Source organism: Haemaphysalis longicornis, unplaced genomic scaffold (genome assembly GCF_048455015.1).
Source record: "Haemaphysalis longicornis isolate Haplotype H1 unplaced genomic scaffold, Haemaphysalis longicornis Haplotype H1 scaffold_10, whole genome shotgun sequence".
Taxonomy (NCBI): Eukaryota; Metazoa; Arthropoda; class Arachnida; order Ixodida; family Ixodidae; genus Haemaphysalis; species Haemaphysalis longicornis.
This window is the reverse complement of record NW_027526204.1, coordinates 30,984,567-31,056,655: the sequence shown is the minus strand read 5'-3', so window position 1 is coordinate 31,056,655 and position 72,089 is coordinate 30,984,567. Positions and strand designations below refer to the sequence as shown.

At 44.7% G+C, this 72,089-nt stretch overlaps 1 protein-coding gene across 1 annotated transcript; it reads right to left on the bottom strand.

Moving 5' to 3' along the window:
- Positions 1-17,504: 17,504 nt before the first annotated feature.
- On the bottom strand, positions 17,505-41,872 carry LOC144157675 (uncharacterized). Its single transcript, XM_077688481.1, has 4 exons — positions 41,743-41,872; positions 29,262-29,456; positions 25,971-26,093; positions 17,505-17,818 (listed from the first exon to the last, which is right to left on the bottom strand). The coding sequence occupies exons 1-4, from the start codon at positions 41,845-41,847 to the stop codon at positions 17,549-17,551; spliced, it is 693 nt and encodes a 230-aa protein (XP_077544607.1). The 5' UTR covers positions 41,848-41,872; the 3' UTR covers positions 17,505-17,548.
- Between the last annotated feature and the right edge of the window lie 30,217 nt (positions 41,873-72,089).

Here is a 72,089-nt window from a genome sequence, read left to right as displayed (position 1 = left end):
TGCAAGAAATGTATAAAGCAGGAAATCGTGAAGCGTTAACTGCTCGCAGAAGCACACGCACCCGCCGTGCCTGCCCGCACAGCCGACGGTGCGGCTCGAACCGACGCAGGTCGCGGCAGCAACAACTTGTCGCCGCTTTTTAAAATCACACAAGTCGTGGAAAAGAAGTTCCAGATTGGTGAAAGTGGATGTTAGTGTGATGAAAAATTCCGATAGGTAGTGTCATCAGCTGTGGTTTTCAAAGCGATGCTCAAATATCTGCCGCGATTTACGCCGACCGGCCGCGGAGGTGGGTCCCGGCAGCGCCGGCCCGTTCACGCACGGTGCGGCGAGCGGCCGAAGGATGGCTATGCTTGCGCGCAAGAATCGGCCGAGGCCGTGCAGGTATCTTGATCGTCGATCGCTTCAACGGAAATCACCGCGTTTACAGAGTTCCCAGCGCGGTGAAACGTTCTGTTAGGGACTGTCACTCGCAACTCTAACGGCGATGAAATATCTGCTGCGACGCCGAGCCTAAAAAGTTCCCAACATCCGATTAGTGCACCCGAAGCCGGCTGCGAGCTGTTGGCGAAGGCCCTCCGGTAGCGCACGCGCGTGTTGCGTTTGGGTTCCTCTAACTTTTTGGGGGCCCCCAACGCTCGGTTCTCCTATTCTAAATATCCACATTACCCGAAATCATTAACGACGTGTTTCGCCTCGTACGCAGCCTCGCCTTCTGTGAGAAGTCGTGAGTTTCGAAATTGATGCTTGAGAAATGCCGGCTTACGGTAAACATACAAAACACGCTGCAATTATAAATTACCACGCCGAGCACCTAATGAAAACTAAATATAGCCTTGTCCGAACCCGCTCAAAAGCGTTAAAGACTCGCGTTCATACCGTTCATACATTGCGGACAAGTCGCGAAAAGTAAACATCAGCCGTGCAGACTACAGGCTCCGGCAGTGATCGTTAATAAAATCCTGGCAAGACTATAAAAACATCGTAGGGGAAATAGGCACTGATTAAGCCAAACTTCAGACCATAACAATACTTTTAAGCATGTGCGGCGAAGCAATCTGATCACCGTTCTCGCGTCATTCATTTACCAGGCAATAGAGCAGTTCGTGCGGTGAGATCATAAGTGAGCGACGCGTTTCCGTCGCTGTTACAAGGTGTTTGCTTGCACACACATGTCCCGTCAGAAGTATTTCATAATGAATTTACAGCGTACTTTTCTCGGCATCAGTTGCATCGTCCTTGGCGTTAGCTGGCTGCGTATGTGAGAGCTGTGGGTCGCGATGGTAGCAACTACCTAAACGCGGCGGTGTCGTCGGGAACAAGCGAGTCGCTGATTGCTTGCCCGAATTATTTGGTTTACAGACAACTTTTTTGGTAATTTGCATCCAATCCACAAGGAGCGGGCGAGACGGTGGCCACAACAAAAAAACACGCTTCCGCATACGCACGGGAAATGTGTTGTAGCAGACGACAACACGATTCGGCGTCCTACAAGTGACGTCACTCGTAGGTGGCGCGACGGTATGTCCTCGAGGCCAATACGCCCAAACTCCACCTTTCCAAAGAGATTTGAGAGAGAGCCTTGACCAGCTCCGGCCTCGAAGATCAGATGCCCTTGATGGAAACGGCTGTCGACTCGGCCCCCTTGAATGACGACGCCTCTCTGAAATTTTTCCTCGATTTAATTAGAGTTTATTTTCTCTCTCTCTACGAGGAATCATTACTACTGCTTGTGGTTTCAATAAGCTATTATCTTTCCTAGACCCTAACTGCTGTCACCTGTCGCTGAAGTGCCATTAGTAAGTTCCTGTCTCCGGTGGTTCCCTAGCCAATGCCGTCCTATACACGTGTTCCAATGAGTCATTAGAGCCGTTCTTTCGTTCTAACCGGCCTGTTAGCAGATAAAAGATGAGCAGAAGGAAATCGCTCTAAACGCCACCAGCCACGGTTTACAGTAGGATGTTGACGCCGACGCCGGACTGTTTTCCGCTTCTAAAGCCCTACTAACTAATGCTTTCGTGATAAAGCTAAAGCGCCATTGAAACCGGGGGTACATGAAAAGCGTAGCAAACCAACCAATTTATTTACAATGCAAAATTTGTTGTTTCATTGTGCGAAAATAGGGGTGCGTTAGCGTGTGCCTGCGTAGACATTTGATGGATCAAAAAAAAAAAGATATCGGGCGCGCAGGCTCTCCTGCGCGCCAAAAAGACTGCCCGCTTGCCAGTAAACTACCTGCCCGCCTGCCTGCCAAGCAGGCGATTCCTGGGAGGATGCGTGATTTGGGGACGAGGGGTGGTCCATCACGAGACGCCCAGGGGGAGGGGGGGGGTACTCAGACGCAAAATTCCGCACCATGGCGACACTCGAGGGTACCAAAATTACGCCCAGCTCCCCTCGCGGGAACCCTGGTGTGATGCGACGCTGAGGGGTGTTCAAGCGCAAGCGCAGAGCGACCGTCGACCTAAAGGCCGCCGGAGAGCGGCACACCGAGAGAGAGAGAGTGCCGCGGCTATAACGCAACACAATCGAACACAATCCACTTTAATCCAATCCAATCCAATCCAATCAAATCCAATCCAATCCAATCCAATCCAATCCAAGTCAAGCCAAGCCAAGCCAAGCCAATCAAATCCAATCCAATGCCCCTCGCGAGAGAGTGTTCGCCATCGGAGAGGAGAGGGGGAGAGTGTCTGCGGACAACGGACGCACGCGGACAACGGACGCACGCAGGAAGGACAGGGCCGCCGACAAGAGATGCTCTGAGCGTCGCATCTACAAAAAATTAAAGCCGTTCCACTCAATGTGAAAGCTGTCGGAAGTGCAGAGCAGTGGTTCGCCATAATGGGCTGTAGCGCCGTTATCGGCTTACTGCTACCACCCCATGCGATTCAAATTTCCCGCCTGCGCAGTGCTCGCGCGCCCCCTGCCTGAAACTGCGCCAGCGGGAGTTCAGTTCTCTTTGTGCTTTTCTGCCCGCACGTGCCGGCGTTGCACGGCCACATTTTGAGTTTACTATCGTAAATTTAGTGTTTGGGGAGTTGGTGGTAGTGAATGCGTTGTATCAGCAGCTTCTTGACGTAGTTTGAATGAGTCAAGGATATAAGGCACGTTCGTAACCTTCCGTTCTGTGTTGGCTTTGTGGCTCAGTTGGTAGAGTACCGTGCACCTTGCGTTCCGCCCGCAGAGTCGTAGGATTGAAACCTGGCGCCGGCAAGTATTATTTTTTTATATAGTGTAGGGGGAGCGATGCGGACGCGGACTACGGACGCCAACGCGGGTGACATCGTGAGTTACTGAAATGCTCTGCATTTAAAACGATTGTGGGCGGACGAGGTCGTCTGCTTTTAGTAGGACAGGGCGATTGGCAGCCTGCAGGGAGGCTGCCCATTGCCAGAAGATTCTGGCGAGGATGCACAGGGGGGGGGGGGGGGAGGGCAGGGGGGGCGTCGGAGGCACCGGGGCGCTGCCCATTGGCCAGGAGGCTACATGTTTGCCTTCCAGAAGACTGTGGCGAGGATGCGTTATTTGGAGACGATGCGCGGCCCTTCACTAGTCGGCGAAAGGAGTGGACACAGGGCGGCACATCGGCGGCTATATAGAGCCATGCGTTAGAGCGCAGCCCTGAAGCGACCGCCCCTGTGGTTTGCGCGTCGTCCCTCAGCGTCGGCCTCGTTGCAACCGAGTGAACGAGGACGCCACCCAAGATAGAGCGAGCAGAAATCGGAGAATGACAGTATGACGAAAGTATAAGGGGGAGGGCGGAGCTCCAAGACCGCGCGAGACGTGCTTCAGGGCGACGACGCCTAACAAGATAACGGCAGAGTACCCCGCGCGCCGCGTGCATGTGCTGATGACGCGATCACTTTTGAGACACAGCAGCTATTCGCGCTGCACTCAAATTTCGCATTAGCGAGTATCGCAATCGTCTGGTAATATTTTTTGTTTCCTCAATAATAGACCTGCGGGTATAAAACTGCAGTGTTATGAGCCAAAAATAAAATTTAAAGAAAAATTAACAAAATTCAATTATAAAAAATACACTTGTGGCCATAAAGAGTAATGTTTTCCCATTCATACAAATACACGCCTTAAGTGTCCCAGCGAATTTTTTATTTCGCTTCAGTTATGTTGTAATCGTGGACCTACCATAGAAAACATTTTGCAGTAGATTGTACTGTTAAAGGATATCTTCAACACTTTCTATCTGTTCTTTCACGCTTTTCTGCGAATCTGCAAGCGCTGCGAAAGCTATCTGCAAGCGCTGCGAAAGAAACACGCCTGCATTTTTTTATTCCGAACCCATTTGAACCCGTCTAAACCGGTTCGAACCGGTTCGAACCGGAACGGAATGGTGCTCCGGAACCGAACCCGAACCGAACCCGAAAGGTTTGAACCCGTCAGAACCGGTTCGAACCGGTTCGAACCGGAACCAAATCTGAAAAAATTCTGGTTCGACATCCTGGCCAGTACACTAAGTTTGATGACGATAGCGAACAGTGTTTGCGAAAGAAAAATTGCAGTCATCTACGTTTGTATCCTAAGATCTAAGGCGCGATAGCGATACTTTGACCTCCACGGATCATCTTCGCACGCACTGCGGCATTTCTGGCGTATGTTTCACGATAGGAAAGAGAAAGACTAGCAACGATGGTTTTGAATCGCCGTGGTCCAGGAATGACAAAGGCTCTCTGCACTTCTGTGGCTTGAAATGTGAGCGGATGCGAGGTGTTGCGGATGCGAGGTGTTGGTCTGCTTAAGCAGGAGGCGTCAGTGTTACTGTTTGCAAGTGTTAATTCTGTAATGTCTAGGCCGAGCTAAACAAGTGCATTTTGCTAAGAGAGAGAGAGAGAGAGAGAGAGAGAGAGAGAGAGAGACAGAGTGAAGATCTTTGTTCAGGAAGAAATAGTTGGGGTTTGGAAAAACCTGGCAAAGATAGGGCAGGCAGCCCAATGGTGGAATATGAAGTCGAGCGCACCTGATGCAGCAGCATTTTCCCTTGTCCTGCCAATCATCTCACGCTGATCATTAGGTAACCAGCTAGTCGCAGCTGCCTTTCATGTTTCGAAGAAGGGGAATATGTAATGTTCAGGTTGATCTCCCGTGACCATACCATTGCATATGGCTATGTTGCGTGCAAGAGGGTTTATGTTTCCTCGCTTTTAGCAGAGCGTTAAAAGTTAATGTCTTATGTTCCCACCCAACTCCTCAAGTCCCATACGTTCGCAGATACTTGTGTTGGTTTTTCGTCCACAGCGTTTCTGATTCTTCGGCATTGAGACCTTGCAAGGGGAAAGATCGCGTTCCTAGGCATAGCATTAGGATTCGTTCATAACGTTTTTAGAGGAGGGTACTGTGGTAATAGTGGTCCCAAAGAGCGCGGTACGCGAGTTCATGGGTCTCTTCGTCAATGCGTCGTTCTCTTCCAGACCACTGTGTCCGGGTGCCCAGGTGACGTTGGTAACTTTTTGCATTGTTGATAGGAATATTCCATCGAAGGGTTTACGTATTCTGCCTGCAGAAAACACTATAATCACCTTTTAGTGTATATAGTAATTATTACGCTTCTTTTCTATACTTCCGCTTGTAGGATTGCCGAGAGCATATCGCCAACTTTTGTTTCTTTGTTTTTGTATGTAGGAGGTACACGCAGTGAAAAAAAATAAAAAGATTGCGAGAGTAGTCAACTACGACAGTTTGCGGCCTCGTGCTTTCGTACATCCCAGAGTCAGCGTATATTTCATTATTCCGAAACTTTCCCCGAATAAACTTGATACTACCATATCAGCTCTTGTCGTGTAAGACTGGATCCATATTTTAGCCTCTCTCGATTTTGTTCTTCCAGCCGTTGTCTTCGTTGGAGGTGAGTGGATTCTCCAATTTCTTGAAATACGCTAGGAAGACATCGTAATTTTCACAAATCCTATTCAGTACGACTGCAGCGGGAAGGCCTCTCCCATTGACGATCACCAGCTCCTGTCCTGCGCTTCCCGAGTCCATTCTTTGCTCCGAATATTCTATTCCTTTCCTCCAACGAGTTAATGATCTTCATTTCTTCTAGACCCCTGTACGCATGTGCATTCTGTTACCGTGGTGGTCCTCTCGTTGTTAGTTCGTCTCACAGTCAAAATTTAGAGGTTTATGCCATCCTAATGATGGTGTTTCTTTCATTTTCTTCTGTTCGGGTAAATTGGTGGTACCGTAGCGTTAGCAATATTCGGCTCATGGTCTGCGGCTGCATGAGACTTATCGTTTCTTCTTGTCTTTTTCTTGCTCCTCTCTTGGTAGGGCGTTTTATATTGCAGGCGAGTGGTTAAAGATTTTCTTTTTTTGTGAGTACGATGATGATTTGGTGAATGCGTCACACACTGACTGTGTGTGAAGCATGTCTCTGGAGCCACGCCCATCATTCTTCCGTAGCTGTTCTCTGGCAGACTATCCGTACCCATTTTTAAAGTGATTTATAACTTGGCCTCGTGGGGTCATCTGTCGTTTGCCAAACCGAGCTCACAGAAGAGACAGAGTCGTGGGAATAGTGAAATTTATTCTCAAAACTTATGCGATTATTTTCTATATTGTGGGCTTTATTTAGTTATTTTTTGCTTAAAAACTATGCTGTCCTTGCTTTCTGAGAGACTGGCGTAATCATTTGCTCCATGTTTTTTTTTGGCTTCCCAGTGTTGATGCCTGCCTAAGACTTAGTGGAAAACACGCCGCGGTGGCTCATTTCGTAAGGCGTTGTGCTGCTGTGCTCGAGGACGGATGCGGGTTTGATTCCCGGCCGCGGTAGCTGTTTTTCTGATGGAAGCAGAAAGTAAGAATGCCTGTGTCGAGATTTTGGCGCCTGTTGAGGATCGTAAGACGGTCGAAATTGTTTCCTAGTCTTTCACTTCGGTGCGCCTCGTAGGCAGCGTGTTTCGTCGGCGCATGAATTACCGAAACTTTGTATTTTTATACGTTCTGGTGGAAACATGCTTTGGTGTGATAGCGTAAGTTGCGGGCACGGCTGGCGACCCTGCCTGGCGAGCATATTACCGCCGACTGGGCACAGAACGAACATCACTGTGCAGGCGTGGCACCTGCTGAAAACTCGTGTCCTTTCTTTAGTCTCCGCCGTAGTATGATTGTCCTCCTTTCCACGGCTCAATTGCCGCTCAGCGACATTGCATATTAAGCCGAGCCCTCGAATCTTGCCTCCTCGGTCGTAGCTTCCGGGTTGCACCGGTGACGTATTTCCGTGGACAACTGATGACCACGGCTGATAGCGGGTGGATAAGCCTAACAACGCTACCGCGTTAAGAAGAAATTCCCGGACCATCTCCATTAACGTGAAACCAGGGGAGGGACGGGGGGAGAGGGGGGGGGGGGGGTGGCGGCCGGAGATCGCGAGGAAAATAATTGCGACGCCATTGTACAGGACACTTTTGACTCCCAAAACGTCCCGTACTGGTCTCGGTTCGCGGGGGAAATTCGAGGAACGCAAATTCCAAGGAAGGAGTTCCGCGCGCACCACGGCCCACTGACGGTCGTCATTCCATTGGTGTGGGTCATCATTGTTTGCTCTTTTTTGAGGAGGAAGACCTGATGCAATGGGAATAATGGGTGTGTAGACGAAGACGTTGACCAGAGAGGTCGGCAGGCGTGTTAAACCGATATCTGGTTGCCTCAGGGTAGTTAACGTCGAGTGTATACGTTTTCGCCTTGCAATATATAAGGCTCCGTGCGCTGGTATGGTGGCAATACCGGCGACTAGCAACCAGCGCCCCCTCCGGCCACTCCTGGCATTTTTAGGGTGTTCTTCCCGCCTGCCATGCCCCTTTGGCTATGGCGCAGTGGCCAGCAGCTCTGTGCAATGCGTGCTGTATTGTGGCTTCAAAGGCATTGGCAATATTGCAACGTTTTTGAAAAAGAAAAGCTTCAAGCGTGCTCGCAAGCTGTTCGCCACAAACCATGTTTACGGCATCCGGGAAGAGTTGGTGAGTGCGGCCGGACCGTCTTACGTTCTCGGAAAGTGCGTAGCGCAAATGAAATGTGTCGATTACGACGTTCGGTTGGAGGTGAGTAACATAAATGGGGATGAGTTCTAAACATTCTAACGCATTGCTGCATTCTATCAAGATTTCAGTGAACCCAAGCCAGATAGTCGGGGCAAGCTGCACTTGTAAAGCCGGCTGCCGAGGCTGGTGCAAGCATGCTGCTGAGGTTGCCATTTACATCAATGAGCACGAGGTCGTTTCGTGCATGGACGTGCCTTGTGAATGGAGGAAGCCCTCATCTCGTCCAACGCTTGACGCGAAGAAGTCTGTCGAGGAAATTGTTCCAAGTAAGGCTGTTTATCAGCATTCCTAGTTTGTATTTTAGCCTGGCGCCTCACAGGCGTCGTCCGTTCTACGGCCCGAAGACGGCCGTCGTTATGTGCGTGCCGGACTCGTGAAGCGCGGCAACAGTCAGGCGCCGTGCAATGCCGTTCTCGCAGGCCAATGCACCCCAACAGCGCGCGCGCGTCGACAGGGTGCTGGCGGAGCGCTTGATTAACGCGGGTTGGGCTGTAAGGAAAGTAGGCAAGAAATGAGGGCGCAGGGGGAGAAGTTAAAAGCGCAGGGGGAACATATTGTGATGCAAGGGCAGGAAACGGTGCCAGGATGAAGCTTGCAGCCACGGGGGAGGGAGCGAGTACGGCAATTTCTCCAACGTCTGATTTTGTTGTCGAGCTTCAAAATTGCGGCACGCATATCACGATGGTAGCTGTGTGGCGCCCTGCACGGTTGTTTGCTAAGAACGGAGTGTTAGTTAGGGGGGGGGGGGCACTCACGACGCCTGCGAGGCGGCAGCCGCGCCCTGCGCCCGCTACTGCGACCCTCAGCTTCTAAATTTTGGTGCAGGCCGGCTACTACCAGCACCGAACCTTCAGCCTGTGGATCCAGCCGCGGTTCTGCAGGCGTTCCCGGGTGTGACCTGTTCTTTAGCCCGTGTGCTGCAACCTGAAGACAGCTGCTTACTCGAGGAAGAGGGCCAAACTTTGCCCTCTGATGAAAACCGCTCCTACCAAAATTTCATAACTATGATTTGCGGTGAGCGACGCCTCTACCTCATCATGGAGGTGGCTGAAACCTCCCCGCTCAGAGTGAGGCAGCTGGATATGGAGGTCACCCCACAGTATGCTTTTAGGCCCATTTAAAATTAGTGTTGTAAAGTGTCTAAAGACCCTTGGGATCATTTTTAACGAGAACATGTCGTGGAACGAGCATGTGAAATTGCTCTGCTCGAAAGCGCAAAAGGCCGCCGGAATCATAAATAGGTGTCGTCATTTCCTACCCACTGGCATCAAGCGACTTTTATACCAGGCGCTGTTTCATTCGCATCTTAACTACTGTGCTTTAGTGTGGGCAAATACCACCTTGAAAAACCTAAATAGAGTAACATTACTGCAAAAGAAAGCCATTCGGGCAATCGAGAATGTTCCTTTTCTAGCACACACTAAGGACTTATTTTCAAAACACCAAATAGTAAAGGCCGAATACATATATCAATATAAACTTATCCGCACATATAGATCTGCTAAGCGAGGCAAAATAGACACTTTTCTGGACCTAGCACATTTAGAGGAAACCGTAAATGTATATTCACACCGATATAAGCCACCTTAGAAGATTCCATCATCACGGACTCATCATGGACAGCAGCTGCTCAAGCATACACTTCCAAATACACTAAATCACTTGCACAGACAGGACGTTGATATTGTGACTGTTAATGATGCCCGCATATTGGATATGTTTTTGTAGGTGTTTTACTTGTAGATTTTCACTGTTTTAATTATTTTGTATAATCGTTTTTTCAAAGTACGTCGTAAGTGACCGTAAATTGCTGTGTCGTCATTGCTGTCATTGCCGCGTCGGCGGACGGTGCCCTGTCAAGCTGTATTGTTGCAGCTTTTTCGCCGTCCGCTTTTTTCACCTGTGTAAAAACATTCGTGGAAATAAAACTTTGATTGATTGATTGATTGATTGAACATTGACAAAAAAAGAAAAAAACTTTAGGACAACTTCGTAAAAAAGTCTTGGTGAGATTGTTGAAATAGCGCTCATAACGAAGGGTTAGGCAGCAGTCCGGAGGTTTGTTATTTGCTTTCTTCCACTAAAAACGTTTCTTTACCACTATGTTAACCTAGAACATTTGTTTATACTGGTGGCACATGGAACGGCAGGTGCGTATAAGCAGCTCGAATGCTGGCAGAGTGAAAAGACGCAAAGGAGCCTTTGAGACGCTAGCCTCGTCCATGGCGTCACGCAAGCAGTTTTGGTCGCACGACACCTCACACGGCAATATTAACACCAATTGTTTTTTAATTTAAAGTGCACTATATTCAGCTTCTTAGTAGAACTCTGTTGCTTAGTTCTGATGGTGACGAAATATTTCTTGCTGCATGTGGGAATGGATATGGATGGATGGATATGGAAGACGTTGCGAAGCCGGAGCTGGAAGTGGCACTCGGCATACCAGTTCAACCGGTAAACACAGATCAATTGGTTGTTTCAAATGCACGGGCCACAAATAAGGCTGGGGACGTGCTGATTTATATGTTTGGTTTGAGATGTTTAGAACGCAACACTGTTTAGTATCGTCTTCATCGCCCTATGCGCGCAAACATTGCAAAAGCTCACTTTCTACTGTTCTCACTTTTTTAACAGGTTGGCCTGATTGTTGACCCCGACCAACCATGGCTTTGCTGCAGCCCAGACGGCATCATTTAAACGGGCAGCACAACTCAACTTGTAGAAATCAAGTGCCCGTACCTCCTCAAGGACAGCCTGCTCTTAAATCAGGAAAAGGAAGAAAGCTTTGTGCCGTTCATACCTTATGTAAATGGGCAGCTCACGTTGAAAAAAAAACGCATGCGTATTACTCTCAGATTATGGTAATGCTCTGTGTACGGGCTAGGCAGTGCACTGTTATTTATGTACTCATCAAAGGAGAGCATTGCAGTTGTGGTTGAACAAGATGATGCCTTTTTAGCCGAGTACATTCCCAAACTTGAATGGTTTTATTTCACTTACCTAATTCAGGCTATAATGAAGCGTCAAACACACAACGGTAAGGTTTTATTTTCAGTGATCTGACATTTCAAGCTAGAAACGCCAGCACTTTGCCTCTCATGGCACGGGTAATGAAATGATTCACACGGGTAATGTGTGAAATCACCAGCTAGATTATTAATGTGTGCCTGCAAAGAAATCCTTTCGGCATTACATTGGCATTTTAGATTTGCTTACCAGCATGCGAAGGAGCGACTTAAAGGGCCATGAAAAAAATAGTACATTTGTTCTGTGTTTACGTGTTCGTTCGTAACTTCTATTGTTTACCTCACCATTCTTACTGTTATGGAAAGAATGTTCACTTTCAAATAGCTCATTCTGCAAACTATTGAATTTTGCCGGCCTCTGCCAAACGCAACCAGCTGCCCATAATAAGTCACAAATTCTAGGGTTGAAAATGATCTAATGGGTCGCAAGCCCATTATTTTTTTCCTAATTACATAGCTTATTTGACTGAAGTTTGCGTTAAAAGTGCTCTCAGTGTAATTCTAACAAGGCAACCTTTCGGGTGAACCTAACTTCCTTTGTGTTTTTATGTTAAGCGACCAGTGTAGTCCTGCTGTGAATTGTTTCCGTAAACTTGTAATTCCTCTTCCCGTTTGGCATTTCCTGTTCAGGCTTTCAGGATGTTGTTCCTTGCCCCATTTTGTGTCTACTCTGTTTTGTTCCTAGAAGGAGTTCTTTGTAGCTGCAGATTTAATGAACTATAAAAACTGCCTTTGTTAAGCCATCAGTCTTGTTAATTGATTATTTATTAGTTTGCTCCTGCAATATTAGCATAGCTAGTGTATGTTTTGTGTTCATCCTTTTGAAGAGGCACAAACAAAATAAAATCAACACAATAGATGAACAATTAGTTGTCTGTTGCTTGGTTTTGTTGTGCACTCATGTGAAGCATATAATGCTGCCTTGTACGTGCACTTTTGCAGCGAGACTTGCGCTGTAAAGAAATTACGGACTCTGTTGTCGTACCTAATTTGTCTTGCCACACACTTGTTTTTTTAGGTAATATTAGCATAGCTAGTGTATGTTTTGTGTTCATCCTTTTGAAGAGGCACAAACAAAATAAAATCAACACAATAGATGACCAATTAGTTGTCTGTGGCTTGGTTTTGTTGTGCACTCATGTGAAGCATATAATGCTGCCTTGTACGTGCACTTTTGCAGCGAGACTTGCGCTGTAAAGAAATTACGGACTCTGTTGTCGTACCTAATTTGTCTTGCCACACACTTGTTTTTTATTACCTACTCCCGCTAATTGTGGGGTGGGGAGATTGAAAGTAAACTGGTCTTTTGGTATTTGTTTTTGACATCCATCCGGCCGCATGATGCCAGTGCAATGTGATTACTAGTCCTTGTAGTTCCTGTTGTCGCTCTGTGGGATGCCATAAAATTGCTCATTCAGGAATTGGTTTGCTTGAATGCTGTGTTGCCTGCGCAGTGTTTGATGCAGTTTGAAAAATGAGTGAAAACTAGAACTTCAGTGAAGTTCGTGCACCTTAGAGTCATCTCATGCCTTTGTTCTGATGTATCTAGGCTAAAAAATCGCATATCTAAGTCATGTTCACTGTGCAATCACCTTCTTTTGCTCGTTACAGCTTTGTTTATTGGTTAGAAAAAGTGTCTATATTTATATGCTGCCTTTGTTTTGTAAGATGGAAATAGTCAATGCCATGTGGCCTATGTTCTGTTTTCCAGAGAAAAGCCAGGCCGCCTAAAAAGGCATCTTCATGGATCAACAAAACAAATAAAGCAGCTCGCAAGCACTCATAAATGGTCTTTAATTGAAGGCATGCATATTGCAGTGGCTGGAACTGAACCCACAGCATAGCAGTGTCAAAGCTGTAGTAATTGCTACCCACACCTGCCGTGTTTTCCAGGGCGGTAAGAAGGAGATGCGGCCAGAGGTGAGGGGGGGGGGGATTAGTAGCAACAGAATGGAACAATTTCCACACTGTTTTATTTAGTTTCAGAACAGGTGGAACTGAACGGCTTTGTACAAACTACTAATACGCTACACCACTGATCACCTGCTAAGTGTTTGATGAGGCTGACGCCGCCTTTTTCAGGAAATCCTGGAAATACTAAGAGCGTAACAAATGTTATCCCCTGCCACACTTCAGCAAAAGAACGTGACCGAGGGTAGGGTCGGGCACGGGTGCTTGGAACTTGGTGCGATTTTTAACTGCAGAGCTCTCGCCATAATGAGCGTTAAAAAAACTCCACTCGGAAATGTGGAGAGGGGAAACATGCTAGCCGACAAGTGTGACAGAAAGTGGCGCGAAGGCAATGAGTCCACAAGCAGGTGTTTATAGCGTGCGCTTCAAGAAAACATGCCTCCTGTGGTCAAAATCTAACCTGGCTCCCTTGCGTAATGAAACTGGCGTGTACCGGATTGCGCTGTGATCGCACTCAAGGCGCCCAGCATTTTCTTCGGGTTTGTAGCACGGGCGTTGGCGCGCTTTCATATCCCAGGCATAGCTTCAGTTTATTAAGCCCCACAACCAATCAACCACAACGTGTCGCGTACTGCACATGAAGCTTTTTTGCCGGGACTTTCTTCACTCGCACATGTCTTATTATCATCACTATGAAACTACCTTTATTGGAGGGGCCTGAAGTTTTAAGTGCGAATGCACTTTATAAGCGACCCTGAATTCCGGCGACCGCCGTCCGTCCACATAGCAACAGCTGCGGGTGCGCGCGCTCCTCGTCTTCCTTGGCAACGGGGGGAGATGGGCGCGCGCTGCCTGGCCGCTGACATGGCACATACCCACGTGGGGGATTGGCCAGGAATCTCCTTGTCTTCCTTGGCAACGGGGGGAGATGGGCGCGCGCTGCCTGGCCGCTGACATGGCACATACCCACGGGGGGGATTGGCCAGGAATTGGGCGTGAGAAGGGCTAATGCACCCGCTTAAAAGAGTACTGACACGAAATTTCAAAGCTGAGATCCGCTCTAGCAATCAAGTACAACGACAACACAAATAGGTGTCTGTGAATAAATGCATCTTTCTTTCTTTGTAGTTGTGTGTGTGTGTGTGATCTCTCTTTCGCGAACATTACCGAACCGCGCAAATTCAACTCGTGCATTCGCACTTTCACATTCTTCCCCTCGGGGAAATGCGGGGAAATTTTGTTAGGATGGAGCACACGCGGATGATGTCGCTCATGTACGGGATTGAGTTGATCGGTACCCTTGCATTCAGAATGTTGAATAGCTTAACGCGTTAGATGACGCGCTCTACATGACCGACTACGTGCCGCTGTTTCCGCAAGCAAACCCCGGCAGAATTACTGGCTTTCCCCCAAATGCGGCAGCTTGGACCTCTCGCATTTCTTTCGACTTCTCCTCACATCAACCATCCTCTCCCTTAAGGGGAAGTGGTAACTGCCACCTGCTATTCCGTATTCCTCGAATGGGAACCGCGGCATATTGGTCGGCCACAGTGGGAATATTGAAACATTCTCCTGGTACCTTTCGCTGCCTTTGTCGATAGCCCGGCGGGTTAGCGCGTTATGATGTCGCGGCAGTGGCAAGTTGGGTGAGTTGGTAGGTGTTCATAACTAATTACAGCGCGAAATACTGAAAAAAGCATGCAGAAGAACAACCATAGGACAGCCGCTGTCGGCTACCTATTAGCGGAAGCCGCTATTTATTGCGTGTAGTTTGGTGTGCACAGGTGATTCCGTTCCAGTCAGATCTAAACCACTCATGGCTTTTAGGGTAAAGCCCCTTAAGGTCTGGGGCCGTCGGCGTCTTATGTCGTCGTCTCATATCATCGTCGATATATTCACGGTAATAAAACACCGGGACACCCGTTTACGCCTCGTGATAGTCACGGTTGTAAAACACCGGGACACCGTTTATGCCTCGCGCTGGAACGTAACGCGTACTAAAGAATATAGCGGGACACTCGTTTTCCAAGGCCGCGTGCTAGAACGCTTTGTTCTTCAAGCAAAGCTGTGTACCTCTATCTCCCAACGGTTTCATCCCCGTGTGCAAAAACGCCACGGTACCAAGAATACAACTATAGACTACATGCTTAACCCCCCTCCCCCCCCCCCCCCCCAGGTTTCGCCTTGGTCGAGAGCCCGGGATTTTTTTAATGGTATTTAAATCACGAATTAGCTAAGTGAATACAAAAGAAATGACACCCTTAAACATACATATTCCCGTGCAGAAGGGTGATTTTGGGGCTAAAATGGAAAAAAACGTTATATATGTATAATTCTATCCACATGTTAGCTGCTCACCGCCGCCATCGTAACACAAAACAAGCTGCATGCGAAAGGTGAGCACAAATAGAACGCATAGATCACTAATCCAGCAAAAATTACGTTGTATTAGCTATTAATTTAGCAAATAAATAAATTAAGAGCCGCTTCATCAAACCCTATTTACAGCTCATGTACACCTTGACATTATCTGAGTCACTCTTATTAAAATTTGGTCGCTCTCTATATTCCTGATACTCACGTTCATTTCTGCGTCCGCCGTGGAGCAGGCGGTTTTATCAGCGACAGACCGAGACAGACAGGCGTAGTGCTAAACAAGAAGGTTTAGGAGCGCCGCCTGGGGAACGCTAGACAAACAGTAAACTATTTTGCATAGTTTCCGAGAAGCGGCGCTGGCTGTCGGACATGAAAGCACGCAGGAAGCCTACGGAGCGGGAAAGGGTAGGAGAGAGCAGCAGGACAGTGGCTGTTTGGCCATTTTTCGCTCGCACGTTAGGAATGATTATACACGCGGCATTGGTCAGTTTCTTCTTTACTTCCTGCCCGTAGACGGAAAGTTTAAAGCCTGCCTGCAGCTTGTTAATTTAACCTGATGTTCCTATTATGAGATTTGCAGTAACTTTTGCGTGTAAAGATTTTCTAAAATGGTGCTTCTGACAGCGTCGCAACAACCGAGGCGTCAAGACTGCCGCAATAGCAGCACGTACTGCGGGTTTTTACTGCTCATTAGTGATGAGTGTCAGCAGGTTTTTGTTTAGAGGTGGGCAGGCTAGTTGCATTGTAGGGGGGAAATCAGAGACAGGGAGAAGAGGCAATTGCGCAGGTGTGGCTTCTTTTTTTTGGCGGGGTCAAGTGCCCCTTTTGCACCCCCCTTCCGACGCCCATGCTTCAGCAGCCGAATCCCAATACGAGGAACGCCAGACGGCATCAAGAATGAAGCTCTCCGCAAAATAGGACACAAGGACCCTGCTGATACAGAATGATGTCTGTTCGCTAAATGTGCGCACAAAATACTACAAGTGCTGCAAGGAAAAACAATAACACGCTCAAGAATAACTCAAATTACAAAATGTTCCAGTTATTATGGGATTAGGCAGTCGTGATCGGCTTTTCACAAATTTTACCGCCCACTATAGGCCGAACCTTTTGAGGGTTTCTGAAGTCATATTTTAAGTTCTTTTTTTAGGATTAGCTTGATGTTGGCACGCTGACACACAACTGTACACGGACATATACTCTTTTTGGCTGGAAAATCCTGTCTATGGCTTATGGTTTATTTAAGCAGCAACAGTTAGCAAGAGCTTTGTTTTTGTACGGCGTGTCGTCTTTCCTAGCTGTCTTTCTTGTAAACCCGTAATACAGGATATTTGCACACATTTCAGGTGTACATGAGCCAAATTGTATTGAACTGAGTCTTCAACCAGCATGTAGCACAACAAACCAACTGCCGATGCATGCGCATAATTGGGCGTCAAATTGGGCGGATACTCTGACAAAAATTCCCCGCATTTCCCCGAGAGGAAGAATGTGAAAGTGCGAATGCACGAGTTGAATTTGCGCGGTTCGGTAATGTTCGCGAAAGAGAGATCACACACACACACACAACTACAAAGAAAGAAAGATGCATTTATTCACAGACACCTATTCGTGTTGTCGTTGTACTTGATTGCTAGAGCGGATCTCAGCTTTGAAATTTCGTGTCAGTACTCCTTTAAGCAGGTGCATTAGCCCTTCTCACGCCCGATTCTTGGCCAATCCCCCACGTGGGTATGTGCCATGTCAGCGGCCAGGCAGCGCGCGCCCATCTCCCCCCGTTGCCAAGGAAGACGAGGAGATTCCTGGCCAATCCCCCACGTGGGTATGTGCCATGTGCATTCGCACGAGCGCGGACATCGCCGGTGGACGCAGGTTCAGGGTCGCTTAAGAAGTGCATTCACACTTAAAAGTAACTTCATGAACGTGCTAGTACAGATGACACTTGAAAAGTATCGATGATGTGCAATTCACGAAACAAATGAAACCGTTTTAGTGGCTGCATTAATGCTTGGAGAACTCAGGAGAGATTTGTTATAATATATATTTCAAGAAAGGTCTCCAGAACATATGAGAACATATGCTACTTGAAAAAAACAAACAGAAGCTCATGGCTTCCGCAAGTAAAGACGTGCAAGTGGAGCCCCTTACTATGACAGCTATGTTAACGCGCCCCATCGTTTATTCTCTCGGAGCGTGGTTGCGGCGCCCACGGCGTAAGCGACGCCACGGAGCGGCGGGACTTGAATAAGCGGGCAGAGAGAGTGACACGCAGACTTCGTAGCTCGTTTCGCTAGTGAAGTCCGTGTCCATGAAGTCCACGAGTTGTCTGAGCGCACGGAGTTCAGCAAAGTCGCCTTCGCCGCATTTATCTCGGCCGTCCGCGTACTCCAAGTTGAAGGCCGCCAGGGAGTACCGCAGGGACATGAATCGCTGCTTTAGAGAGCAAAGCTGCGAAACAACAAAAATCAGTAAAAATAAATGAGCGCACAAGAGAAAAGAACAGAAAAAGTTATTTAGTACCAGTTAACTTTCATTAGATACCCGCTGGTCGGTCGTTTATTGAGTTGTGGTGCGTTTATTGAGGATAGCTCAACAAACGTTCATCAAAAACCTCATTGCACATACGCTTCAGTTTCAGCTTCTGACTGACGAAAGAAAAATGTTACGTGCAGTATATGAACGGCTGAGTAAAAAGCCTAATTATCCCAGGATAAGTCTCAAGAACTTCACGTCCTCGCGAGTGAATGAAAATATGCAATTGATTTTATTTGTGACACGATGTTATACATAATTATGGCGCGGTGCAATTGCGTGCTGCGGTAAACTGGTTACGAATACACGCCTCCTGAACTGAATATTTAAACGATATTGAGGGCATTTAGCAGATCATAATCATCGGCCTTAATATGGCACACTTGAAGCGGCCGACACACGGCGATGAGCATCAACCGACGAATACCGCAGCGCGATCTTTGCTACAGTGCTGTCAAAACAAACTCAGTGCATCTCCCCTTTCTAAAGGAGGATGATCAGCGAAGCTGGGCCAAGTGCAAGGATTGCACGAAACAAAACATATTTGTGTGCATTGGCGTTTGAGAACATTTTCTAGCCCAATAACTGAGACTGAAGGACTGAAGTTTTATTCTAGGGGACAACCATGGGGCTGACGCTTTCCCTTACATCTTACTGTGGGGCATCTTACTGGCATCTTACAGGAATTTTACTGTCTGTGTAACACACCAAAGTAAACCGTTCGACCATGGAGGACATCGATTAGTTCGCATCGTGCCGTGAACGTCCACGTGTAAGCCTCACACTACCGCAACGGACATGTCATCACTGAGCGCGTAAAGCCTGGTTGCGCATACACGCCCCCTCCCTCTCTCTACAGCCGCATACATGCGCACATACGCCAGCAGCCGGTGATGTGCGCGTGCTGAAACGTGAAAGACACCCGCCCAAACGTTTCTCCGGAAGCTCCTTGAGTTGAACCACAAAAAAAAAAACATTTGCCGAAACGTCATTGTAGGAGCCTATGAAGATGGAAACACAAAATACTAGCTCTTGCGTGCGCAAAGTTTCTGTTTGATGCGATGTGTCCTCGAGGACGGTACGTGTGCAAAAGGAGCCATATAACGTTTCGCACTTCTTAGGGTTCACGAACGCGAAAATTGAATGTCGTTGAGTCCTTCTTCCAGTTTTTTTTCCTGCGTGTAATGAGTAATTGTGGTATGAAATGCATCGCAGTCGCTTTGGAGTCCTTCCTACGATACAGACGTTGTCAAAGAACGCCAGTTCATCACGCAATAGGCAAATTTACGCTTCTGCGGTAAAAAAACGATTAACCATACCCTGACAGAGTTCTCTGGGTAAGAAATCACACTGAACCAGAGCGGCGATCGAGCAGAGGATGTGCCCAGAGCCAAAGAGTGGTAATTCACACCACGTCCCAAGCAATTTTCATGTATGGTCAGTGAATCAAGAGCGGAAATCTGTTTGGCGCGCCAAGTGTAGAACGAGCGTGCTCAGACGTCCCCCCCGCGCCGACGAGGTTTAGCATTAAACTAGCAACTTATGAGTTGCTAGTTTAATTCTTTTGAGCTAAACGATGGCTGAACTAACAAGGAACTGTAACGGTACCGGGATCACTCCTTGTGGTATACGCTAGATGACTGAGGCAGACTACACTGTCATTCGCTTCGAAAAAATTTTAAAGTGAAACTGATATTGATGGTGGACACCGTTACCAGGAACCTGGCTTTTTTTATAATTATAACAATTATAATTATAATTATAACATATAAATATAACATTAAAATTTGGCCGGAGAAGCACAGACTTCGCTAAATTGAGAACGAAAGATTGGCTGCTTGTTTACTTGATACTCAGGACATAGTGTCCCGTCTTGCAGCGCTAACGGAAAGCCCTGAGTAACAAACATTACGGTGCAAAAAAGAGCATCGTATCAGCCGACCATGGCTGTTATAACGTAGTAGTACGGTCAAACACTAGTAATATGACCTACAGTTTTACTCTGGAATATCAGTTTCACATTAAAGAGAATCTGGAGCCCTTCATTATTCCGGCACATTAGCAAAAATTTAATTGGCAAGAAATGAGCCACGACTTCGGTCAAGCTTCGGTAAATGGTTTATGTTTACTTTGATTGCCCAAATTTGTTGTTTTCTTTTCCGCTTTTGTTTTGCCATGCACTTTCTTATTGACTTTGGTTCTATAATTGCCAGGCGCTGCTAATCAAGCCCCACGTGGCTTTGGCAGGTGAGACTTTTCTGTCTCGTTTTAAGTACGAATAAAGCGGTCTCATATACCTTATCAATAAATTTTGATCTCTGCAGATAAAACAGCTCCCTAGAATGTTGATTGAAAAGCATATTGCCTTTTTCCGGATAACCAGGAATAAAATATTTGCAACGGAACATGACTATAAACCACGCGGTGGAATCGAACAAAATATACGCATTTACATAAAAAAAGGAAAATATTATTTGCAGCAGTAATTGAAGGAAAGCATAATAAAACATGGGTATTCATATTAACGCAAATTACCACACAGTGCCGTAGTCTGCGCATTGCGCTATTTTGCACGTCACAGGGAGGCTCCTAACTAAGGCATTTTATATATAGTTAATGGTGGACCAAATAGAAGTGTGACGGTCCTGTGCGTAAAAATTCATCTAACTCTACTTCGTTTTCGTAAGGCCACAAGCATAGTTCGCTTTTTCACTTCTTGCGTGAAGAAAACATCTTCACAACCATGTCATTGTTTTCATTATTATTTGACTCCTCAACATCGTGTAAGTCCTGCGCCAAACAAACGACGGCAAGAAACAGCTGTAACTCTAGTTTTATTTACATTTTCGCCCTAACAATTTTTACTTCCTCTAAGACAGCTTTGTCACTACGAATTAAACTTACGCGTCCGTAAAGCATATTTAAAGGGAAAGCAAAACTTTTGCGCAGTTTTCTTCGATTGCCCATAGATAGGGCAGCAGTGTGGGTACAGAAATGGGCCGTAGCTGTTGCATGTTCAAAACGTTCTAAAACTTCGCATATCAATCGGCCCCCAGAACGACTCCAGAATTACGCGGTGCTGAATTTACATGTAAAAATTAATTAATTGAGAAGTCCTAAACGTTACACCGCCCCCTCTGCTGTGAACATAAGAGCTTCAACTAGGGTTCTTTTCTTATGAGAAGAATAACTGTTTTATGAAAAGGTTCTCTACATATTTTTCTAGAGTATTGGCGGCCATCGCAGCTCTACAGTTACGCTGTGTTCTTTTTACTTGCCTTTTTTGTGTTACAGTGAAGTATTAAATGCCCTGGCATCCCGTCTGCTGCAAATCCAAGGCCTTCTACGGAGGGAAACGAGCAGCCCAAGGTTTGTCTTACGTATGAAACTACAAACTACAGACCTCCGAAGTTCAGTAAAGTGATCACAGTCACAAGCATCGCCAAATGATAAAAAACGAAAACGTGTGGTGCATTCTCTAAGTATAATTAATATAATACAACTATGCAATAATAATGTCATAATAAATAACAAAATAAAACTTATGACATGACATTTATAGACTAAAAAAAGCTTTTGATTCAACAGACACAGGGACACTGTTGGAAGCGTTAAAAAACGAAGGAAATAGAAGAAGAATATTAATATAAGTCTTTGAGACAGCATATATCAGGAATGCATAGGCCCATAGGCAGGATAATCTTTCACAATCAAAGCGAAAAGCTCCCGATCCAAACGGGAATGCGACAGGCAGATAGCATCTCACCAAAATTGTCCACAGCATGTCTGGAGTGGGCGTTCAGGATGCATGACTCTGAAAACTCAGGTTTACGGGTAAAAGGGGAATACTTCAGTAATCTAAGATTTCAGACGACATATTCTTACTGAGCGAATCGAGAAAACAACTGCTAAAAATGAATAAAGATCGAAATGATTGAAAGAAATACGAGTAAATCTAAGTCATAATAAATAAGTATGATGAAAGGGCCCCTTCAGCATAAGTAGCGAGATAGTGGAACAATATGAGGAATATGACTATCTTAACCCGATGGTCAGTGCTGGTCCCAACCATGAGAAAAAAATCTTTCACAGAATGAGAATGGGTTGGGGCCACTCGGCAAGCACTCACAAATAATCAAAGCTAAGCTAACTCTATCCATAAAAAGAAAAGTATTTACCCATGCGTTCTACCAGTCAAGACATATGGAGATAAAACTTGGCGCCTTCCTAAACGACTAAAGGACAAACTTTGGTCGGCGGAACGAGTCACCAAGCGAATAACGATAGGAGTAAAACTCAGGGACAGGAAACAAACATCCCGGATCAGGGAGCAAACTCGAGTAGAAGTACCGTAGTTTTAAATTCAGAAAGAGTGGACTTGGGCTGGCCCTGTGTTGAGACGATGTGACAGCAGGTGGACCAGGAGGGTAACAGAATGCATACCGAGAGGTGGGTATAGAAGAGGCCATTAACTCGATGGAGAGGCGAAATAAGAAAATTATAAGGCCAAGAATGGACTTATAAGAAGGCCTTTCTTGGCCAAGAAGGCCAAGAAAGAACGGAGGACAGAAGCGGGTGGAAGTAAATGGGAAAGGTCTTCGTCTTGTGGTGGACCTGAACAGGTCGTTGATGATGATGATTATGATGATGATGATGTGCATTATCTAAGCATGCTTATGATGCGTAGTTGTAGAGCTTCGTTAGTCATCCACCTTTGAATTGGCGTCTATTTTTTTTTTTTTGACGAAATGGTTTGCGGGTCGATAGGTCACAATGGACCTACGTGCAATACATTTTAACTGCTGCCTGCATCGAAACTGTACCAAACGGTTCTCATGTCGCGTTATTGCGCTAGTATAAAACAATGATCAGTACATACAGGTATTGGCGACCCTTAAACCCCCAGACAATTGATTGATTGTAGGGTTTAACGCGCCGACGCAGCGCAGGCGATGAGGCGCGCCGTAGTGGAGGGCTCCGGATTAATTTTGACCACCTGGGGATCTTTAACGTGCGCCGAAATCAAACCCCCAGACAAAGCACACACTACGAGAAAAAGAGACGCGTGGAAAAATACTCTGAACACGTATTAACTACTGTGGCCAAATGAATATGGGGTAAATGAATATAGAATAAGGCGCCAAACTTGTTAGTAAAATAGTATTTCCAAAGCTGCGTATGTCCTCTTGTCTTGTTTTGTTACATACAGCGCAGTTTTTCTATTGTTTTTTATTTACTTCGTTCTATTTTGTTCGTTTTCTTTTTTATCTTTGTGTCGAAGAACGTGTGGTGCCTGAGCGTCCTCATTTTTGTAATGTTTTTTCCTGGTTCAACATAGGGTTTAGTAAGATACCGGTCGCTGTTTTTTCCTCTATCCATGCAACAGAGGTATATGCGTTTCTCAAGTCTGGAAAAAGAATTTTTGCCTGCAACTTGGCGCCACAGCTGCCTCTGTAATTCTGTGGGGCCAAATAAAATTGAAACTTCAAGCTTCAAACATGGATACGCGGCAGGCACGGATATGGCGGCATTGAGTGTTGTCAAGCGAAAGGAGCGCGCGGTGAACTTTTTATGTACGCACATTTGACATGGAGTTAGGCTTAAGCAAAATAAAGAGACGAGCTAGCTGGTGCACATCCATGAGTGAAACTGAAGCTCAAGGAGACACAGGGACGAGAAAGGGAAACGACACCAGCGCTGGTGCTGTTTCCCTTTCTCGTCTCTGTGTCTGTTTGCGCTTAAGTTTCACTCATCGAAGTTACGCTTACCTTCATCATATATACCAGCCAATAAATGCCAAAATTACTGCACGTCCGTACGCGTGTGCCCATTTGACGAATCTAAAATCTTATACATTTCGGTGACATTGTCCCAATGGCGACACGTAACCACTTTCGAACTGAACGCCTGCCGTTGTTAACGGAGCAGGGTCGGATGACTGCCGGTTTCAGTGGGTGCCGTGTGACACATTGTAAGGTCAGGCTAAACTAGAGAGGTGAGAGGTTAAGAAAAAAAAACAAAAAGCGTTTGAAAAAAGAGATATTTTTTTTGGTTTTTAAACCATGATAATACTGAACAAACAAAGAGCTCCCGCGGAGAAATTTTTTGTGATGTGATCAATCTGCTGTGAGGGAAGCGCATTCTGCAATCAAAGCCGTGACGTGAAATCACGCGCAGATTTCGGGAGCGGAAGCTCTGCTGGGACGTTTGTGATTCAGAATGTAACAATTATATTATTTTCAGTTTTCACAGAAACATTTATGGGGAACTTAAGTATCCTGGGGGACTTGAAAGCGAAAGATAGCGATTATTAAAGACTTCACTACTGCATCGTGTTTTCAATGCGTCAGGTTCACCTTTGATGCGGCACGCATCTGAATAGTTCTTGTTACATACTGGCACAGTGCAGGCTCGGGGCTGTAGTAACCACACTCGGTTGTGACTCTCGAATACCCGGGTTAACACCTGTTACGAATCAGCCCACCGCAGGGCTTTGTTCAATACTACTAGGATGTGCGGGAAAGCCTCCACTACGTGCGCCTTTGCAAGCAGGCCCCCTTGTCGGTGATTCACGCTTGCAGCTGACGATTCAACGCAGCGCTACACGTCTGGATCACAGGCGCGTGTCTATCGGCGCGATCAAACTTATATGGCGGCCGATGCAACACGCAGAGACTTGTCGGGAGGAAGCGGAAGCTGTTGCGGAAACATTCTATCCCCTCTCTCTCGGACTCTGAGGGCGCCGGTATTACCGACTGCTCGCGAACTCTGGGAAGAGTGCTGTGTGTGTCTGTGCTGTTGGTGTCGTGTGCAGAATCTAAAGGGAACGCTTGTTTTGACCTTTGGCGCTTTGGGTATAAATAAGACCCCCAAGCGCTGTAGTTCATTCCCGTTTGAGCAGTGAATCAATGCTGCCACTCTGCTCGAGTCCTGTACTGTAACCTCGCCCGTCGGGGCATTGTTCTTTGGCTTCGGCTCATCTCTCGCTATGAAGTAAAGAAGTTGCGTTTGCCTTGGGATTCTGGTCTTCTTCGAGGCAACAACATTGGCTGGCCGCTCACTTCACCACGATACCACACATATGTCGGAGCTGACGGAGCTCGGCTCGGGTCGGCTTTTTCGAACGCAACACACCCCATTCCAGCCCAAATAAGTTTCTATGTAATTTTTTTGCTTATTTTTTACAGCACCTGTAGTTTGGTTTTATTCAAATAGCCACCAGCAACTACCGTCGCCTTTCGCGTTGTTTGATACTCCTGAGGATTTAGACTGAAGAAGTATGTCGAAAATTTTATTGATAGGCGTGGAAGTGTCTTTTTCTAATATTTATATACTTTTCGGAAAAAAGCATGAAAAACCTGATTTTTTCACGCCCCTCAAAATTTTATAAAAACTTGCACTACTAGGCTAGTCACACCGCCTAACCACCGCGAAACACAGAATACTTGGTATTTTAGTCATTTCAAATGTTGTTCTACCCAAGTAGTGGTTAGTGCCTGTTTTTGACGCGCGTTCATAACTCGACGACAACTCCGCAGCAGTCGTAGTAGCGTAGGGCTTGAGTGCTGAATTCGTATTTTAGAGGCCCGCGGTTGCAATAAAACCTAGTCCTGAACTTACATAATTTTTTTCCTTACCTGATTGAGTTTAACTTTGCACGTCACCCATACTAAAGAGTGTTTAGGATCCGTTTGTTTACTATAGACGTCACGCGGCCGCTTTTTCGTTCACTGGGCTATCTAATGCTCGCATTGAAGTTCCACCCTCTTGGAAACCACAGGAAATATTTTGCGTTATTTAACGTGTAGAAAGAAAACTATTTGTTTCGGTGTCGTTCACCGCAATGTTTGTTTGAACATAACCTTACTTTTTGATTTTTTGTTCTCGTCTCCTAATATCACATGTATATGTAAAAAAACAGAGTTGAAACTTTTATCATACGAGTGGTTTCCGAGTCTACTAATACCTTAGGTAACGTATTTGTGAAGTGGTAACAACTCACAAAACACATCAGAAAATTGACGAAATGGTTTATTGCGCTTAATAATAGCGACCTCATGGGACTCACCTTAGCACGAAGGGCATTAGCTGTGTCGAAAGTGAATGTCTTCTCTCTGGCCTTGTCGTAAAAGTATGCGGACAGGTGTCGGTTTGAGAACACTTGTGAGTGCCATATTAGCTTCTTGCAGACCTGTAACGAGAGAACTCTTGAAACAGGCGTTCGACTAGTCACCGGTAACCACGATAAAGTCACCTGAAAATGGATAACTACCAGGCAAACGTTGGAAAGCATTCGCTCAATCGTTAATCCACCAGCCGCTTCACCGCCTACACGGTCGTTAAGGTGAAGGGCCCTTAAAAGTTCTGCAGCCGAAATGAGAGGCCGGTCTTTTCGGACACAGAAAACCATTTCAGGTTGTCCGAAGAAGTGAACGCGACCTTCGAGAAGTGACGAGGCAACCGAAAAGAATATTAGTTGCTAAAAGCGTGTCGTAGAGTTGCGCAGATAACCCCTAGATAACTTCCACACTGCGCATCGAAGGCTATAATAAAACGGCGCAGCTTCGGGACCACGCAGCTTTTGTTTGCAGCTGGCCGTCGTGTGTTACTGATCCATGGGCACATAGAGCAGCTTACTGATCCGGTTCCACCCAGGCGTCTTCCAACGTGACGATGATGCTCACGTGTCCCCACGGTTCCCCTAAACACAACGAGGTGTGTAATATGACAGGAACATCGATCGCCACGGTGCTTATACCCACTTAGGAATAGGAGTAATTTGAAGTCTATGTTTTGCATTTTTACACCCTACTTCTACCGTGAATTTTAGAACCAAACTTCGGAGTAGACCTCGTCATACAGTTTCATACTATATATTAGAAGAAACCCTGAGACTCCGTCCGCTTGCCGTCACGAGTGCCGCCATTGTATCTCGAAGCGATATTTTTGTACTTGGTTTGGTTCCTAACTTGCCTTGTTCTGACCGCTGACGAAAAGGTACAATGGCCAACATTTGTTTGTCTTGTCTAGGTTACAACAAGCCTTTAAAAATTACTAAAAACCAGTTTTCTTGTTAAATATACTGTTACATTATTAAAATAGCTGTAATAAGCAATAATTACGGTTTTTACACAGGTTACTTTAAAGCTTCTGCGAAGGAAAGTTTGACATCTACCTGAATGCAGCGATAAGGCCACAAAGGAAAGCTATACAGCTTCCTTAGAAATTTCCCAGTTGAAGAACCCGGGACCACCACTTAACCGGAGCAGTCGCTCTACCAACTGAGCTAACCAGGAGGCTAGTCGTTTGTCCCCTAAATCCAGTCGATTAACATCTCCCCATTACCTCGAGTTGTTGATCAATTCGTTCCCGCGCTACAAACGACCAGCCTCTTGCTTAGCTCAGTTGATTGATTGATTGATTGATTGATTGATTGATTGATTGATTGATTGATTGATTGATTGATTGATTGATTGATTGATTGATTGATTGATTGATTGATTGATTGATTGATTGATTGATTGATTGATTGATTGTAGAGTTTAACGCGCCGACGCAGCGCAGGCGATGAGGCGCGCCGTAGTAGAGGGCTCCGGCCTAATTTTGACCACCTGGGGATGTTTAACGTTCCCCAAAATCTCGTACACACGAGCGTTTTTGCTTTTCGCCTCCATCAGAAAAGCGGCCGCCGCGGCCGGGAATTGAACGCACGACCTCGTGCTGAGCAGCGCAACTCCTTGGCCACTGAGCCACCGCAGTGGGTGGTTAGCTCAGTTGGTAGAGCGACTGGTCCGCATAAGCGGTGGTCCCGGGTTTGAATCCTGGACGAGGACGAAGTTTTCTGCAACTGCGAAGCTTCCGAGAAAGCTGTATAGCTTTCCTTTGTAGCCTTACGGCTGCATTTAGGTGGATGTCAAACTTTCTTTCGCAGAAACGTACTCCACCTTGGGGATTTCCCCTAAATCTGGTTGATTACTTTAAAGCTTGTTGGCCAGTCACGTCAAGTAGCGCCAGTACACTTGTGCGCGGTGCACTACGGCACGATCGCTAAAGTGTGGCTTCCCTATACACCGGCTCCACATTTCTTTGAAATATATATTAGCATAAAACTGACGGCACAGTGGCTACGCTGCTGCTGGTACCTCATCTCTCGATGTTATTCATCAACCCATTCATCCCCTTCTGTGTTTACAACACGGCCATTCTCAGTACCCTCTAGGCTCAAACAAGACGTGGTTTTATTATTTATCTATCAAAACTGGACCGAGCTGCTGCCGCTCCCTACCCCGTTATCTGTCCAATAGTTCGTTAGTTTGTTTTATGGGCTCATTACAAAGTGTGACGGCGCACTGCATGCGAATCACCTCTGATACAAACAATACTTTTGGTCGTTGAAGAGTATGTGCTGAGGTTTCCCCCAAAAGCAATCCAGGTGGGTTGGTGGCATGAAGCTGTTGTGCGAGTAAACTGGTCGTAAGTGGGGCTAAAACAATATGCAGAATGAATGGAAGGCCTCATGGCGCACGTGGTAAGGTAGCCGAAAACAGCATAGAATTATATTGAGTTAAGGAATATGTGAACAGTGTAGAACAGTGTATAGCTATAGGGTTGGGGAATTCCTGGGAGGCACTCCACTTTTCTCCATTGTGGTGATGGTGGTGGATGTTGTGTGGGATCAGGCGGGGTTAGCCTGGCTGGACATGCCACAGTGTGGTTCGGCCTAAGACGCTGTTGTTTCACGATAAGCAAGTGAAAAGCAGGAATAATGGGCTAGTCGCTACCATTGGGACTGCTTCAGTGATTTTGTCCAAGAATCCTCCTTACATTTATGTCGCGCTGCTTTGTGTGAGCATTAGTTATTTATTCCTATGAAAACAGCACACTCGGCGCCAGCGGAATGACGGAAGATTGTTTAGTTCTTTTTTTGGTAAAACAAACTGGCGTTGCACGCGAATGGCTGATTAGTGGAGTAAATATACCGATTTATTGACAGTAAATGTACCGATTCACTTCTTTATATGCAACGGGTCCTCCCTAAGTCCCGTACTTTGAGGTAGGAAGCGGACACATTTGCAAAATATTATTTCCACAAAAAGAGCTACATTGTTTTCCTGACCATTTTTCTGGCACAGCAGTCAAATGCTTTACATACCGTTTTCGCTACAGTTGATTTCAACGGGCAGAGACTACCGTCTCATTACTCTGCGACACCACACTAACCAGAGTGGTTTCTTGGGCGAGTTGGTCATTCAAATGAACATGGACGAACGATTTTGCGCCTAATTACACGACCACACTGACGTTTTTCTTCTTCATTAGGTTTGCGAACCTTCCCCCGATAAATATTTGCTTAGCAAACCTCCGTTTTGCTGCCAAGTTGATCTTCTGACGACCACTTGCACTTGTTGAAGAGGCTGAAGTTTCCCGGCACCGACGGACGGCTGAGATCAGGGTAGCGCGGTGTGTACCACCGACCAAACATGGCCAGGGACACGGCGAGTGTGGCTTTTATGCCGGTGCGCTGGAGAGCTTCCATGTCTTCGTGCGCCGATTTCTGAAAAGCATTACAAGAAGCGGACTCACCTTAGGCTAATGAACAAAAAGTTGAAAGCTGTTGTCTATATTTAAAAAGCCCGCGTGTTAAGAGCACAATGACATTGCAAGAAAGATTTATTCTGTGGTATTTTTACAAGTCAGAAAAAGTACTTCCGCAATATACTGGTTTCCATAAGCATATACACGAAGCTCCTGAATTCTGAAAATCAGTAACGTACGTTTATAGCCAAGATTTTTAAACAGTTTCCTCCTTTCAAAACGCTACAATTCGACACTGGCCAATTGCAATAGAAAAACGCCCCTGCAACTGCAATAGAAACGAATACAAAATGGCCCGCACTTCGTAGGACCAAACTTTTGCTGCAAAGCGTACATAAGGTTTGTTTATTTATGTTTTGATTTTGCCGCCTGGCTGTACCGGGCTTTGTTATCGGTATTATCTGTGTGTCGAGTGAAGCGCGCGTTCCATTCTTTATTTTTTATACCGCATGTGCAATCGCCTTTGATAGGGAGAGCGTATTGAACTAACGTCATCAGTACAAAATAACCTTCTTTGATCTACATTGTTCTGGGTGTAATTCGACGGTTCGAGAAACAGTCGCACCGAAAGACAAACGCCCGCAAGGCGGATGCCGCGGTATTTGATTCGCCGACACTCGCCCGCGCACGTCACTTTGTTGACTGCGGCTTCGCCGCCTGCGTATTGTTTTTAATTTTTAGGGCAGCAGAAGTTCGCTCCAATAAGCTTGCTTTTCCTTCAAACCAACTGCATCATGTTTGGCTTCGTGAAAATATATTGCTTGAGAAGACGAAGTTGCATATGGTCGTTACTTTTTCGTAACAAAGGAAATGTTGTATTTCGGATATAGTTGTGCTCTATCGCACTAATAAAACGGGGCCTTCTAAAACAAGCCAGAATTCAGTGCACAGTACGGAAATTACGTAAAGCTTACGTAAGTTGCGTAAATGACCAATACTGTCTATGCTTTTCAAAAAGTAGCAGTGTTTTGAGAACACTGCACACAAACACTGACGACAGACTACATTTGCAAGGGACAACTCGTGGCAGCCGGTGCAGTCCCGAATTTTTTAAGCAGGGTGTCGATACTAGGCACAGTGGCAAACCCCGAAATAGGGCTGCTTGCAAATCGCATTCACATGACGAATATATGAATCGGTATTCCGTGTATAATTCGCTGCCATGTGCAAAAAATTACCACAAGAGCACGGAAATGAAAAGTGAGCCCCTCACTCTGTGAAGATTCTGCTCACCACGCCGCTAACCAAATGAAATACCAACCGCGACTGTCGCCACGGCACTAATCTATTGGACACTCTGCATTAATATACTGAAACAACTTTGCGCAAGCACAGCGGGCCTATAACAGTTTTCGTCCCGGCAGGAGCGCTCTCTTAATAACGCCTGTCTCAGCAATGCGTACCCCTTGATTACTGATGTTCATCGTGGATCACAACCTTTTCAACACACTTAACCTGTTTTAAAGCGAATCTGTGCGTGCATATGCGAAAGATAGTTTCTTGCAGAAAGCTGGAAATCACACTGCGAGCATCACGTACCTACAACATTCGTAATACCAGCCTAATTGCATTCATTTTTGTCCACAGTACACCGATTTATCCTAACTTTGTCCCGAACTAGGTACCCTCCATCATACCCACCGCGCTGGCTCAGTGGCTATGGTGCGGTGCTGCTGATCCCAAGAACGCGTGTTCGATTCCCGGCCGCGGCGGTGGCTTTTCTGATGGAGGCGAAACGCGAAAACGCCAGTGTGCTTCAGGTTTCGGCGCAGGTTAAAGATGCAAAAATGGTCAAAATTATTCCGGAGCACTCCGCTACGGCGCGCCTCATCGCCTGTGTAACACCACGGCGTTAAACCCCACAATCAATCAATTATCCTCCAAAATATAATTCTAGAATATGCATAGAACCCATTCATACCACCGCCTCCACCTGTTCGTTTGCTGCGCTGTGCGCGACCCTACTGACCGTCTGTAGACTGGAGGATAAAATTCTTCTGGCGATCCAGGCGTAGATCGCTAGAGCACATGGATTCCTATTCCAGAATTCCGCTTGTATTATAGCGCACATTAGAATGCTTTCTCCCTCTATTTCTGTGCCCAACGAGTTCTTCGGCGAGAACCAGGGCACATGCGCGCAAAACAACGAGTGGTAGACGGGTTACAGCAAGAGCAAAAAGAATTAGCAGTGGCTTAGCTCGGCTATGCCAGAGTATACGGAGCGTGAGATAGGGTTCAGCAGGTTATTCTTAGCTTTCCTTGTTGTCTGGAATTAGCTTGATTATCACGCTTACTGCTGCTTCAATGGCACACACACGGTATGCGCATTCTGTGACACATGTATATTTATGAGGAGGCTCCGGCGCAGCGTCACCAATCGTCCCAGAGCGAAGCTGGTTCCACCGGCGCACGCCGGTGTTGCTGCGACGCACGAATCATCGATACTACACCCGGCCAACTGTCGCATGATCACCATGTAGACCGGGCCCCCACCGTGCGGAACGGAGGTCGGTGAAGACGCAGCCGCGTGGGGTGTGTGAGAGACGCCGGGCAGCGAGGAACGTTTTGTGCGCCGTGTGACGTCACTGCTCCTCGCGCATAAGCAGCACGGATCTCCAGGAGCCCAGCGACACTGTTCAACCTCGGCCAGTGTAGCTACGCTACAAAAAATGCGTAGTTCCTCAACCTCAGAGTTACACGCCTTGCTTACTTACATGCACGCTGGCAACACCTGCGTCGAATAAACACGCACCAGGTGTGAAGGGGAAAGGGAATCGCTGGCTTTTTCGCAGCATGGGTGTGTATTGGAGCCTGTGCGGATTGCGCAGGCGGCAAACGGGGACGAGCAAGGGACGAAGGGATGCAGCCGTGGGTGTCAGCAGGATTTGTCTTTAGGGGGCAAACCTGTTGCATTTCGGGAGGAGAGGGTGAGGGGAAGAAAGTATTGTTTTGGGGTGGCTTGGGTGGCGGCTGTGTTTATTTTGCACCCCACTGACGACGCCCTTCCTTAAGGAAGGCTTTGAAAGAAATGAAAGGGGGCAAAGCACCTGGTGAGGATCAGATAACAGCAGACCTCAAGAAGGATGGCGGAGAAATTGTGCTTGAAAAACTGGCAAACCTGTATACGCAATGCCTAATGACCGCAAGTGTACCAGAATCTTGGAAGAACTCGAACATCATCCTAATCCATAAGAAAGGCGACATGAAGCACTTGAAAAATTACAGGCCGATCAGCTTACTGTGAGTCGTCTAAAAGGCAATCGCTAACAGAATTTCTGCAACCTAAGATTTCAGTCAACCTAAAGAACAAGCAGGGTTCCGTAAAGGGTATTCAACAATGGACCAAATTCGCACGATCACTCAGGTGATAGAGAAGTGCGCTGAGTATACTGAACCCCTATATATAGCCTTCTTAGATTATGAGAAAGCATTTGACTCGGTCGAAACACTAGCAGTCATTGAGGCATTACGGAACCAGGGGGCAGATGAGCATTATGTAAGAATACTAGAGGATATCTACAATGGGTCCACAGCTACCATCATTCTCCATAAGGAGAGCAGTAAAATACCTATAAGGAAGGGTGTCAGGCAAGGAGACACAATCTCTCCAATGTTATTCATAGCATGTTTACAAGAAGTATTCAGAACGTTGGATTGGGAACAGGTGGGATTAAGGGTTAATGGAGAATACCTCAGTAACCTCAGATTTGCTGATGACGTTGCCTTGCTAAGTAACTCGGGGGACGAATTGCAAAGCATGCTTACCGCACTGGACAGGCAGAGTAGAACCGTGGGCCTGAAAATTAATATGCCGAAAACTAAAGTAATTATCAATAACCTCGGGACAGCACAGCGGTTTGAGATGGGTGGCGAGACAGTGGAAGTGGTAAGCGAATATATCTACTTAGGCCAAGTTGTGACCCCAGATCCCAACCATGAGGCAGAGATAATTAGAAGGATAACATTGGGGTGGGGTGCATATGGCAGGCATTTTCAGATAATGAATGACAGCTTACCATTGACCCTGAAGAAGAAAGTGTATGACAGCTGCATCTTACCGGTACTCACCTACGGGGCAGAAACCTGGAGGCTCACTAAGAGGGTTCAACTTAAATTGAGAATGACTCAGCGTGCAATGGAGCGGAAAATGATAGGTGTAACATTAAGGGACAAGAAGAGAGCGGAGAGGGTCAGAGAACAAACACGTGTTAAGGACATATTAGTAGAAATTGAGAAAAAGAAATGGACGTGGGCAGGGCATGTAATGCGAAGGCAAGAAACCCGCTTGTCATTAGGGGTAACAGAGTGGATCCCTAGAGAAGGCAAGCGTTGCAGGGGGCGGCAAAAAGTTAGAAGGGCCGATGAGATCAATAAGTTTGCGGGGATAAATTGGTCACAGTTGGCACAGGACCGAGGTAATTAGAGAATAATGGTAGAGGCCTTTGCCCTGCAGTGGGCGTAGATAGGCTGATGATGATGGTGATAATGACGACGCCCGCGGGTGTAGCATACGAAGAAAGGGCATCTAACAGCTCCATGAGTCCGCCCGCCGCTACCGCGACGCCAACACTGCGGAAGATTAGGCCCGAACGCTGATAACAAGCATCGACGTCGGGCCGAGACTGAGGTCAACCTATTCCCGCTCGTTTTACAAAGCAACGCAGGGGGGCAGTTATATTACATCGTATTATTTGTATATAGGACATGTGTAAAGATGTTCTGCGTGTTTTGTAATATATTATCGCGCCTATTCTATTTCCTGTACTTGTTCAGTAATGGCTTCTAAACAGCTTCCAAACTGTATTGGGAGCCGCGAACTTGTCAGGCCACGTGGCCTTTCGTCTGTGCTTCATCATTCGCCTCAGAAACAAATAACCTTCAAGCTTCTAAACTCATCCAACCGAGCCTGTATCTTCATTGCTCGGTATAAAGTGGTGCGTAAAGTGACACACACAACTGATCAGAATGCAGAGTGCAAAACAAAAACAGGGACAACAAACAATAGAGGGTACGTGGCAGGCGCTGGTACGTAACGTTCGATGCAGCTACATCCTACACCACGAGTTTTGGAAGGCCGGTTCTTTCCTACTCCGAGCGTCTGCGCAGACGCGCGCATCCGCTCCACTACAAGCATTGCAATCTTGCATGTCATTTCTAAAAAACTGTACCTGATGGACATCAACGTACAGCTGTAAAGCATAGACACATGCAGGTCAGGCACGTAGCGGCTGCTTCTAAAGAATAATTGTGTTTTATTATTTTTAGAAAGAAAATCGCTGCTCCCTAGAGGGTGGGAAAGCGACATACTTTCTGCATAACAACCACGCTCACCACCGAGTTACCACATCAACACCGCTTTGGCCTGTTGTCGTTACACAACATTGATCCGCATCCCCAACCCAATGATATCACCCTGGAATGCGAGGCGGACTGACCCCAGTGCGAACAAGCAGCATCTGTTGACGTACATGGCATAGGAACCTGTGCATTCAAAATAGCGTATATTGGACTAAGAATGGTTCGAAAATAAAGTTCATTTCTTTCCTTCTTTCCACTTGTTGCACTCCTCACTCTCCTCACGCGCGAAGATCCCTTGACCAGTCGTTAGCTGCCCGAGGGCAGCGGTGAGAAGATAACTCGCACTTTTCTGCTCTCGCCCCAAAAACAGCGCAAAGAAAACGCAAGAAATTTCTTCAGGAGGCCGTTTTATAGCGTCAGCTACACTGGCGGAGGTTGAGGAGCTTCGCGTAGCTCCTGGAGAGCAATGCTCCGCATGCGCGAGGAGGAGTGACGGCTCACGGCGCACAGCTGGCGCACCGGGGCCGCCACTGCCGCGATTCAATTGTATTATATTGGGTTGGATTAGAGTGGATAAAATTGAATTAAATTGGATTGAATTAAATTGGATTGCACCGGATTGGAAATCAATTTAGGAGCAGCAAGCATGATAATCAGATAATCTTAGACAACCAGGAGACCTAAGAATAACCAGCTGAACCTTAGCTCACGCTCTGTATTCCTTGCGTTGCCGAGCTAAGCCATAGCTAGTTTTTTCGGCTCAAAGCTCTTCTGTGTTCCGCTCTGTGGCTTTGTAACTGCAATGTTGCGATCCCATACGGACGCATTACGCCGTGCCGTGGCGGTGCAAAAAAGATTAGCGTAACCAGACCCCAAACTTGAGATTATCCCTCTAGCGGCCAGATAGGGAGCGGAAACTTGGAATTATCAATTTGGAACAAATAAAACGTGAGGGAAACTGCGTTTGCTATATTTATTAATCTTTCTTTATGATAAGTTCAGGGCCAGAGACATTCTGAGGGAAGTGGGTAACAAAGAAGAAACACATGAGAATTCAGAAACTATGGTAACAAAACAAATTATCCTGGTTATACTATATTGGCTAATGCATTGTGAAATAAACGGTTATTATTTGTAGCCACGACAATTTGGGTAAGGCAGTCACAATCACGTGATGTTCTCAGGATGGATTATTTGGAAAGTGACGTGCACTGCCATGTTCAATGCCACCTTTGTGAGCGTGATCGATTCGGCGAGAAATAAATTGCCGCTGTTTAATGAGTTGGTTGTGCAGGGTAGGATCATCGTATAGTTTGTGAAACAATGTAAGATGAAAAGTGGTTGGACAGGAAGCTAAAGATGGAAGCCCGATAATCAATTTTATGGGCGAGATGCTTGCAGTACGGTTATAGTTGGAGTGAATGAAGCGAACAGAGCTATTTTGTACCGCTTCAAGAACAGTGATTAGATTATGGCGGCAGGGGTCCTACACTGGCGTAGCATACTCGAGTTTTGATATGATTAGTGTTTTATAAAGCAAAAGTTTCAATGAGGTTGGGGAGCTCGAGAAGTTACGGTGCAGATTACCCAACATGGGGTTAGCTTTGCTAATGAAATGTTCTGTGTGGAGCGTTGAATTTAGGTTAGCCAAAATGTGGACACCTAGGTATTTATAAGAATAGACGGGCTCTAACGAAACGTTGTTCACGTAGTAAGCAGGGGATGTTAGTAGTTTACATTTAGGCACGTTTAGTTCCATGAGCCATTCAATACACCAGTTAGTTACCTCGTCAAGATGGGACTGAAGTAGGTTAGTGTCACTGCCAGTGTTAATTTTCTCGAAAGATAACACAATCAAATGGATGTTCGAAGATACGAGAGACGAAAGGTCGACAATGGCGATAAGAAACAGGAGAGGACCAAGAACCGATTCCTGGGCAACTCCAAAAGAAACGGGGCAGAGGAGAATTAAAGTTGTTAGCAGTAACCAATTGCGAACAGTTAAGAAGGATGTTCCACTTAAGGATGTCTACTCGTTCCACTTAAACATGGTAAGGTCAAGTTTAAGTTGCTTTAGCTTAAAAAGTTACAGTCGGTGACATATCTTGTCAAGTGCTACAGAAAAATAGAATAATGCAATCACCGTGACTACCTGTGTACTTCCTACCTGTGTACTTCAAATGCTCCAAGTGTAATCTCATGTTCTAGAAATCCTTAGATGTCTGCACATGTGAAACCCGTGCCAAAAGTGTGGTAATAGATACCGCGAATAATAAATGTGTGGGCCGTAGAGGAAACCCATGTTGCGAGAGAGAGTTTGTCGACTTTGATGGCGGATGTGTGAATTGTGTACATTACAGGCCCCGCAATGTTTGTGTCAAAGTACCTTTATTTTAATGTGCAAATGACCGCTTTCCTCCTGCGTTTACAACTGGGTTTTCCGGCAATAAACTTCCATCTATAGTATCTTGCATTACCGTGCTGGTTAACCCTATTTTGTGGGTGTTGATTAACATTTTTATAGTCAGCAATGTTTATAATGTTTAGCTAGGATAGAGCTGTCCATAGAGGTGTTCAAATTGCTGGTTGAGCATCTTGCGGCAGTTATGTACGTACGTTTTTACTTCAGCTTACGGGGCTAGATTTTAACGCATTTTTATGCCTGCAAACGACAAGGCTCCACGTATCTCTCGTGCGCCACCAGTTCTACAGCGCAAGGCGTTACGGAAAGAAAGTTTTAGTCTGAGTGCTACTTTTATGCACTAACGGTCAAAAAGACACGCTGTTCAAAGCATGATCAACAATATACGATTCTTAACCTGTATATGCGCTTGAGTAGATTAGTTTTCAGTATGTACCATCTTCAATATTAGTGAAGAGAAAATAAAGGTGGGTGCGTCTATGTATGAGTGCTTCTTAAGAATTTACCGCCATCAATGCTATGTGACTGGAAATGAATGTTTGCACCAAGCGAAGGAGGTTAGCTTCTTTGAGGCCAAGGCTGTGGTTGGATAGGCTGGCGATAAGTCTGCCAATCTGGTGGGCAGTGTTTTTGAGGGTAAGGATAATTTCGGTGTTAGCCCTATTTTCCTGAATTCGGAGTCCAAGAATGCGAACGGAGGGCACGTGCGGAATGAGGTTGCCTTGTAGTGTGACCCTTTCTCGAGTGGTAGAAGAAGAGCTCAGACTTCTGCGGTGAGCAACTGAGCCCCTGTTTGTGGGCGTAAGTGGCGATGATTTTGGCAGCTTGCTGAAAAAGGTCTTGAATGTCGCCATCGCTGCTCCCAGCTGTCCAAACTGTGATATAAACCACGTAGATATTGTGGTGCAGGCACGGGACGCGTTCCAGGAGGGGAGGGAGCTGGAGCATGCATAGCCACGTTGAACAGACAAGAAGAAATGACTAACCCCTGAAGTGTGCCTTTACTGCCCAAAAATATGGGGTCCGATTCAAGGCCTTGCACCGAGAGAGGTGCTGTGCGACCAGTAAGACATTTGGAAAGGTACTTGTAGGTGCGCAGTCCCACACGAAGTTGGTTAAGCGCGGTCACTATACTCTGATGTGTGACATTTTCAATATTCTTGGCCAAATCAATGTCCATGATGACTTTAGTGTCTTGCCGGGAGATAAGGTGGTTATTCAAAATTTGATGCCGAAGCTGGAGCATAACGTCCCGGGCACAGAGTTTAGCCGCCCCTTTCTGAAGTTTACCCAGACAGAAATTGGACGCCTCCAATGCATCATACGCATGGCGGTCACGCTGGCCATGGGTCTCCCCCTGAAACCTCTTCAGACAAGCTTGTTAGCTCTTAGCACCGGGACATACAACACCTTCGAGGAGCTGGTTGAAGCCCGGCGTGTTGGCCAGCTCCACCGTCTGGCCTCTAGACCGATGGGTCGCTCCATCTTAACAAAACTGGGCATCTCCTTTGCTACGCAACACGGAAGTAAAGTCAGGTTGAGTGACTCTCTCCGATTCCACTAGTGTGGCCCCCATCCCACGGAAAATAAACCTTGCCTTCCATCAAGAACGCCAACTTGCCCGGGCCAAGGCCTTCCACAAGGCCCATGCTTCGCACCCCACTACCCTGTACGTCGGCGCAGCGGAATATCCCGACCGTGCAGCCTACGCCACCGTAGTGGTAAACTCCCGAGGAGGCTCTGTTGCTTCGTGCTCGGTCTCCACGCCTCATCCTGAAGTTGGGGAAAAAGTCGCCGTTGCCCTGGCCCTTACAGCTACCCCGGCCACCGCAATAATCTCCAACTCGCAGACGGCTCTTCGGAACTTTGCGACAGGTCTTGTGTCCCCCGTCACCGCACACATCCTGCAGACAGCACCGACTCCGTCTGCACTTTGCCCACGCCTGATGTAGATACCGGCCCATTCGTCCCTTCCGGGTAACGAGCTGACTAACGAGGTAGCCCGAGATTTCTCCTGCCGGGATGCCCCGTATGCTGCCTCTTTAACTCGGGTGGGAGGGAGAGATCGCCTGGTCACCTATCGGGATATTACGCAGCACTACCGCCTTATTCGGACGCACTTCCCCGGACCCCGCTCCAAATTTACAGCACAGGCAGCCTGTTCAGTGGCGTACTGCAGGCGAACACTTTCCCGCATCGCGCTTTGTGCCACCTCCACCTCCCCACGCGATACTGCCACACGCGCACGTGGTGCGGCGCGCCTTTCGCTTCCATCCACCACATAGTGGGCGCGTGCCCTCGAAACCCCCTTCCATCCTAGTCTGTTCCTGCCCCGTACAACGCCAGAGCAATGGGAGGCTACGTTGCTCAGCTCCAACCCACAAGTGCAAGAGTATGTGATTCAGCTGGCCGAACTCGCCGCTAGGGCCCATGGGCTCCTGTCCGTCGACTACGGGACGGTGGTGTGCCGGTGCTCCCAGCCAGCGCGTCTTTTTAAGCAGCTTCGGATAAATAAAGTTTGTACCCCCACCACCACCACCGCCATCAATGCTAGTCACAAACACAATTTTCTTGTACGTTTCGCTGAAATTATCACACCACATAAGCAATACAATAAATATATGCCAGCATCATCGAGGAGACAATCAATATTTTACGTATCCTACTCAACCAACTTCGCCTACTTGACAGTTTTTACAGACGGCTCGCAAGACAAAGCGGACATAGGGGCAGCTTTTATATATTTAAATGAAAACGGCATATCAATCGAAACTAACCAGTAAAAGCTTCCGGAGTACAGCAGTAACTTCGAGGCAACAATGATCGCTGTTTTAAGCGCCATTGTATACCACCGAACTAGCTAAAAGAAGGCAATGTACAGTTGTTTAATGATATGCTATCACACATTCAAACAATTATCAATGGAAATAATCTAATCCCAAGAATAATTGAAAGAAAACAATAGCTCAGCACAATATAAAACCAGGTCAAAATTACTTTAACTTGCATTAAAGGACACAGTGGGAGTGTTGGCAACAAAACAGTGGATGAAATGGCTAACAAACCAGCAATACATGGCAAAAAATCCCTGAACTATTCAAAGAGTTTATCAAGACATCGCTGGAGATTCACGTAATAAAAGACTGGAATGTTGAGTAGCAACAAGGAGCAAATAAAAGCGGCATTATAATGAATAAAAAATGTCATTATGAGGTGCGGAAGACTTCTATTTTATTTCAAAGTGTTCTGCATTACAAATAACAACAAACGTAATCTTCGACCACTTCTACAGAAATGTGCCACAACAAAAGAACACAGAGAAGAAAGTTGAACAGTCTATTTTAAAAACCTCACAATGAGGAAACCTGAGCTGATAAAAAATACAGAAACGTTAAAAATTCTAGACGAAGTGAAAATTCCAATTACATGTAACGTTCAACAACATTAACCCCTAAACATTTCGGTGCGAAATCCCACGAACACGCAGACACACAAATTACGCGGCAATAAACACGACAAAAAATTCAAGCATCCCCATGAAGTTACTCATGACGAGTGGGCAAAGCACTGGGGATCGTTCTTACTGTATGTCACCCGTGGCATTGCCCACTCGCGCATGTAAATGAGTGAAAACGCGTGTATAGAGTATATACTATTATAATCCAATACAATTCGATACAATTCAATTTAATGCAATCCCATCCAATCCCATCCAGTTCTCCTCGCAAATGCGCAACACTGCGTACACGGACGCCAAGACACAAGCTACGGAAAAAGCGAGGTCATAAGGTACTTCGCCCTAAAACTTGGAAATCTTGTGCCATTATGTAGTGTGTTTTTATTGAGTTATTTTCTGGTCTATTTAGCTCGTAGAATTTTGTTTTTACATTTTTCAGCTTACACATCAAAACGTGCCATTATAATGTACTATTTACCGATATTACATTGGTGTTACGGGAAGAATATTTTTTCACCCCTTATTAGAGATGCATGAGCCTGGCAAGTCTGGTTAGGGATGCTTCAGCCCGTTACACAGTTGCCCTCTTTATGTCGTGGTGCGGGAAGCTTTGCTTGCCATTCACCTTCGCAGAACTGAATGTCTTATGGCTTTTCTAAGAACTGGGGTTGGTTCGCCAGTTCTACGTTTGTACTTGCTCTTTCTTTGTGTGTTTTGTGTTCACTTGGAAGATTTCTTTTGTGCATGTAACCACCATAGCTGGGTCAGATAATGGCTCGCGGTGCTAGCTATTGTCGCATATACGGGCCCAGCCCGTATATGCGACAATGATGAAAAATGTTTGATGATAAAAAATATTCCTTTGCCTGTAAAACATTAAGCGCGGAGAACTCGACTCCAACCCACCGAACCAACATTACGATGCCTTTCCCTGCCCGGCGCGTAAATTTGCCTGGGACTGTTCGGGTATTTATTTATTTGGGCGTCCTAAAGCATTGCTATAGACCTCGTAGTTTCCTCTATAGGCTACTGTGCCACTATGTAAGGAATGTGACCGCAACTACTTACCAGCGAGTAGACGTACGGGCCATGCCTCGGCAGCGCCATTAGTGTAGGCGGCACGATTTGACATCGTCTCCACTCCTGGTCCTCCGCGAACACGTGGCCGTACATGATCACAATGTCAGGGGTGAACACGGTTCTGTAAAAGGCACACGCATGCACTGCATGCTTCGCCTCCTCCCGGGTTTCACGTTAGTGGAGTTAACCCGAGATTTTTTCGACATTACATGCGCACTTTTGTTCCTAAAACATTTTTTGTGGCTCGAATCAAGTTGTCTAAGCTTACAAACTCTGGTCTTTAAAATACAAGAAAGCTGTTTGTTGTCTTCATTACGCTTTGAGGCGATATGAGAAAATAAATTAGTCGCAGTAGTCGTCTATAAGTTCCACCAATATTCAGTCCGAGGTTACTGAGATGGGTGTCATATGTATTAACATGTTTTCTATAACATTATTCACATTGTGAATAAAATAGCCGTTGTATGGAGGTAAATATGGGTGGTTTGGGCTGGAAAAGTTCAGACGGGTGTCTGCGACGACCACTATACTGCGTTGGCGACAACCGGCTGTCTTCCAACAGAAAGCGAGAGTTTACATTGTTTTTGGGATCGCCTACCTACAGCTGTGTGCTGTATCTAAACGTGTAGGCTGTTGGAGTATTTTTCGGGAACTGCAGCCGCCGCCACAGCCGTATGCCGCCACTGGCGTTAAACTGCGAATGGTGTGGGTTATTATTTCACCTAAACTGGTTTGAAGGTCGGTAAATGCCTTTTTATTTTACATATCAGCACGCCGCAGCGTAACAGTTCACGAGCTGAGTGAACACTAACTGAATGCCAGGTTTGTCAATGCACACGTTGCGAACGCAGCGTGCCACGCCTTCTTCGCACCGAAATCAGGGCCTGTGAAGCTTTATTTTGGAGCGTCGCGTTTCCCGGTCAATTACTGGAGCCGACTTTGCGTGCAAGAGGTATTAGCGGTCGGCTCACGTTTCTCGTGCAGCCTCTGTGTAACTCGGGTGAAGCATTCATTTTCGTTGGCCATGCGTTCGTGAAATTAACAAAGCTAACAGAGCTAAATAGACAGAGTTAACTTTTAGGGAACGAGAGATCGGCAACGGCATGCGGGTCAATAACCAGGCTTCTAAAAGCAGCATGCCGAGTGCAGCTGTTCTTGCAAGGTTGTTAGATTACTTTAGATCGTAAAAACTTGAGATTCCGCACGGTGCGCCTTTCGCAGCAGCGTTCAGAACCCGCAGAAAATGTATTAAGTTATTACACTTCACACGTGCATACGCTTGTTTTGTTTGGGTGTTTCTTGCCTGAAGGTCTTGGGCTTCCGTTGGTTGTTAGTGCAGCCAAGAACGACAAGGTAACTCTACAGTGACTTGCTGCTGTACATCGGTGATTACAAACAAGTCACGGTGGCTTACAGGGGGTATTTCAACAAAAAAAACAAGTAGCCTTAAAAATGTGGTTACAGCAATGGACCTTAAGAAGCCTGGCACGTTGAAAGTCTCACGTGTCATGATGTCGGCAAGACCAACGCACCACAAGCGGCATTCTTGATCGGTGTACAGCAAGAGATATCCTGGCATACAGTTGGTCGTCGCTCCCCTTCGATGCAGTCTGTGGTTAACTAGTAAACTGTAGCGTGCTGACACGTCAAATAAAGAGGTGCTCACCAATTTCGATACCAGAATAGGCGCGCGAATCAGCCGTACGATACGCAGTCGTACGGGGCCGTGCGGGAAGTGGGGCGGCTGCTGTCACCACAGTAGGATTCAGCAGTGCACCGGGAGGCGTCTCGATTGGAGTAAAAATGGCGCCTCCCTGAGAGTGCCGAAAACGTTTGGTGAATGCGTGCACGCCGTGGCATTCAATTACTTCGAACGAAGAAAAGTATAGGAAGTTTCTTTAGACGCTTCACTGCTTCAAGCAGGAACTTAAATGGTTCCTGCATTTTTTAGACGGGTCTTCTTGAAACGATGGAAATAATATGAAGACGTATATTGCACCTGAAATTGATTTGTTCGAGAACTTTTGCATTTCGCTGTGATGACTGGTATATATTATCTGGGAGGAGAAATGTCTTACTTGAATAACTTCACAAAGCCTTTGAACCAGTCTTCCGACCAGAGCGAGGCAGTCATTGCTGTGTAAAGAGGCCTGTCCAGTCTTCTTTCGGTGGAAATAATGGAGTCTACTTTCTGACAGAGTAGGAACAAAAAAGAAAGGTAGTTAGCGATAGTATAACGCGGTTTTCACAGCCATGCGTGAGCTTTAGGTACTGTATGATTAGACGCAGTGCTCTTGTACTTTGTCGCGTGTATGAATGCGACCCAAAGAGCTGCAGCATGGTTAATGAACCTAATCAGGCAGCTCTTTGAGCTTCATTATCAAAAGCTGCTTAAAAATTATTTAGGGTGGCGCGTACTCCTTAGTAATTTTCAAATACCAACTAGGGCATTTCATTTATATTTCAAAACGTTTTAAGGAGCGGAAAGTAAAATACTCTAAGCGTGTTCGAGAGTTGAATAAATATTGACCTTAGGCAACTAATTTACATCAATAGCATTATGCCTCTAACTAGTTGGGAAAAAATTTCATATTAGGGATTTGCCCCGAAATGAAAACGGGAAAAGAGAAGCCAACCTCGAGGCAGCTGCGCTGGTAACCAATTAAATAATTGAGTAACCATTTTTTTCACAGTGCCCACAGTAACGGACTTGTAACGCTCTGCAGTCACAGAAAAGTGCTTGGTTCGCTAAGTTACACAATCATTTGTTGCACTAGCGAAAATATGGATAATGGGGTGGGCAAATTTCGGAAACCCCAAAATTAAAAAAATTACACAAAAATACTCAATATGAGCTAACGGCATCAAACATCTTTATCTTAAGCATCGCCTTCTTACGCCAAAGAAAATAAAACACACAAAGACACAACCCGAAATGCCCAATAACAAAACTTCAAGGACTGCCAAGCACTCGTTATGACGTTATAATGTAGTCCCTGCGAACGTTTTACAATAGGGGCTTTAGCGGTGAAATTCCTTGCTACTCTGCGAGAGGTAATTGTGTAAATAGTCTGTTTGTGTAACGCTGTATCACCTCACCCGCACATTGTCACACGATGTGCCCGTGTGACGTGCATATGGTGTGACGTTTTCGACGCTGCACTGAAAGGCAGCGTCGAAAACGTCGCTCGAAGGGCCCCTCAAGACAAATGCAACAACCAGAATTTGAGCAGTTCATCATAGATTGTGTTGCGTGCTTCAACCATTTTTGTGCCATTTCTCGGCCATATGTGAGCCATGCACGCTGGTTTTGATGAAGATAAGTAACCAATATTGTCGAAATAAAATCGGAGAGGAGAATGTAGCCTGTAGGCGTCACCACTGGAGCAGAAAAGCCTAATTGGCGGATTATACGCTTATAAACAAATGTAGAAGTAAAAATGGAGATAAATTATCAAAGTACATTTAAGAAAGTCGAAATTTTGGTACGCTTGAAGAAATACAGCATATAAAATGAAATAACGCTTTACAAAACTGCCCCTTTTTACACCATCTTTTACACCACCACCGCCTGATGGAGGCAAAAACAACTATCCCCCCAAAACAACCACAAATTAAAACCGCAAGAATGGCCAACAATTTTAATTAAAAACGGCGCAAAAAAGACGGGACAAGACACGATGACACACGGCGCTCACTGGCAACTGGTTGGTTTATTCCGTGGCTTGCGAAATATACCTAAGGAAGGAAGGCGAGATGGAATCATGAAAAGCAGCAAGTACATCAAACACAAAACGCAAGATCTATACACCTGCAATGATCAAAAAGTAGCAACGCTGATGCAGCGCAGCGAACTAACACGTGGCCAGAGGTTGCCAGGCAATGAAAGGCAAAACCGAACGGTGCAACGTATGTTTTTATGAATCCAAGGTTTATGAATCCAAGTTTTTGCCTTTCACTGCCTCGCGCCTCTGGCCACGTGTTAGTTCGCTGCGCTGCATCAGCGTTGCTACTTTTTGATCATTGCACGTGTATAGATCTTGCGTTTTGTCTTTGTTTGATGTACTTGCTGCTTTTCATGATTCCTTCACGCCTTCCTTCCATAGGTATATTTCGCAAGCCACGGAATAAACCAACCAGTTTCCAGTGGGCGCCGTGCGTCGTCGTTTCTTGTCCCGTCTTTTTTCCGCCGTTTTGAATGAAAGTTAGTATGCACCAACTAACCACAACCACTGTTCTTATGCATTTTATTCACCAACAATGTAACGCTCGCGTCGGCACAGAAGTGCATAATTAGCGAAGCTACTGCATTAAATTCTGATATCCTAAACCTACGCACTGCAAAACACTCACATGAAGAGAACCCGCGTAGGGAGGATAACGCACAACACGACAATTTTCACAATTTTTGTACATTTTAAAACACAATTCCCACAACTGCATTTTCTTAACCGATATTCCAAAAAACATAACAAAACACTATCGTTCCAACGACTACACAGTCACAAAACCTCACCAGCGGGATGGCATAGCAATCGTGCCATTGCAGAATGAAACTTAGTTTTTGCAGGGCAATTGAAGTAATCCCGTGGAAGGGCATGGGGCTTTAAGGCCACGCTTTCAGACATCTAAGGGTGGTTGCTGCGAAATCATTCGTTCAATTTGGCAGCGCTCTGCACCATGGTTCGTTGTGTTCCGTTTCATAAAAATGCCTTGTTGCATTACAAATCATGGCTACAACCACTAATTTTAATACAAAGGCATATGCTGAAAAAGCGTGGTAGTGCCGGTTGTTGGCATATACTAAAAATTTCAACAACCGCGCTTAAACCGGACCGAAAAATGACCGGACAGCGCACTGGCTAAGCAGGGAACTGGTCCTGTACAGCGCCCTGTCTGGTCCTTCTCCTGTCCCATTTAAGCGCTGTTGTTCAAATGGTAACAAAGGTATAATACACAGAATGAAATGGTCATGGGTACAGCGCAGCTCAGTTTGAAGCAAATTATTCTGAAACTGGAACATGGTGGACGCATCGAGATAAGAACCTAGGTATTAACACAAACTATTAACTACGTGGGTCCAGAGCCCAGCGTGCGTGACACACAGAATACACCCAAGAGATGATACAGAAGTTGCAAATAGCACGGCACACGTACTATGGCGGACTGCTCAAAGGATAACAAGCGGGCGACTACATTTTCCAAAATAAGCGGACTTTTCTGCGAAACCTCATACCAACAACGTAAAAAATTCATTTCGAAAAATTCGGTTAGCTTGGTGACGGCAAGATTCAGACCACGACTTTACGAAATGTGAAACCAGCTCAGGTAGATGGCTTTACCTCGTAAATGAGCGGTCACCTCGACTTCAACGAGTTTTTCTTGACATTCAATACAACAGAAATTAAGCATTGTCCTCCCACAACCGGCAATTAGGTAATGCACGTTAATCTTAATAACGTATATTTATGAGTAACGAAGGTGACAGACGAAGTAGCAAAAAATTAAACTCAGTTTTACCGAGTGCAAAATCGGCTGAAGCATCCTAGCTGTGGTTCTTTTCTGTCGGCTGTAACTTCAACAAGTGCTCGCCTGAGAACTGCAGCGCCGTCACCCCTCAAAGTGAACGGTCCGCACGGAGTAATCAACCGCTGAACATCAGCGGCTCCCTGCCCTAGCCAGAGGGAGTAGAATTTTCGTCTTCGAGGCCACTGCTCCCTCTATCGGTGGGTTCGATAACCACCAGCGAGGTGGTTCCCAGGCCCACTGATAATGGCCGCCGGCGGTTATGGGAACCTGCCTTTAAACCCTGCGTGACGCACGACCTTTAGCAGACGCGGGGAGAGACTATCTACAACAGCTCCGCTGGTAATAAGAAGAAAGCATGTGTAGCAAAAAGAAATTGATGATGACAGTAATAGGCGGTATGCGCATCCCCATACACGAGCCACCATGGTCACCACACATCATAACAGTGCATAGAATGCACGCGCTGCATTCCACGGTGCGCTTCTTTTGAAAATTTCATCGGTACGATGCACAGGGAGATGAACACTGTACTGTCTACCAGAACAGCGGATGCAAAACATACACACAAAATACTTATTTACATTCCACAGTTGAGCACTAAGGCTTTGTATTAGCTACATAAAACGTTCTTAGATGTCCTGAAAATTTTCATTAGATGTTGTCCTGCCTATCCGATATGTGTTGTCGCTCCAACCCAGATGGTACAACGAAAGTCTATACAAACAGTACCTATGAGTAAACGGCACTCGGCGATTCAAAAAAGCTTTTATAACTTGCGATCATGGCTTTTATGCTCACCTGAAGTACTTCCAGCACGCGTTTTACATCTCCGGGCGAAACGGGTGCCACAGGAGTGTTGATGCAGCCGTAGTGATGAATACCTTTCGAGATGAAATCAGCAAGCGTTTCCAGGGCCGTGTCACCATCCAAGAACTCTTCGACTTCTCTGCTGCTTCTGTGTTGAACGCGCGTGAAACCAATATTGAGGCGGGTGCAACCAGCGACGAAATACTCTGTCGCTGTGCTGCGATCAAGTGCTAAAACATTTTGAATTTTTCATTTTACAGTCATCGACAATTGAAGTGCGATCACCACAGTATGATGCAAAGCGCGGAAGGCCGAAAGATACCGTTCATGGACGACAAATGCTGGCTTGCTGTTGGCATATTTGGACAGTCACATTTGAAAACTTTTTCTCGGTAAGTAGGCCACGCGTCAATGCGACTTGAATGTAAAGAAATCGCACTAATTTTCGTCCTGATTCATATTTTTGTGACCGCGTCTATCTTTTTTATGTGTAAATGCTATCGACACATTGCCAAAGTTAGTGCACTGATCCATTTGCGTAAAAACTACATGGGAACGTGGCGGAAAATAAACGCATAAAAACACTGCGTAGTATAGCCTTATCTTAAGATTTTAGGTAGCGATTGCTTTAGTAGCCTACCGCTAGCAAACTGGTTATTAGTTAGCAAACATGCTTGGTGGTCTTATTTATTCCGCACATATTTTTAACCTTGTAGAAATCTTGTTCCCTTTGCGTCAATAATGTTCAATACGTAGGAAGTTACTTCTCAATGCACGTGTAGCTCTCTTTAGTAGCACACCTCCAGCTTATTAAGGACGCTAGGAACCGCCCCGCCCCCCCCCCCCCCTTGAAGAAGCTTTTGTACATTTTAAGCATTATTTTCAATGTGCCAACATGCAAAAACCGCATTCTCTCATTCACTCTTCCTCTGGGCCAGTTTATAGGCGTAACTGCGTCTTATGAGGAAACCTATTGGTTTACAGCAACTGTCTATATACACGTCTCAGTTTCGTCGTGGAATCCCGTTAAAGTACGATGCCAACATAAATACTTCACAAAACGAAAAGTACTTACTGAAAATCCAGTCCCACGCCATAAGTGGTTCGGTTGTATTTTCTGGCGTGCCGTAAGAAGTGCAGCATATTAGGCTGCAGTCTCCTTCCCAACACGTTGGCTTTGTTGCGATAAAGTGAGTCAAAAAATACAAAACTGCAAAGACCATCCGGCGGAAACGCAGTTCCCTGGTTCATCTTTGCACCAAATGTGCAAATCAGTGAATTGGATGGCACAGGAGTTCGGACTGCAAAAAAGAAACACCCATATCAAATATAATTTGCAGTGTGTGCATGATTTTTAAGTTGAGAAACTACCGGTTCAGTATTGTTTGTTTGTTACAGCCTTCTGGACTAACCACAAAAACAAGGACATCTCAAAGCAGCCGAAGGTATGGCCTTAAAAACCCTTGCACAGCCGTAAGCAATGTGGCGCACTTCAAGTTTTTTTAAGTGTAGTTTTATGACTGAAGGGTACTAACGCGGGCTAGTTGGTGACAATAGTACAATGATGAAAATGACCAAGGGTACTGTACTTCGTCGTCGCAAACATGTTGATTATTCCGGGTGTAATTATTTATTCGAGGAGCCTGTCTAATAAAATTTGGTACAAGATGAGCCTGCAGCTCCAGGCGATTTTATCATGCCGTTCTTGACGTTAATCAACACTGCGATCAAGATAATGCTTCAATGGCGGAACGCGAGCCTCAATTGCGATTCACAATATCGATTCATCTAAAATTATCTGTATGGGAGATTTCAATGCAGCCGGAATTCATTGGCCTTCTCGGACACCTTCCGGTAGAGAACCTGGCCTCAGCCGAGAACTGATCAATTTTTCGCTGTCGCATGACTTGGTGCAGTGGGTTAGTGATGCCACCTGACTGGACGCAGTTCTCGGCCTAATGTTTGTAAGCTCTAACATTGCGGAAGCTGGGTTTATATGTGAAACTACTGAAGGTATATCGGATCATGAGGCGGTCATCGAACGTTGTCCTAACCTGTGCTCAAAACCTTGTATTCGTTCACAACATGCCCGGATTTTAATCGTGCTAAAGATACTTCAATTTTGGACGCCTTGCTGACGGTTTTTCTTCGTTCGAGTGTACGGGCAGAAACTGTGACGTTGATACTGTTGTGGCGTACTTTGAAAACGTTTTAAAATCTTGAATTCATCACTTTGTCGCTATAAATATATAAAAAAAAACGAAGAAGAAGCTTCCTTGGGTGAACAGAGATATTCTTCACTTATCGCGTCGTGTACACAGGCTGAGGCGTAGAAAGAACCGTGATAAGCCTGATAGTGTGAACGAGTTCCAGAAAGCTAAAAAACAACTTGCCGCAATGATGCCTTCTCCAAGGGATTTGCTCTTTGGCACAAAATTACACTATTTACTCAAAAGTAATCCTCGTAAATTCTGGACAGCAGTTCTGCCTAGTAGCTGCTCTTCCCCCTCATTCTTGATTAACGGTGAAACCATTAGTGATGACGAGAAAATCTCCCAAGCGTTTAATACTTCCACTCTGTATTTTCCGTTGATAATCTAGTTACCCCTGCCTTTAACTCTCCTTGCGATATCGGCCCAATTTCTTATGTACCTATTAGCCATGCTTGTGTCTTGAATCTTATTCTGAACCTAGACGCAAAAAAGGGAGACGGTCCCAATAGTATTACAAACTCGTTTTTAATTCGGTATGCGTTATGAACATCTCGTTACCTTACCATTGTATTTCAGAAGTGTTTGTCCTCAGGTATTTTTCCGGGTGCCAGGAAACTGACCAATGTTCGGCCGATTTATAGGTCTGGTGATAAGCAGCTTTTGCCTAACTATCGTACCATCTCGCTAACATCACATTCCGGCAAGTTGTTGGAGCACATCATTTTAAAACATATAATCAGCTTTCTTGAGGCTAAGAATATTTTGTCTGATCTGCAGCATGTAATATTCATTGATTCGCAAAAGCTCTCGGCACTGTTCCCCATTCTAAGTTGCTTAATAAACTTGGTGCCAACATAAAAATCGAAGTCTGGTGGATCTAATTGCCAATTGTCTGTTTAATCGCTCCAAGTAAGTTAGCTTTGACTCTGGAAAATCACCTTTAATCAAAGTCACATCAGGAGTACCACGAGGGTATGTTCTTGGTCCTTCGGTATTTTTGGTATTAATAATGACTTGCCACAATCCAATACCTGTAAATTACGCCTCTATGCCGATGACTGTGTTTTGTATAACACCATTACTTCCTGTCAAGACCACCACCATGTAATGACTCGTTTAGTGCCTTTTGCTCTTAGTGTGATACATGGAAAATGAATATCCATTTCCGTAGAACAGCCTCAGTGTATATCAGCGCCAGAATGCAGACTTCCGTTTTGAACTATTCTTCCAATGACCTAATGCTCCAAAGGGTTTCAGATTATAAATACCTTGACGTGATTTTCACCACTAACCTCTCCTGTTCTAAACATATCAATTCAGTCTACACCAAGTCTGTTAAAAAACTTCATTACTTAACTAGTACTCTCAGAACATCCCCACAAGAAACTAAATTACTAATGTACAAAGACAATAATTCGTCTGGTTCTTGAATATGCCTCTGTCGTTTGGTGTCCGTAGAAATAGGGAGAAATCGAACAAATTGAATTCGTACAGAAAAAGCCATCCGTTTCATTTGTCGCCGCTATGACCATACTTTTTCGCCTACATCCGCCCTTACAACTATAAACCTTGCCTCACTCTCAACGCGACGCGATGTCGATTCGCTAAAATTCTTACATGGTATCGTTCACTCAGTTAATCGCCTTTCCGATAACAGTTATTTTAAGTATGCTATGCCAACCATAACTCAAAATAATCATGCCCTAAATCTCGCCCCATTGCATGCACACACCAATGTATTCAAATTTAGTTTTTTTTTTCACGAATGACAGAAGAGTGGAATTTACTGCCGGTTGAGATTAGGAGCGAATCGATAAATCAATTACAACTTTTTCTTGAAAGTCGTGTCTAATAAATAGCTCCGTGCATTGTTGTGTTGGTGTGTGCGCCCCGTCCTGTAGTGCCTACTGATTGGATGTATAACGACGATTATGTGTACATGTTGGAACGTGTGTATATTGTATTTTCTTGTTCGCTTAAGTGATGAATTTCTGATCACTGCACTTCATTCTAGCCCCCCCTGTCATAGCCCTTAAAGGGCTGCAGTATGTGAAAATAAATAAATTTATAAAATAAATAAAATATTTATTTTTTGTGTTAGTTATATTTATGTGGCGAGGGGAAAAGCAAACTGGGCACACTTTATTCCTCCTGATTTCCACAGCCGGCTTGTTCCCGCGAAGCCTGGTGCAGCCTGTCCACATTGGAGCCCTTTAAATTACAACCCACCACAAACAAGAATAAGGGGGTACATTAACACGCCATTCTCCGTGTGGAGGTGATGGATCCCTATTCTTGTCCACATTCCGCCACGCAGAAACTTTGTTTTCCATCTGGGAAAAAAGTAACTTCCTGTCTGCACACTTTCGCTTTCTGTATATTTACAACTTCTAGTCTAAACCATTCCTCAACCATGGTAAAAGAGCTGACCTAAACTAGATTTTCATATTTCTTTCCACACTGTGTGCTGTGCGAAGCCGTAGGTTGAGAACAAAGAAAAAGACTGATTTAATCAATCAATCAATCAATCAATCAATCAATCAATCAATCAATCAATCAATCAATCAATCAATCAATCAATGAATCAATCAATCAATCAATCAATCAATCAATCCTTACAATCAATCAATCAATCCTTACAATCAATCAATCAATCAATCAATCCTTTATTCGAAGAAACCGAAATACCTAGTGTGCTACAGGGACAGAGACTAAAGGCTAAATCGCCTTACGAGGACTCTGTCCCTCTGCAGTTCAACAACGTTGCGTGTACATTTTACGCAAAAGATATAGACAGCTTGGCTATCTGTACAGAGCAAAGTTTGCCACAATGAATAATCCTGTCATAATTATTTTATTTTTATTAATACGGGGGAGCTATCAGCACTGCACGTTGGTTTTTTTCTGAAAGCGTAGTGTATTAGCAACGAGGCCAACGTACGGCCTTTGTTTAGAGTGGTAAAAGAATTTAAACAAGTCAGAGGTTTCGTTCGAACATGGGCTACAAATACTGGTAGTCGCAGCTGCCACCCCTCGTGTATGCGAAGCCATGCATTATGATGCCCGCCCAACGTCGGGAAGGGATTTCTAGAAAATGAGCTGGCTAGAAAAGCTTCTGAATAGCCGTTAGTTTATGCGTAATAAATGGAGACAAGAAAGTCTGCTAAGGTGTATTAATTTTTCATCAAGAAACTCTCACCACAGCGCCTTCTGCGTTGTTAATTCCTTTGCAGAAAGAGCTTTGTAAAGCCAAATAACGCAATTGTGTAGCACCATTACCGTCCTGTGACAAAATACAAAATCACCAATCGCAGTGGTGAAGTGGCGAAGTGGTTCTGCATTTAAGCTTAAAGTCGAGAGCGAGTTCAATCTAGGCCGCAGTGGCTTCTTTTCTGATAGAGGCGAAATGTGAAAACGCCCGTGCGTAGTTTGTCGCGCGTTATAGATATGTGATGAATATTATTCCGAAACCACTAGGACTCGCCCCGTATCCTACGCCTACCGATGCGCTAAACCCCGATATTTAAATCTGGATTTTTAAAGTAGAAATTTGGTGAGACCTAATTGGGAAACTCGCCTATAGTTAGGATTGCATAGTGTTTACTAAATTTGAAGAACGACTTTTTTCTGTATTGTGCGCCGAAAACACGTCCGCTTTTCCTTGATTGATACATTTGCATGCCCCAGAACAAAATATCTTATTTAGGTGAAAAAGTACCAGCAAACATACACGAATCGTGGGAACACTAATTTATATTGGCGAAAACTGGACAGGAAGCAATAATGTCACCTTTATTTGTATTCTTGCCGATTCTCTCACGCCACACGATGCCGCCTTTGTTTCGAGCTTCTGGAACAATAAACACAAAGCACAGTTTGTCTGGCGCTTCGCAACCAATGAGGAATATAAAGCAGATACATGAGCATGAAGTTACGTATTAAAGAGTACTATGTTAATGAAGCAGACAGGAGCTTCTTTGGCGACAAACTGCTTGATCGCTTCGTCTCGCAGTGCTCGGCTACGTCGACAACACAATTTATTGGTTTTTTTATTCACTCATGCTATTGGCCGCGGAGGCCGATACAGGGTCGGGTTACAAAATTTTTGTAATAACATATACGCGTGCATAAGAAGGCACAAAAGCATACACACAATCGTGCATGCCTATGTCATTGCACAAACAATGCAAAGAAATAGCGCCAAACAACGCAATAAAATACAGACAACCGAACGAGTAGAATAAAGATCTCTATGCAAATACGTACACAGATATACACACATGTGTGTGCAAACATGCATTCAGTACTACTAACAAAGTGGGTTAGGTTCATTTGTACTTGGGTCTGCAAGAAGGCGGTGCTTAACTTGAAAGACGTCCGAGATTGAACGACAGATTCTGGTAATTCCTTGCTTTATGTTAGCTCGAGGCACTCTTTGTTTATAGCTCGGGACAGTATTCGCCACTCTGACCACTTTATTGCATTTTTTTGAGCCGGCCTATGCACGCCATCGTCCAAAAAAATAGGGCACGACACATAATTTTGCAGGACATTTGACCGGCAATGCTTTTACGAACGCGTCCCTTTTCGATATTTTAATGGGAAGCCTGAGAAGAGATTAAGGGGAAACATGAAAGAAAATAGAATCAAATTATTTCAGAGGCGAGACAGAAATTACCATGGGGATGCTCATTTCGTTTGATGTTATAAAAACCAACTACCATTGTTTTCGTGCATTCTCATACGGTTAAAATCTCTTTGTTCCGTTGGCTTGGAGACGAGCGGCTTGGTGCTTAACTCTATCAAAAGTTCTATCAAAAGCTCTATCAAGAAAAGGTCGAGTCTTCTTTCCGCTAAAACCTTTGAGAAAAATGATTTTCGTCATATCTACTGTTCATTACTGAAATGTAAACACTAAAGCGCGCTGTCTTAAGCACAGTCATGTTCATAGATTTACTTTATTCTGTTAACAGAGTTGGGCTTAAATATTGGATTTTGTGAACATGGAAGAAGTGCGGTCTCCTTGGTACTAAACGCGGGACAGACATTAAAAGCTTGGTGAGTTTTACTTTGTATGTTCAATATGCAAGTGCAGACACCGAAGCACACCACTCATGCGTAAAAATAAAAAAACACAGGATCGGTCTTGGTGACTGGCTGAATTCTTTATTGCGTGAAAATACGTAACTCACGTGCTAGGCCAGCTGGCTCAGTAACAACGCTTGGTTTTTTATTGCCAGCATATGTGTTCGTGGGAAATTATTCTATGCCCGCTCAACCTTTCGAGAAATAATGAAGGAATATACTCAGAAAAGGACAATACGCTCATCTTTTTTATGCTAACAAAATTAAAGTTCGAACTTACTGCTTATATTATTACGCAACTCCAACCACCACATCGATGAAGAGACCGACATATGCTGCAGCCGCGAAATTGTAGCCGAGAACGTCACTTGGCACGTCTCTCGACGTATCGTACAACCCACAAAAGAGGCGCCGGTTTTAATACTTATTTCTGTGATGACAGAAGACTAGCTCTTCACACGCGCAAAGGCGAGACATATTCAAATTTAGGCATAAACAGAAAGCTGGGCCAACAAGTAGCATGCGAAAGCTGCAAAAGAAATATACGAACCTGCACCTGCGTCTTCCCCCTGGGCCATAGTGATGCTGCCATCTCCTTCTGAAAAACAAAAAAAATTAGCTGAAATTCGCGATCACCTCTGCCTTTAAAATACGTTTTGCCTGTCTTAGGTGAACTTTATCGCACAAGTGACGGCAAACAACGCAACATTACGTCCTAAAGTGTGAAGGGATGTGCTACAGTCAATAAATCCCGCGCAAAGTGTTTTGGCCCAAGTCTTATCTCTAGGGCCACACACCGAGCAACTCAAAATTTTCCTTTTTATTGTTGTTTTGCACATACATACAGCTTCATACATTCTCCTCTCCGGTTTTAACCAAACTTCAACTAGTGCATCCCGTATTTTTCTGCAGTATTCTGCTTTGCTGCCAAGTACGCGGTCCTGTTATTTTTCAACGCTCCTCGTCGATCTTCCTGAACATCATCCCTTCATGCCATAGTGACATTAGACTACGTTTTTTTTTCAGACACGGTGAAAAAATTCAAAGTGTATGATATTTCGTTGCAAAAGTTGTCTACGAAGCGTTTTCTGAGGGACCTAGCTACACATGTGTTCTGTTATTTTGTTCTGTCCAATCATTCAAGTGGGATATCTCGAACAGTGAAAACGCGCTGTTTGTGATAAAAATACAGAAACGTTTAGTATACGAGTTCAATAATTCGAAGATTGTTTACACTGAGTTTTCAGTACTTCCGAAGAAAAGTTTAAGTAAAACCTTGAATCAGCTAGGTCTTGGGATCTAATCATGCCTGGAATGAGTGCTCGAGAGAGCTTCTGAGGGGGACTCCAGAATAAGCAGAGGTCATCATGAAGAGACAAACAAACGACAAAACCATCCCGCGGAGTCACATCGAACATGACGTTGTGAGCCCGTAACTTACTGGTTTGCTTTCCCTCCTAAGACAGGGTGCTTGAAGAACGGAGCCACTGCCGTGCAATATTCCTCGGGTACCTAGCCCTTACGTGATTTTGGAGTAGAAAGCCTGGCGAAATCAATGACTTGATTTGCTGTAAATCGTTGTTGCGCCTCCACTGCAGCTCTCATTGTTTTTTCGTGCGGAATATTTCTGGAAGTCGAAGGGGCATGTTCCAAGCCAGACCTTATCCAGAATAACGGCTCTCTGCCGCTAGCGTCGTCTTGTTCTCTATATGCAGTCACGTTAACCTATCACTTGGAATGCCGTTTATTACTCCCATCACAACTGTCGCAGTCATCCGGGTAATGTAGTCGGGTACCCGGCTGGATACTGCCGTTTTGTTACAGCTGCAAGACAGACTTGTTTTTATGTTCTCTTTGCGCGCTGTTAAGTTCATCTACGGGCTCAAATTATTCTTGCGAGGGTAGCCAAATACCGCTTCCCTGTAAAAAATAGAGCATCCCAACATCCAATGCACTTCAAGGTTGGGATCAATATCGCGCAGGTTCGTTAGAACATTTGTCCAATATCAGCGATCGCAGACACCAAAGCAAGGCCGAAGAGCTACCAAAGAAGAATCGAGGCAGACAAGTAGGAACAGCAAGAGAGTGGAGGAGATGTGCCAGTGCCAATTAAGTCGCTCTTCACATCAGCACCACACCTACCAGTTGCCTGGAAACCCAGCCAAACCCTTCCATATCTTGCTTGTTCCACATCCCTTTACTGCCGAAGCTAATGGGGTGACGGTTTTGTCATGACTTGGTTTTTAGACACGACACATTGTACTCTCCCACTGAGCACCGGCCATCCCCATCAAACACTAATGAAGAGAACTGCCAGAATTTATGGATCAGTGTTATTCCAAAAAGCTGAATAAGAAAGGAGATTTTTATTTCGCTCCTAGAAGATTAAGTTTCGGATCTACACCGTTATAAGCTTATTACAGACGTGGTCGTTAAGGTAGACACACTATACATAATTGAAAGTTTGTACCCTGCCAATCGTTTGCCGTTATGTAGAATGGTGATATCGCTGTTAATAGCGGTGGGGTACCTTTCGTTCCTTACCATAACCAGTAAGCTTCCGTGCGTATTTGAAACAATCTTTCAGTGGCTGTGTAGATACCTACTAATTCCACAAATAAATGCTGATATCCTTCATTTAAAGTTCGCACGATATTTTTATTGTAGCCACAAACATCGACCGAAAAATTACATAACTAGAATTCCAAGCTCTGGATAAACTGGAGTATGAAACTAAACAAAAGCACTTAAAATGGCAAATAACCCGCAAAATATCCAGGATGTCATGATGTGTAGAAATGCACAGCTATCTTTATGGACTTGAAAATACTTGCAGGTAGTCTGTATATCACCACCTTCCCTGGAGCAATATACAGAAGCGCAAGTTTGTACATCAGTTTTTGATGTACTGTGAAAATCAAAGTCTTAAAGCCGCTACCTCCTACCAACCCAATGCGCACAAAAAGTGAACTCACAATAAGGCGCCCTTAAAATAAATCTTTACCACTGCCTGAATTCTATGTTCGGTGCAGCTTCGTAACGGACCTTCGAGGCCCATTGGCTCAGTAACATTTACTTTTTTTGTTGTCAGCACAACTGTAGGTGCACAATATATCTATGCGAGCTCTACCATTTAAGCAATATTTCCCAAAATAAAAAAAGATTTTGTGCTGCTCTATATCGAATGCACACATTTACCCCCGAACGTACTGCTGTTGTTATCAGGTAGATAATCTCCGAGAACAGATACATGTTGCAGCAGCAAAATTGTAGTCAAGAACGCCACGTGGCAATCTTTTCGGCATGCGGTACAACAAAGAAAAATACCTCCCGTTGTTATTCTTATTCCTGTTATAAAAGAAACCTAGCGGTTTACACCCGCAAAGCACACAACACATTAAACCCAAAAACCCGGCCACATAACCCCAACTAACAACTAACATGCGAAAGCCCTAACAGAAAATTTCTCACCCGTGCTTACTTCTTCAGACTTGATAATAGGGAATCTTGCTGTCCCTTATAAAAAAAAAAACGAAGCTCTAATTCGCCAACCCGTCCGCTTTTCAAACACTTTCGGCTTCTTTATGGTGTTCTTTACTTTTTCCCTTTTAATTTGTATGGCACCTATGTACAGCAGGCAAAAAACCGCGCAAAGAAACGGCACGGAAGATGAGGAAAAGACAAACGCGGGCGCTTTCTCTTTCTCCTCTTCCGTGCCGTTTCTTTGCGCTGTTTTTTGCCTTCAGTATGAACAAACTAGCCCGTCTTCACACTATGCTCAGCCTTCATACATTCTAAATTTCGATTGTAACCCAACTTCAACTTGTGCAGCATTTGTTTTTCTACAGCATTTGGCTGTGCTGCAAGTAGCCTGTCATGTTATTTCTCAAGGCACATCCTCGGACATGCTGAATATCACGCCCTTCATCCCATAGTTACATTGGCTTTGGTTTTCGTATTGTACAACAGTGATTGAAATATACACTATGTAGCATGTTTTATTTCAAAAGTTGCCAACTAAACGTATTCTGAGGGTCCTACATATGCATGTGTTCTGTTAGTTAAATATCTACTCATTTTTATTCCCCCAATCCAACTATATCTTGGATTATGAAAGAGTCGTATTTGGGATAAGCATATAAATCATTTATGGTACGCGTTACGCATTTTGAACGTCGATTAAAAAAGGTTTTCAATACCTTAGCGGCAACGTTATCTAGGACCCTGAATAACTAAGTCTCTGGATCTAATCATGCCTTGAATGAGGCCTCGACAGAGCTTCGTAGGGGGACTCGAGAATAAGCACAGACCATCATGAAGAGGCAAGCAAACGACACAACCTTCCCGCGGTGTAACGTCGAACGTGAAGTTCTCAGCCCGTAAGTTACTGGTTTGCTTTGCCTCCTAAGACAGGGTGCCAGAAGAACAGAGCCACTGTCATGCGACATTCATGGGGTACCTAGCCCTTTTTACGCGATTTTAAAGTAGAAAGCCTGGAGATATCAAAGATTTCTTATACTTGAAATTGTTTTTGCGCCTTGATTCGTGCTCTGATATTTGTTTTTTTTCTGCGAAATATTTCTGAAAGCCGAAAGGGCATGGTCCAAGCCAGAGCTCAGCCAGAAAAACAGCCCTCTGTCACGAGCGTCGTCTTCTTTATGTGAAGTCACGTTAACCTATCACTTGGAATCCTGTTTACTACTCCCGTCCCAACTGCCGCCGCGGTGAGTGGTAGCGTAATTGGGTACCCGGCAGGAGACTCGCCTTTTGTTACCGCAGGAAGACAGACTTGTTTTTATATTCTAATTCCGCGCTGTTAAATTCGGCTACGGCCATAAAATATTCTTGGGAGGGCAGCCAAATACCGCTCCAATGTAAAAACAAGCGAGCAGCACAACATAATATGCATTTGCTGGTAGGGAGCAGTATCGCGCAGGTTTCCTAGAAAATCTGTCCAATATCAGCGACCGAAGACAGCAGAGCAAGGCAAAAGAGATACCAGAGAAGAAGTGGGGAAGACAATCAGGAACAGAAAAATAGTGGAGGAAGTGTGTGAGCGCCGTGTAAGTCACTCTCCACGTGCGTGTCGCGCCTACCAGTTGTCTGGGAACACAGACGAGCCCTTCGCTTTGTTGCTTGCCCCACAATCTTTATAGGTGGAAGCTTACCGGTGATGGTTTTGTCATCACTTGGTTTTTAGACAGGAAAATTTGTACTCCCACTAAGTAGCGGCTATTCTCCACAACCACTGACAGAACTTCCCGGGTTTATGGATCAGTCTTTTTACAAAAAACTGTATGAGAAACAAGATTTTTATTTCGCTCCTGCAAGATTAGGTTTCGCACTTACTCAACTCTATGCTTATCACAGACGTGGTCGTTACGGTGAACACACTACAGATATATTAAAGTTTGTACCCTGCACATCATTTGCCATTAAGTCGAAAGGTCATATGGTAGGTAGGGTAGCTATCGTTCCTTATCGCTAAATCGTAAGATTCCATGCCTATTTTCAACAAGCCTTCAGCAGCTGTGTAGTTACCTACTAATTCCACACATCAACGCTCGCTATCCTTCATTTATTCTTCGTATGGTATTTTTATTGTAGCCACAAAGGTCGACCGAAAAATTCCATGGCAAGAATTCCAAGCTCGTGGTAAACTTTGAGTATGCAACTAAACATAAGCACTAAGATGGCATATAACCCATACAGTGTCCAGGATGTCCTGATGTGTAGAACTGTACAGCTCGCTTTATGGACATGAAAATATTTGCACATAGTCTATATATCATTGCCTCCCCTGGAGTTTCATACACAAGTGCGAGTTTCTACAGCAGTTTTTGAAGTACTGCAAAAATTTTTCTTAAAGCCGCTGCCTCCTACCAACATAATGCTTACAAAAAGTGACTGACAATAAAGCGCCCTGGGGAGCAGGCTTGATCACTACCTGAATTTCTAATTCGTTGTCGATTCGTAGTGTCCTTGTAGGCCTATTTGCTCAGTAACACTTATTTTTTGTTGTCAGCACACGTGTTGGTGCAGAATGAATGTATGCGAGCTCTATCAATTGAGCAATACTTCCCAAAAGAAAATCTTCAAAAAAGCGTTTCGTGCTGCTCTATTTTAAATGCTCTAATTTAACCCCAGAACGTACTGCTGATGTTAATAGGTAAGGCCAATCAGAAAAGCTCTGACACCTGATACATGTTGCTGCAGCAAAAGTATAGTCACAAACGCCACTTGCCAAGCCTTTCGGTATTTGGTACAGCCAAAAAAATGCCTGCTGTTGTTAATAATTATTCCCGTTAAGAAAGAAACCTATCGGTTTATAGCCGCAAAGCACAACGCACATTAGAAACAGCCATAAATGGAAAACCTTACCAACAAATAACATGCGAAAGTCCTAAGAGGAAATTTCTGACCTGCGCTTACTTCTTCAGACTTGATTGCCGGGAATCTCGCTGTCTCTTATGAAAAAAGAAAAACAAAGCTCAAATTCGCAATCCCGTCAACTTTTCACACACGTTCGGTTTGTATATGGTGTTCTTTAATTTTTCCCATTTATTATTCTTTTTCACATATGTACAGATTCATACATTCGAAATTCCGAATTTAACTCAACTTCAGCTTGTGCAGCTTGTGTTTTTCTACAGCGTTCTGCTTGGGTGCCGGTAGCCTGTCCTGTTATTTCTGAAGGTACATCCCCGGACTTCCTGAATATCACACCTTTCATCACATAATTACATTGGCTTTGGTTTTCGTACTGTTCAACCGTGATGGAAATATGCAATAGGTAGGATGTTTGATTTGAAAAGTTGCCTATGAAACGTATTCTGAGGGACCTACATATGCAAGTGTTCTTATAGTTAACTCTCTAGTAACTTTTATTCCCCAATCTAACAATATCTCGACCTATGAAACAGCCGTATTTGGGATAATTGTATAAATCGTTTATTGTACGCGTTATATATTTCGAACGTCACTTACATTGAGTTTTTAATACCCTCGCGGGAACGATAAGACCTTGAATTAACTAGGTTTTCGGATCTAATCATGCCTTGACTGAGTGCTCGGCCGAGGTTCATAGGGGACTCCAGAATAAGCACAGGCCATCATGAAGAGAGAAGCAAACGAGAAAAACTTCACGCGGTGTAAGGTCGAACATAAAGTTGTCAGCTCGTAAGTTACTGGGTTGGTTTGCCTCCTAAGACAGGGTGCCAGAAGAACGGAGCCACTCCCGTGAGGCATTCGTGGGGTACCTAGCCCTTCTTACGCAATTTTGAAGTAGAAAGCCTGGCGATATCAGAGATTTCTTATACTGTAAATTGTTTTTCACCTTGATTCGTGCTCTCATGTTTGTTTTTTTGTGCGAAATATTTCTGAAAGCCGAAGAACATGGTCCAAGCCAGAGCTCGTCCAGAATAACAGCCCTCTGTCACGAGCGTCGTCTTCTCTATGTGAAGTCACGTTAACCTATCACTTGGAATTCCGTTTACTACTCCCGTCCCAACTGTCGCAGCGGTGAGTGCTAGCGTAATCGGGTACGCGGCAGGAGACTCGCGTTTAGTTACCGCAGGAAGGCAGACTTGTTTTTATATTCTAATTCCGGGCTGTTAAATTCGGCTACGGGCATAAAATATTCTTGGGAGGGCAGCCAAATACCGCTCCAATGTAAAAACAAGCGAGCAGCACAACATAATATGCATTTGCTGGTAGGGAGCGGTATCGCGCAGGTTCCTTAGAACATCTGTCCAATATCAGCGATCGAAGACAGCAGAGCAAGGCGAAAGAGCTACGAGCTACCAGGGAGGAAGTGCGGAAGACCATCAGAAACAGCAAAATAGTGGAGGAAGTGTGTGAGCGTCGTGTAAGTCGCTCTCCGCATGAGTAGCGTGCCTACCTGTAGTCTGGAAACACAGACGAGCCCTCCGCTTTGTTGCTTGCGCCACATTCTTTATAGGTGGAAGCTTAGCGGTGATGGTTTTGTCATCACTTGGTTTTTAAACAGGCAAATTTGTACTCTCCCACTAAGTAGCGGCTATTCCCCACAACTACTGACGAAGGGAACTTCCTGTGTTTCTGGATCAGCCTTTTTACAAAAAACTGTATAAGAAAAAATATTTTTATTTCGCTCCTGCAAGATTGGGTTTCGGATTTACTCTACTGTGCGCTTATTACAGACGTAGTCGTTGCGGTGGACACACTACAGATAAATGAAAGTTTGTACCCCGCACATCGTTTGCCATTATGCCGAATGGTCATTTCGTAGTTAACAACAGTAGGGCTGCTATAATTCCTTGTCGTTAAATCGTAAGATTCCGTGCCTATTTTCAACAAGCCTTCACCAGCTGTGTAGTTACCTACTAATTCCACTCATCAAGGCTCGCTATCCTTCATTTAATCTTCGTATAATATTTTTTGTAGACACAAAGGTCGACCGAAAAATTTCATGGAAAGAATTCCAAGCTCTTGGTAAACCTTGAGTATGCAACTATACATAAGCACTTAAGATGGCATATAACCCATACAGTGTCCAGGATGTCCTGATGGGTTCAACTGTACAGCTGGCTGTATGGACTTGAAAATATTTGCACGTAGTCTATATATCATTGCCTCCCCTGGAGCAACATACACAAGTGCGAGTTTCTACAGTAGTTTTTGAAGTACTGCAAAAATTTGTCTTAAAGCCGCTGCCTCCTATCAACGTAATGCTTACAAAAAGTGACTGACAATAAAGCGCCCTGGTGAGCAGGCTTGATCACTACCTCAATTTTGTATTCGGTGCAGATTCGTACTGACCTTGTTGGCCTATTTGCTCAATAACACTTAATTTTCCGTTGTCAGCCCACGTGTTGGTGAAGAATGAATCTATGCGAGCTCTATCATTTGAGCAAGACTTCCCAAAATAAATTTCATCAAAAAAGGGTTGTGTGCTACTCTATTTTGAACGAACTAATTTAACCACAGAACGCACTGCTGATGTTAATAGGTGATGCCAAGCAGAAAAGCTCTGACACCAGATACATGTTGCTGCAGCAAAAGTCTAGTCAATAACGTCACTTTGCACGCCTTTCGGTATATGGTACAGCCAAAAAAACACCCGGGGTTGTTATTAATTATTCCCGTTAAGAAAGAAACCTGGCGGTTTACACCCGCAAAGCACAACACGCATTAGACGCAGCCATAATTGGAAATCCCGACCAACAAATAACATGCCAAAGTCCTAAGAGGAAATGTCTCACCTGCGCTTACTTCTTCAGACTTGATTACCGGGAATCTCGCTGTCCCTTATGAAAAAAGAAAAACAAAGCTCAAATTCGCAATCCCGTCCACTTTTCACACACGTTCGCTTTGTCTATGGTGTTCTTCAATTTTTCCAATTTAGTATTGTTTTTCAGATATGTACACCTTCATACATTCTAAATTCCGAATATGACTTAGCTCCAGCTTGGGCAGCTTGTTTTTTCTAAAGCGTTCTGCTTGGGTGCCGGTAGCCTGTCTTGTTCTTTCTTAAGGCACATCCCCGGACTTCCTGAATATCCCGCCCTTCATCACATATTTACATTGGCTTTGGTTTTGGTACTGTTCAACCGTGATGGAAATATACAATATGTAGGATGTTTGATTTCAAAAGTTGCCTACGAAACGTATTCTGAGGAACCTACATATGCAGGTGTTGTGTTAGTTAACTCTCTACCAACTTTTATTCCCCCAATTTAACAATATCTCGAACTATGAAAAAGCCGTATTTGGGATAATATTATATATCGTTTATTGTACGCGTTATATTTTTTTAAGGTCTCTTACATTGAGTTTTCAATACCCTCGCGGGAACGATATGTAAAACCTTGAATTAACTAGGTCTTCGGATCTAATCATGCCTTGACTGAGTGCTCGGCCGAGGTTTTATAGGGGGACTCCAGAATAAGCAGAGGACACCATGAAGAGACAAGCAAACGACACAACCTTCCGGTGGTGTCACGTCGAACATGAAGTTGTCAGCCCGTAACTTACTTTTTTGCTTTGCCTCCTAAGAAAGGGTGCTAGAAGAACGGAGCCACTGCCGTGTGACATTAATTGGGTACCTAGCCTTTCTTACGCGATTTTGAAGTAGAGAGCCTGGCGATATCAAACCAAAAACTTCATTTGCTGTAAATCGTTGTTGCGCCTTGATTCGTGCTCTCATCTTTGATTTTTCGTGCGCAATATTACTGGAAGCAGAAGGGGCATGGCCCAAGCGAGAGCTTATCCTGAATAACAGTTCTCTGTCGCTAGCGTCGCCTTGCTCTCTATTTGCTGTCACGTTAAGGTATCACTTGTAATGCCATTTAATATTCCCGTCCCAACTGTCGCAGTAGTCCGTGGTAACGTACTCGGATACCCGGCTGGAGACTCGCGTATTGTGACCGCAGGAATACAGACTTCTTTTATGTTCTTATTGCGCACTGTTTTATTCGGCTAAGGGAATAAATCGTTCTTGCGAGGGTATCCAAATATGGCTCCCCAGTAAAAAAACAGCGCAGCGCAGCACTCATGCGTTTGAAGTTAGGGATCAATATCGCGCATATTCCTTAGAACATCTGTCCAATATCAGCGATCGCAGACAGCAAAGCAAGGCGTAACAGCTACCAAAGAAGATTCGAGGAAGACAATTAGGAACAGCAAGAGAGTGGAGGAGGTGTGTCAGTGCCATGTAAGTCGCTCTTCACATCAGCACCATATCTACCGTTTGCCTGGAAACACAGCCTAGCCCTTCTTTATTTTGCTTGCTCCACATCCCTTTACTGCAAAAGCTACAGAGGTGGCCGTTTTGTCATGGCTTTGTTTTTAGACACGACACTTTGTACTCTCCCACTAAATACCGGCCATCCCCATCAAACACTAATGAAGAGAACTGCCAGTATGTATGGATCAGTCTTATTACAAAAAAGCTGAATAAGAAAGGATATTTTTATTTGGCTCCTGGAAGACTAGGTTTCAGCTTTACACCGTCCTATGCTTATTACGGACGTGGTCGTTAAGGTAGACACACTGTACATAATGGAAAGTTTGTACCCTGCCAATCATTTGCCCTTATGCCGAATTGTAATATCGTTGTTAATAGGAGAAGGGTACTTTTCGTTCTTTACCGTTAACCAGTAAGCTTCCGTGCTTATTTTAAACAAGCCTTCAGCGCCTGTGTAGATACCTACTAATTCCACAAATAAATGCTTGCTATAATTAATTTAAACTTCGTACGTTATTTTTATTGTAGCCACCAAGGTCGACCAAAAAATGTCATAACAATAATTCTAAGCTCTTGGTAACATTAGAGTATGAAAATAAACATAAGCAATTAAAATGGGAAATAACCCGCATAGTGTACAGGATGTCCTGATGTGTAGAAATGTACAGCTAGCTTTATGGACATTAAAATATTTGCGGGTCACCGCCTGCCCTAGAGCAATACACAGAAGCGTACGTTTCTACAGAAGTGTTTGATGTACTGTGAAAATCTAAGTGTTAAAGCCACTACCTCCTACCCACCTAATGCTTACAAAAAGTGAAGTGAGAATAAAGCGCCTTTAGCTTGAGTTCCTTAGTCGGTGAAGCTTTGTAACTGCCGTGCTACGCCTGTTTGTTCAGCAACACTTTATTTTCGTTGTCAGCACACGTTTTGTTGCATATAGAATCTATGCGAATTCTACCATTTAGGCAATACTTCCCAAAATAAAATCCTCACAAAAGGATTTTTGGGCTGCTCTATTTTGAATGCACAAATTTAGGCCAGAACATACTGCTGACGTAATTAGGTAAGACCAAGCAAAACATCCTAGAGAACAGATACATGTTGCAGCAGCAAAAGTGTAGTCAGGAAATTCACTTGGCACGCATTTTGGTATATGGTACAACCAAAAAAATATGCCCGTTTTTGTTATTAATTATTCCCGTTAAGAAAGAAACCTAGTGGTTTACACCCGCAAAGAACTAAACACATTAGACACAGCCATAGACAGAAAACCCGTTCAAAAAATATCACGCGTAAGCCCTAACAGGAAACATCTCACCTGTGCTTGCTTCGTCAGACTTGATAATCGGGAACCTTGCTGTCCCTTATGAAAAAACAAAATACGAAGCTCTAATTCGCAATCCTGCCCGCTGTTTAAACACGTTCGAGTTGTCGATAGTGTTCTTTACTTTTTCCATTTTTATATTGTTTTGCACATATGTACAGCTTCATACATTTCAAATTCCGAATTTACCCTAACTTCAGCTTGTGCAGCTTGTGTTTTTCTACAGCGTTCTGCTTTGCTGCAGGTAGACTGTCCTGTTATTTCTCAAGGCACATTCTCGGACCGGCTGAATATCACGCCCTTCATCCCATACTTACACTGGCTTTGGATTTCGTATTGTTCAACCGTGATGGAAATATGTGCTATGTAGAATGTTTTTTTTTCAAAAGTTGCCTGCGAAACGTATTCTGAAAGACCTACATACGCATCTGTCGTGTTATTTAGGTCTCTACTCACTTTTATTCCCAATCCAATAATATCTCGAACTATGAAACAGCCGTACTTGGGACAAAAACATAAATCGTTTAGGGTACGCGCTATGTATTTCGCACGTCGCTTACATTGAGTTTTCAATACTTCGCGGGGATATTACGTGATACCTTGATTCAACTAGGTTTTCGAATCTAATTAGGCCATGAATGAGTGCTCGACAGAATTTCTGAGGGGGACTCCAGAATAAGTAGAGGCCACCAAAAAGAGACAAGCAAAGGACTCAACCTTCCCGCGGTGTCACGTTGATCATGAAGTTGTCAGCTTGTGACTCACTGGTTTGGACTGCCTCCTAAAACAGAGTGCTAGAAAAATAGAGCCACTGCCGTGAGACACTCCTCTGGTACCAAGCCCTTACGTTATTTTGAAGCAGAATACCTGGCGATAGCGAAGACTTCCTTTCCTTTAAATCATTGTTCCGCCTCTCATCGTGCTCTCATCTTTGTTTTTTTGTGCGAAGTATTTCAGGAAGCCGGAGGGGCATGGGTCAAGCCAGAGCTTATCCAGATACCCGGCTGTAGACGCAAATTTCGTTACCGCGGGAATACAGACTTGTTTGTAGGTTCTCTTTGGGCGCTGTTAAATTCGGCTACGGGGATAAATTATTCTTGCGACCATTACCAAATATTGCTTCAATGTAAAAACAAGGGAACAGCGCAATATCTAATGGACGTTCTGGCAGAGATCAATGGCGCGGAGGTTCCTTAGAACATCTGTCCAATAGCAGCGATGGATGGCAGCAAAGCAAGGCATAAGAGATACCAAAGGCGAAGCGAGGAGGACTATAAGGAACACTAAGAGAGCGGCGTAGGTGTGTCAGCGCCATGTAAGTCGCTCTCCACATAAGCAGCGCACGTATCGGTTCCCTGGAAACACAGCCGAGCCGTTGTCTATCTTGCTTGCTTCACATCCTTTTACTGCAGAAGCTAATGGGGTGACGGTTTTGTCATCACTTGGTTTTTAGACACAACACTTTGTACTCTCCCACTAAGTGCAGGCCATTCCCATAAAACACTGATGAAGAGAACTGCCCGTATTTATATGTATCTTCATACAAAAAAAAGCGGCATAAGAAAAGAGATTTTCATTTCGCTCCTGCAAGATTAGGTTTTGGATTTACACCGCTCTACGCTGATTACAGACGTATGGTTGCGGTGGACACACTATAGATAATTGAAAATTTCTATCCGGCACATCGTTTGCCATTATACCGAAAAGGCATATCCTTGTTTATAGCGCTAGGGTAGCTTTTCTTCCTTACCGTTAACCATTCAGATTCCATGCCTATTTTCAACAAGCCTTCACCGGCTGTGTAGTTGCCTAGTAATTCCACACATCAAAGCTTGCTATCCTTCATTAATTTGTCGTACGATATTTTTATTGTAGCCACAAAGGTAGACCGAAAAATGTCATGGCGAAATTTCCAAGCTCTTGGTAAAATTACAGTATGAAACTAGACATAAGAACTTAAAATGCACCCGTGAAGTTTCCAGAATGTCCTCATGTGTAGAAATGTACAGCTCGCTTTATGGACTTGGAAATATTTCCAGGTAGTCTATATATCACCGCCTTCCCGGAGCAATATACAGAAGGGCAAGTTTCTATAGCAGTTTTTGATCTACTTTGAAAATCTCTTTTAAAGCACAATCAGGAGCCGTTAGAGTGAGGCTTGATCACTGCTTGAATTATTTGTACGGTGTAGCTTCGTAACGGACCTTCTAGGTCCATTTGCTCAGTAACACTTACTTTTTGTTGTCAGCACACGTGTTGGTCCAGAATTAATCTATGCGAGCTCTACCATTTACTCAGTACATCCCCAAATAGAATCCTCAAAAGGGATTTTGTGCTGGTCTATTTTTAATCCACAAATTTAACCCCAGAACGTACTGCTGATGTTATTAGTTACCGCCAACCATAAAATCTCTGAGAACAGAGACATGTCGCAGCAGCAAAATTGTTGTCAAGAACCCCACTTGGCCCGCCCATCGCTATGCGGTACAACCAAGAAAAATATGTGCCGTTGTTAATAATTATTCCCGTTATAAAAGAAACCCAGCGGTTTACATCCGCAAAGCACAACACACATTAGACACAACCATAGACGGAAAACCCGCCAAACAAATAACATCCGAAAGCCCTAACAGGAATTTACTCACCTATGCTTACTTCTTCAGACTTGATAATCGGGAATCTCGCTGTACCTTTTGAACAAAGAAAAGCGAAGCTCAAATTCGCAATCCCGTCCGCGTTCCAAATACGTTCGACGTGTCGATGATAATCTTAAATTTTTCCCTTTTATTATTGTTTTGCACACATGTACAGCATCATACATTCTAAATTCCGAATTTAACCTAACTTCAGCTTGTGCAGCTTGTTTTTCTACAGCGTTCTGCTTGGGTGCCGGTAGCCTGTCCCGTTACTTCTCAAGGCACATCCTCAGACCTGCTGAATATCACGCCTTTCATCCCATATTTACATTGGCTTTGGATTTCCTATTGTTCAACCGTCATGTAAATATGCACTATGTAGAATGTTTTTTTTTCAAAAGTTGCCTGCTAAACGTATTCTGAGGGACCTACATACGCATGTGTTCAGTTAGGTAAGTCTCTACTAACTTTTATTCCCCCAATCCAACAATATCTGAAACTCTGAAACAGCCGTAATTGGGATAAAAATATAAATCGTTTAGGTTACGCGTTATAATTTCGAGCGTCGCTAACATTAGGTTTTCAATACCTTAGTGGGAACGTTAAGTAAGACCTTCAATAAACTAGGTCTTCGGTTCTAATGATGGCTTGAATGAGTGCTCGACAATGCTTCTGAGGGGGACTCCAAAATAAGCAAAGATTGTCAGCCCTTAACTTACTTGTTTGCTTTCCCTCCTGAGACAGGGTGCTAGAAGAACGGAGCCACTGCCGTGCGACATTCTTAGAGTACCTAGCCCTGTCTACGCAATTTGTTTGCTTGTTTGTTTGTTTGTCTTTATTCGCGTCTAACACAACGTACATGACGCTGTGAGCAAGCAGTAAAAGCTGTCAAAAATGGACAGCTTTACAGAGCTGCATTCCCCCAAGCACTGGACAGCGTTGCGGCAACATGAAATACGACTTGTATCTTGAAAAGAAAAGACGGTGAGCGAAAAAAAATGGACGACATTAACTACCAACACAGTAAATACGCAGAAACCATAATGGGTACTACACGTACTTCGGCCTTACACAAACTGCACCTACTATCATGCAGTAAACAATGAATAACAATAATATGTCATTCATCATACAAAAAATATAATATCATTTATTATACAAAGAATAACACTGTCAAAGACAGCGCTATACAGTGAAAAAAAGAAAGAAGAAATGAATGAAAAGGAAATTGCATTTTTTGTAGGGACATCAATAGGAGGCAATCGATAGAGCAAAGTGGTCTTTTTGGCAGCATATGTACCGATGAGCAACAAACAATTAGCACGTTCAACGTTTTTAAAATTCTGTAGTAGTTCTCGGAAACTCGTTCGGGGAGTCTAATGTCCTGGCGATTGAGTTCATTTAGGAGTCTTGGGAATTTGTTTTGTAGGGTTTGCAGTCCATATGTAGTTTTGTACGTTTGGACACAAAAGGGTTCAACATGCTTTGTTCGGTATGTTTTGTAGTTTCATGAAGTTTTGCTAATTTAGAAAAAAGGGGGAGTTGTTAAGCGTAGCCTGCTTTACTGCACTACACAGTAGGTAATCGAACGTTTTTGCAATAGGCATTATATTATATTGCGAAAATAAATGTTGTGTAGGTGAACACGTAGAAACGTTTTCAAGAACTCTTATAAACTTTTTTTGTCATCTGTGTATACTCTGTAGATTCCTTTGCGTAGTTGATACCCATACTAGGTGGCAATAATTAAGTCTGAATAAAAACAGCATTATATACTAGCAACATAATGTTTCGCGGTAATATGTGCTGGTAGCGGTACAATAAGCCAACTACCTGCGATAACTTCACGATTAGGGAAGTTACATGACTATTACATGAAAGGTTTTCGTGAAAAGTTACCCCTAAAGTCTTAATTTTTGGTACAATCTCCACTGCGGTTCATGTTAAAGATATTGTGTTGTTGATTATTGCGGTTTTGTTTCTGGCACGGAAAACTACAGCTTTAGTCTTAG

Excerpts from the sequence above, each read along its gene's own strand:
- LOC144157675 (XM_077688481.1), bottom strand. The coding sequence starts at position 41,847 with ATGTACGGCCACGTGTTCGCGGAGGACCAGGAGTGGAGACGATGTCAA. Across the intron at positions 26,094-29,261 it reads AACTTGGCAGCAAAACGGAG|GTCTGCAAGAAGCTAATATG; the intron begins GTTTGCTAAGCA and ends CTCTCGTTACAG. Across the intron at positions 17,819-25,970 it reads CTAATGCCCTTCGTGCTAAG|CTTTGCTCTCTAAAGCAGCG; the intron begins GTGAGTCCCATG and ends GTTGTTTCGCAG.